This window comes from Vombatus ursinus, unplaced genomic scaffold (genome assembly GCF_900497805.2).
Source record: "Vombatus ursinus unplaced genomic scaffold, bare-nosed wombat genome assembly UNPS02014779.1, whole genome shotgun sequence".
NCBI lineage: Eukaryota > Metazoa > Chordata > Mammalia > Diprotodontia > Vombatidae > Vombatus > Vombatus ursinus.
In genome coordinates this window covers 10,156,836-10,228,924 of record NW_020954557.1, presented here as the reverse complement: position 1 = coordinate 10,228,924, position 72,089 = coordinate 10,156,836, and positions in this window count along the sequence as shown.

Here is a 72,089-nt window from a genome sequence, read left to right as displayed (position 1 = left end):
GATTTGAACTCAGGAAGATGAGCCTTCCTGACTCTAGGCTTGGTACTCTAACCATTTTACCACCTAGATGTCCATGTAGATAACTGCTTAATGAATAAATCTAGTTCTAGTTGCTCTTCTAAACTTTAATCCTTCATCACCAAACTGCCTGTTGGATTTTTCAAATGGGACATCCCAAATGCATCTCAAAATAATTATGTCCAAAATAGAACTCATTCTCTTTCTTACCAAACCCACACTTCTTCTAAACTATTTCTGACAAAAGTGCCACTATTCTTTCAGCCAACCAGATTTATAAGCTTTGATTCATTTTAAATTCTTCATTCTCTCATTCCTTTCATATTCAAATAACTTGTTAAGCTTTATTCATTCTACCTTCACAACGTTTTTCATATCCTTTTCATTACCTCCACTTACATAGTCGTTATCATCTTTCACTTGGACTAATACAAGAGCACCCTAATTGACCTCTCTGCTTCAAGTCTCTCTAGTCTGTCCTCCATACAGCTGCTAAAGTGATGGGTCTAACCAAAACACTTTCCTGCTTGAAAAAAATATTGTGCTCCTTATTGCCTTTAGATATAATATGAATAACCCTATTGGGCATTAAAAGTCCTTCTCGATCTTTATTCAGAGCCCATCAGTTCTTTATCTGGATGTGGAGAGCATTTTTCTTTGTGAGTCCTTTGTACTTGTCTTAGATCGTTCTGTTGCTGTGAAGAGCTGAGTCATTCATAGTAGATCATCACAAAATGTTGCTTATACTGTGTGCAGTGTTTTCCTGGTTCTGCTCATTTCTCTTTGAATCAGTTTCTACAAGTCTTTCCAAGTTTTTCTGAAATCTGACTGCTCATTTCTTATTGCACAGTAGTATTCCATAATATTCATATACCACAGCTTGTTAAGCCATTCCCCAATTGATGGGTATCCCCTCAATTTCCAATATTTTGCCATCATGAATAAGGCTTCTATAAATATTTTTGCACATGTAGGTTCTTTTCCCTTTTTTATTTTCTCTTTGGGATACAGACCTAGTAGTGGTATTGCTAGATCAAAGGGTATGCACAGTTTTATAGTCCTTTGGGCATAATTATTCTTTCTCATGTTTTTTTTTTCCCTTTTGATCTGTTTCTTCTTTCACAACTGTGACTAATACGGTAATATTTTTACATGATAACACATGTATAAATTATATCAAACTGCCTACCATTTTCAGAAGAGGAGAGGGGAAGGAGGGGGGGAGAAAAATGTAGAACTCAAAATCTTGTAAAAATGAATGCTAAAAATTTTCTCAGGGAAAAAATAAAATACTATTTTTTTTTTAGAAAAAGGTCCTTTAAAAATTTTGTTACGTAGTACTTCCCTTTATTTACTCTATGGTCCAGCTAAAATGACTTATTTTTTATTTGCAGTTCATGACATTCTATCTTGTGTGTCTCCATATGTCTATTCCTAGAATGTTTTCTTTCCTCCTCTCTGTTCTTTGAATACAAAGCTTCCTTCAAAGCTCATCCTAGTGGTACCTCCCATAGGAGACCTTTCCTGATGTTCCAGCTGCTAACCTACCTTCTGACCTCCCATATATTACACAGACACATATGTATGTATAAATGTATATATATATATAATATGTATGTATAGTGCAAGCAACTTGAGAGCAAGTATACTGTTTCAATTTTATCTTTTTATCTCCAATACCTATCATGGTCCTGGCACAGAGTAGGTGCTCAACAAATTTGTATTGATTGGTTGATTAATGAAGGAAATTCTGAAAGGTTATATATTTAATAAGTTTTGTAGCTGACACTCAAACCTAGGTTTTTTACTTCCAAGACCGGTGTTTCAAAATCAAGATTCAATACCCGGTGAACAGAATCATGAAGACTCAGACCACCTGATCCCCCGGCCACATGTTCTCGAGCCAAGTTGATCTCAGGAGTCAGAGCCATTGATTCTTTCCTAGATGGCAGAGTAGATAGAGTGTGGGCCTGGAATCAGGAAGACCTGAGTTCAAATCCAGACTCAGATACTTACCAGCTATATGACCCATGGCGAATCATTTAGCTGCTGTCTGTCTCAGTTTCCTCACCTACAAAAATGTAGATTATAATAGTACCTACCTCACAAGATTGTTGTGAATATCAAATGAGATAATATCTATAAAGTGCTCAGTACAATGCCTGACACATAGCAGGTGCTTAATACATGCTTCTCCTCCCTCCCCCCCCCCCCCCCCCCCCCCCCCCCCCCCCGCTTCTTCCGAATATATTTATTTGTGGAAGTCCAACTACAAAAAGCAGATCAAGGGTGAGAGTGATTTGGGCATGAGAACCCTTGGAAGATAAAGGAGGTAACTGACAGAAGTGAAAATAGGAAGTTCCAAAGCCCAGGGAATATGTGTGCATGTGATAAATACTTATTAAATCAAGTTGAGTTTAAATATGAAAGAATCTTGCTCATTTAAGAAGTCAGAAGGTAAGGATAGAACTTCTACAGTTCCATAATCAGCAAGTCAGAGGCTGATAGTACAGACTGCAACTTCTTAAAGACCTGAAGCCCAAGGGAAAGGTTCAGGAAGTAGTCAGCTTTGGGAGTTGGGACAAAAGAGGGAGTGTCTACCACTGAGAACTAACTTAAGGAATCAAGTCCCTAAAGGGCTAATGCTTTTAACTGCCTTGCTAAGCCAAATCAATTAACTATAGCTAATTGGGTAACCATAGAACAATCTAGTATCTGTAGGACCCTAGGTGGTCCCTGGAGAGAGTGTTCAGTCTGGAATCAGAAAGACCTGAGGTCAAATCCAGCCACAGACACTCACTAGCTATGTGATCCTGGGCAAGTCACTCAACTTGTTTGCCTTAATCCACTGGAGAAAGAAATGGCAAACCACTCCAGTATCTTTGCCAAGAAAACTTCTATGGTCCATGGGAGTCATGAAAAGTCAGACATGACTGAATGACTCCACAACAACGACAGTCTAGTATCCAGCCTGAAAAATACAGGGCTCTCAGGATCTCCTTTCTTGGCTTCAAAGATAAGATCTAGAGGAAGGATTTCACAGTTAGTGAGTATCTGAGGCAGAAACATCCACAGCAGAAGCATCAAACACATGGTCTGCCTGCCATGTGTGACCCATAAAAGTCCCGAATGCTGCCTCAACCAGATTAAAGTATAATTGGGAAAATATTTAGCAAAATAAATGCAAGTACAATGAAACATAGATAATATTACATTTTAAAATAAAGTAAATATGTTGTCTACAGGTACAGATTAGTGTCCCATTTCTATTTGGGTTCCATACCACTGATCCATATAAGACATGGTGGATAACTTGAGATAAGACTTGAGGTGGATAAGACTTGAGACAGAAAAAGCATGGGTTTGAATTCTTCCTCTGACACTTATCTTGTGACCTTTGGCAAGTTACTTAACCTCTCGGAGTTCCAGTTTCTTCATGTGTGAAATGAGGATAATAAAATACCTACCTCACAAGGTTGCTTTGAGTATTGAGTGCGTTTTGAACGTATAGAAAAGTACTTTGTTAACCTTTAAGCCCTATACAAGTGTAAGCCTCTTATATTCTTCTCCTGTAACCTTCCTTTTTGTTTATTTAAACATCTGCATATTTCTTTATGGTCCTTTAAAATCCTGAAAAAACTCATAAGAAGTGTGTGTGTGTGTGTGTGTGTGTGTGTGTGTGTGTGTTTCAGGGAGCAAATCAGGAGAAAAGAGGATAGTCTTCATGTCTCACAGATGGCATTTGGTTGTGGAAATCCAAACTGAGAACAGAGATGGTGACAGAGGAAAACCATTCTGGGGAAGCAGGAAGCCGAGCTCTTATGTTGGGAAAATAGTGGCGATGAGAGGTTACAGTAAACCCAGAACACCATACCTTATATCTCTAATTTGTGTTCATCCTAGAATGTATAGTGCATTGAAAATAACTGCATAATAAATGTTAAGTGAATGAATGAATGAAATCCTATGAAAACAGAAGATATCTTCTCTAGGATTTATTCTTCCATATAAACACCAAGTTTAGTTTCACAAACCCAGTGATGGTGATGGTGGTCATGCCAGTGAGAATAGAGATGATGCTATCAGATTGGAACTATTATGGTGGTGCTTCAGCTCAAGACGTTGAGGTTGGGAGGTGATGGGTGATGTGAGTCCTGTAGAGGAATTATAATGTTTCCTTCTCAACTTACCCCTAAAGAAACATTGCTCTCTGCTCCTTTCCTAGACAAAAATGGGGGTTAGAGCTTTAATGACACCCCTTATGATATCTTCAGGCCCCAACTTCCTACCAAAGACAAAGAACAGATTAAGAGGAGGGATATATTTTCATTTCTTTTAAGTCGGGGACCATGACTATAATTTCCTTTGGACCTTTCCAAAGAGCCAAGTAGAATGCTACTTGACAAACTTGCTTATTGACTGAAGAGATAGGAGGGCAGAGGAGGAATAAGAAATAAAGAAAAGCAGTGGGGAAGGTAGAGAAGGAACAGTAAGAGCCATGTAATAGAATAATATGGGAGTTAGAGGTGTGGGGATTTTTTATTTAAAGTTCTATTGGCAGTTATAAGCTTCTAATAATAATCATCAAAACTGCTAGTCCTATTGATGTGTACGCTTTCTGTATATATTTTCTGTTTAGAACAATACCCCTGCTATTGAACAGAAGGCAATGATTGATTAAGCAGACCAGTTTCCACCATATGTTTGGTGCCTATTATTAAGCCCAACCACTGAGTAGAGATATAATTAACCTTTTGGAAAGTATTTTAAGTCTGCATCAGTAAAAGGCCCAAAGTTGACTTATTTCCCAGAATCTATTTAGATTAGATGCCTTTTTAAATGCCATCAGGCTAAATGAATATGCTAGGTTTCAACTTTTGATGAAAGAGTTCTTTAGTTCTCAGAGCTGGCTAAAGAAGAGGACCTCCTGATCTCCTTTATGGAGTCCTGGGGTGCCTTTTAGAGACAAATTGAGCCCTAGTGAAAAGAGATTAACAACTAGAGCCCCAAACAAGAGACAAACACATATTGCAAATGTAATCAGCATGGGATGAGTGGAGCTTTGCTCCAGCATACAGATAACTGAGAATGAAAGGTGTTCCTCTTACATGATATAACTACTACCAGCCTCTACTCCCAATATTTTGCCCTGGGACTCTTGTCTCCCAGGGACCTCTTTCCCATCAAAACCCCAAAAGGCAAAGACCTGACTCTATGGGTTCTCCAACTTTCAACTCTATTGCATTGATGGTGGGGCCATCTTCTGTGATGCTGAGCCATTTCCCTTGTATACTTGCCCAATTGAATTTCCCTCAGATGTAGTTGAAGATTTGTTATGGCTCTGGATTGAGATATTTGAGTGGTCAAATGAACTCAATTTGGGGAATTAAACTTGGCCTTACTGCTATGAAGGGAGTTCAAAGAAGGTGCTCCTTGTAATAAAGGACTCTTTCACAGTCTCTGGCACATAGTAGGTGCTTAAATAATGTTTATTGATTGTATGAAATAGACTTAATTAGCAAAATTATTTCCCCTACTGTTTAAACTAGACTTCAATCCCTTCTTCCAAAGTAAGAAAATTAGTTGTCTCACTCTAAGTATATCTTACACTTTACTTTGTTTCAAGACACTTTATTGTTTTGCAAGGAAAGGAGCTGCATCTTCCCCAGGGGTCCTTGGAAGCATGCTGTGATTTCCATTCTTTGTCTCTACCTCAAATTGTTGTCTGGGTGTTTTGCTCATTTGTGTCATTGTATGTCTATGGTACATTTGGAAACATAATCCTGGGCTTGTCATGGGTCTGCACATATTTACATACTCCTAGGATGCCAAAATGATAAACACTGGGCAGATGTTCTACAGTGAAGTAACCAAGCGTGGCCTTGGCTGTTTCACACACTAACAACTAAATACAACAATTCTGCAAATGACTCAGAAACCCAAGCTCCCTGGCTTTTATTTGCAAGAAAAAGTAAGGTGACCCAATACTAGCTAAAAACAGGATCCTGTTACTTTTCAAGTTCACAAGAGAGTAACCAGTCAACCACGTCCCTTCGAAGTATGTTCGTGGCATGCTGTCTCAGGGAGGAAGTCCAAGTGAAATGAGGACCTAAAGGCCACCTCTATATAGGTGGAACAGAGTGGGACCCTCAAATTTTGTCAGCAATGGAATTCAGGAGCACTATCATTTTCATTATATTATATTGCTCACATGGTTTAAATTGGAAGGATGTAGACCAAGATAACAATTTGGAGTCATGGGCTGCTTCTCCTAAATGTTTGAATTGATACCATGATGGAAATTTCCTTTTACTAGGTCCTAATTAGTGTGAATAATGAACTTTGAGAAATGATTGCATTATTTGAATTTGTATAGAACATTTCCACTGGGCTAGACCAAAGGGCCATATTTTACATAATTATAACTTTGAATAGTGAAAATTTGAATGCATGTGACCACTTCAGGATAGTCATTATTTGCACTAATCAGGATCTAGCTGTCATTCCCATAACTCCTATAGTGAGAACAAACATGAACAAAAGTTCCAATTCAGCCCACAATGAAACCAGCTGTGTTTTATTGTTTTGTATAAAATCTTATTGTTCATTCATAGGATCACAGAATATTATGTTTGGTGGGGGTAATTATGATTGACATTTATATAGTGTTTTAAATTTTGAGATGTGCTTTACAATCATTTTCTCATATGAGTTTCACAACTCTTATGTGAGCTAGGCACTACAGATATCATTATACCACCTTATAGATGAGGAAACTGAAGCCCAGAGAAGCTAAGTAAACTACCCAAGGTCGCACAGGTATTGCCAGAAACAAAATTTGAGCCCATGTCTTCCTGATAGCAAGATCAATACTCTTATTTGTTATGCTACATTTCCTGCCAAAAGACCTTTCTAGTCCTACCCCCACATTTCACAGGTTAGGAAACTGAGGCTTAGAAAGGTGAAATCATTGAACCTAGTTGGCCCCAGCTAGCTAGTATTATTGACAGAAATAGATCCGTACTCTTCTGGCTCTTGTCCTGTGCTCTTTCATGATATCATACAGCAGGCATAGCTCATGGAAGGATGTGGCTGATACCATGATAGAGTTGTGCTAATGAATGTAATTTCAATAACTCCCACAGCAAAAACAAATGTGAAGCTGGCAGATGTATCATTTGAAGTATTTCCATTTGAAAATATCCTTAAAATGGTGAGAACATGATGAATTTGCCAGTTGCGCAATTGATGCAAAGTCTTCATCACAGACATTTTAAATATGGCATTTCCCCCTCCTCTTCCCTTCTCCAGCTGATTACTGTGCTTCTTCCTTTGGGTCTCTCAGGAAGGAAAAACCTGATATTTATCACTGATCCAAGTTAAGAGCAAGATTGAAACTAAATATGGGAAAACATCCAGAGTTTAGCATCAAAAAGGTCATGTGACTTTTACATTAACTGGCTGTGTGATCTTAAGTAAGTCAGTTTTCTGAATCTTAATTTTCTCAACTGTAAAATGAGGCATTCAGAGACAGAGACAAAAGTGCAGTATATACCAAAATTCTCATAGCTGCATCTTTTGAAGGTAGGAAATAATAAGAAACATAATGGGGAATGGATGAACAAATTGTAGTACAAACGTAATAGAATGTTGTTAGACAGTAAGAAAAAAGAAACATGAGTAATTTAGAAAAATGTGTGAATCTTTTTATGAACTGATGCAGAGCAAAATAAACAGAACCAAATAAACAATACCTAAGTTGACTATAGTGATATAAATCAAAAGTTCACTCAAAAGAAGTTAAGCTCTGAGTAACTGAAAAACTAGTAATAGTCCCAGAGAAGAGTTAATGAAACACACTTCCCTTTTCCTAGCAAAGAGATGGGTGACTACTAAAGCAGAGAGTTGTCAGATGTACTCACTGTATCAAGTGTTTTTGTTTAATTGTTTGTTGTTGTTGTTGGGAAAGAAGATTAAATTGAGAAGTCAAGGGCGCTATTTCCAGAATTGACTATGATGTAAAAACCGAAGCCATCAATAAAAATACTGAAAATAAACAAAACAAATACAAAAGAAGTGGGGGTTAACCTGAAAACTCTCCAAAGTCCCTTCAGACCCTGTCCTTCTATGGTTCTATGATTCTAGTGCTCAGAATTGAACTTCCTCTTTTTCTGAGTATCAGGATTGTTTAGAGAACAACTGGACACAGGCAGTTAAATAATCCAAATCAAAGGACCCCAGGATTCACTTCATTGTTTGTAAGGGCACTGAGCTTCCAGAATTGCCTTCCCCTGTCTAAGCATCAAGTTAAAAACCTGCTGAAAGCTAACCATTACAAATCAAAATGGCAGCTTTCTGACAACTTAGTTCTCTATCATCAAAATTCACACTGATGACAAAAGATACAGCTCCTAGCTCCCAGGAGCCCTTCTATTTCTAATATTATTTGGAAGCAACATATTCACCCTATACTTAAAGAAGAGGAGTAAGTTCCAGGGAGCTGAGCAAGAGCCAAGAAAGAAACATGTCAACCAATAATCACCAGGCTGTACCTTAGTTTGCTTGCTCCTGAATCTGAAAAATGGTTGGAGGTGGGATAGGAAGCCATACCATTCTTGGTCCACTGAACTTGACCCAAACTTACAAGTATAGTAGAATCATAGTTAGCATTTATGTAGTGTTTTAAGGTTTGCAAGGCACATAAGGAAGAAGTTTCTGGTCAACCACAAAATGGTAGTTTTGAGTTGTTTTGAATTAGCATTAATCACCAAAGGCTTTATTCTTAACATTAAAATGACATGCATAATATGCATGTCTACCTGTGTGACCTTGGAAATGTTGCTTAACCTCTCTCAGCTTCAGTTTCCTGTACAGTTCTATCCCTTATGCCCCTTGTTGCATGTTTTAGGTACACTATGAAAAGCAAGTCCAGCCCTCTCCCAATTCTCTTCATGTGGAACAATTCATTTTGTACCTTTTGGGTGGCAAAATCTTAAACCCAGATGGCTTTTCCATGCCCCTCGACATTCACTTGGTCAACCTCATTTCCACATCACTTATATATGTTCAGGAAATAGAAGCTAATTTGAATATTAGATTTAAAACAAACATAAATTAGGAAGATAAATCTGATGCCACAGCATAAAATGTATTTCATAGGCAAATGTAAATAATTACAATTTTTTTTTTGCTATTTTGTATTTTCTGTGACACCACTACCCTCTGTAGGCATGAATAATTGAGGATGGATTGTGTATGTTTTCTCAATTAGTAAAGGAGGCCTGAAGGAGAACTGACCAGAGACTAAGGAGGGGGTTTAATTTCATCGTGTCAGGCCCATTATTCAGGGCAACTACTTCCTGGTGCCTGGGAAAGCAGGCAGGGAGTTTAAAATCCATTTAATAAGTTTTGCCTCTCCTTCTAACAGTATTTTGTTATGTTTTCGTGGACATTTGTTCTGGTTGATGAGCTGAGATTAAAGAGAAAATGCAGGCTTTAGTTATCTAGAGTGACAGTCTATACTATAAACTAGCAGGACATACCAAATAATTGTTTAACTTTTAACCAGTGATGGTCCAGTAAGCCATTACTAGTTTTTAGCAATGACTACAATGACTTAGCAAGAGTCTATTTAGCTATAGACATCTACCCTTACTGAGAAAAGTAGAAGAAGGATTTGAGCATGGCATTGGTAAATGAAGGCAAAATATGGTGAGTTATATGTTACAATGGAAAGGATACTGGAATAATCATCAGAAGACATGGGTTCAAATCCTGGCTTTGCTATATGCTATCTATGTGACTTTGGATAAGTCACTCTACCCCTCAAGGCCTCAGTTTCTCTATGTGAAATTCAGGAGGTAAGACTAGATGACTTCAAAGGTCCCTTGGAGTTTTCTCCATTTACGGTCCTATGACCCTACTGTGATACCTTTACATAGATCTCTGGGTAAATGAGTAATTTTCTCTAAAAAGCATTCAATAATGCATTTTAGTATCCAGTTGGTCAAGATGAAAATAATAAGAGATTTATTTTATTTATATTATGCCATAAGAGGGATGAAGCACAAATATTATTATTACTTTACAGATAAGGAAACTGAGGATCAGAGGGGTTAAGTGATTTTGCCCATTAGCTTGTGTCAGAACCAGGATGGAATTCCCAGTCTATTGAATCAAAATCCAGCATTCTTTCCTACACCATTGTTTTGTTATTAAATTATTTGTTAAATGCATACTTGTTTATATGTATAATATATATAAATGTTACTTATACATAGTACTATAATAAATATTGCTAGCGCTTACATAACATTTAGAGATGTATTTTAATATTTTACATAAGAGAGGCAATATGGATAACGGATAGATAACAAGCTTTGGAGGCAGGAAGATCTGGGTTCGCGCATTGTCTCTGACACACACTGACTCTAGACAAGCCACTTTGTCTTCCAATACCTCCGTCAACAATCTCTGAGACCATAAATTTCAGAACAATTGCCAATCTATGTTGGTAGAGCAGAGTTTCATCCTTGGTAGTGATGAAATCATAGCTCTGGTCCAATATATCTCTCCCGTACCATACACTAAAATTACATCATAAAGCACCTCCTTATATCAATGGATTTATTAATACAAACCATGTTTTCTGTGAAAACAGTGATTTGATTCAATCGAACAAACATTTTAAAGTGCCTATTCTATGCCTCCATGTGCTGGGCATCGATACAAAGGAAAATTTGAAAATAGTCCTACCCTCATGGAGTTTGCATGATAGTAGGTCACCTCTTTAAAGATAACACAGAAAGGGGAAGGGAATAAGCATTTATATAGCACCTACTATATGCCAAGCAATGCTTGGTGCTTTATAAATATTATCTCATTTGATTATTTTGACAACCCTGCAAGGTAGGTGCTGTTATGATCCTCATGTTACAGTTGAGGAAACTGAGGCCGACAGAGGACAAGTGACTTTCCCAGGGACACATGATTATTAAGTATTTGAGGTCAGATTTGAAGTCAGGTGTCCCTGCCTCCAGGCCTGTCTCTCTATCCACCATACCTTCATAGAGTCAAACAGGAAGCCAAAAACACATTTTCCTTCACAAGGACGAAGAAGGGAGTTCAACTATACTTTTACATTTTTTATTTTCTCAATGTTATTTCACTGAATCAATTTAACAATAAACAAGTTCATTTAGGATAACCAGTTAATCATAGGCATAAAGGAAAATGCATCACTGCTATAAAGAAGGATCAGGCCCCAAACCTGTCGAAATCATCTGCAGTGAATCTGCCCTCTGAGTTCAGAGTAAATAAAAGGGAATAAATTCCTATGGGCTTCCCCCCTCACAAACCTTCCAGCAGACAGTCTGTTCTAAGTACTGAAGACTCATTTGACCTTATTACAAAAGTATTTTAAGAAATGCCTTATTAGCTCCATATTATCTTCCCAGATGGTAAAAGTGAGCCCAGAAATCAGTTCTGAGGCTTGTCATAGGAGCTGTGAACAACTGCTCCCTCAGACTTCTGAGGCCTCTGGTTTTCTCATTGCCTTCCACCTAAGCCATAACGCTAATGGAAGAATGATAGCTTCATTTAACATTAATTAGCTTGGGGGGTGAGTGTATGTCTCTGAAAGGCTGCCATCAATCAATCTAGGAAGGAATATTACTTATTTACACGTTTCACCCACTCCATATGTTTTTTTCCTCTGATCTCTGTGTCCTCCCCACATATGTGAGGAGGAAATACAATATTTTTCCTTCCATATAATTTTCTCCTGGCAGACTGTCATCTTCAACAGTAGCAGCTTTGAATTTCTGCAGGTATGATGAGGTTAATTGTGGCAATACCCATGTAGAATTCCTATTATTTCATATAACAAAGTATGGCTGTGTTTAACATTTGTATTATTGATATGGTTCTTTTGTATGTATGTGTCTGTGTATATGTATTCCTGATGTTGCGAGGTGGGAAAAGTTGAGTTTTGGTTGTGTCTTTGATTGCTGTGTTTTGGAATTGATGTGTTTTGGAAAAAAATTGACTTGGACAAATATATTTCTGCTGCTTTTCCTGTTGCAGTTTGAAAATGCAATGTTACATATACATTGGGAGTGGAGATTTACTTGTGACTGAGGCAATGAGAATCAGGAGGGGAGCTATTTGATATGTTATTGTTTTTGGCTTTGAAATTCTAGTACCTAGTCCAGTGCCTTTGGCATCTTTGGAGTACATCTAATGTGTTGTTGTTCACTTCATTTTTCAGTTATGTGCGACTCTTCATCACCCCATTTGGGGTTTTCTTGGCAAAGATACTGGAGTGGTTTCCCATTTCCTTCTCTAGCTTATTTTACAGATTAGGAAACTGAGGCAAATAAGGTTAAGTGACTTGCCCAAACTCACACGGCTAATAAGTGTCTCCCACCAGATTTGAACTCAGGAAGATGAGTCTTCCTGACTCGAGGCCCAGTACTCTATCCAATTCACCACCTAGCTGGCCTACATCTAATATAGTAGACAGTTAATAAGTGTTTGATGAATTAATTTCAATCACTACCACCTGGAATAAATTATTTCCCCCTTTTTCTGCAGAAATAGAAACAAAACCTTAAAATTCTAATAGTTTCTAATGCAAACAGAACCAGCTATTAGGGGGTTAAGCAGCCAGAACACATCATCCATAGCAGTTTCCAAAAAATCCTGCTACATTTTAATGAAGTTTTGATTAGCCAGGGGACTGCTGATATAGATAGCCATGCTCCTTTACTGACAAGAGGAAATCAAGTATGAGGCCACAGTGGTTGTCAGGATTCACTTGTTAAATCCTGATGCCTATTCTGATATTATCCCCTAGACACCTCCTCCCTTGGAAGAGGTCAGCCCATGGAGTTCAGATAGGCAGCTCTAGGTTAGAGCTAACCAGACCATCAGTGTTTACTCTTCCTATTCTAGAGCCTTCAGTATGTGGGCTATGTAGTGATAGGGGCAATGATCAAAGATCAGAGGAGACACGGGAAGTCTACCCCCATAGGATAAGGGAAGGGAACAACTATTCATTAAGCACCTACAACGTGCCAGACATTGGGCTAGGTGCTTTACAAATATTACCATATTTGATCCTCAAACAACCTCAGGAGGTAGTTAGGTCCTCCTATTATTATCCCCATTTTATAAGTGAGGAAACCGAGGCAAACAGCAATTAAATGACCTACCCAGGATTATATAACTAGTAAGTGTCTGAGGCTAGATTTGAACTTGGGTATTCCCGACTTCAGGCTCAGCAATATATCCATTGTACCACTCACCTGCCAATTTTTTTTTCAGTATTTTGCAATTTCTTTCTTCTCAGAGGTGGCTCCCTGTATCAGAAATCTGGATCAAAGTGGATCAGCCAGAATATCAGGTGTTACCAAATATGTCTTGAAAAAAAATCATACTTGTGATTTCAGACAGTATAGAGAGCTCCTGGAGAAGGGCTGTCCCTACTAAGGTAGATTAGCACCTTCTCTGCCTCTTACAGTCTTAGTGAGTTGCTTGGGATACTGAGTGGGAACATGACTTGTTCAGGATCACATGGCCAGTATGTGACCCTAGGCCTTCCTTGGCTCTGAGGCCAACTTTCTGCCCACTCTATCATCCTGCCTTTCCCACAAAAGTACTATTGTAGTAAAAGAAGGAGGCAAAACCAGATGATTTCCAACTCAATGATTCAGTAGCTTTACAAATCTAAGCAACAGAATCTCAAAGTTGGACCTTAGAAGCCAACTATTACAACCCACATCTGAACACAACACCCCTCAAAACATGCCTCATCAAATGTTCATATAGATTCCATTCTGAAGACCTCCAGTGTTGGGAAATTCATTGCATTACTCAGCAACTCATCCTATTTTTAAGAAGGTCTAATTGGGGGGAAGAAATTTTTATTATTTGACTAAAATCAGATTCTCTATAATTTTCTCTCATCTACCCATTGCTCCTAGTTCTTCCCTTTAGGAAAGCTAAAGAAAAATTGGTCTCATCCCTCTTCCACTTGACAGCTTTTCGAATACGGGAAGTTGCTAATCATATCCACTCCATCTAAATCTTCTCAATTTCATTCAACAAATAATTATTAAGTGCCTATTATATCCAAAACACTAGAGAAACAAAGGCAAAAAAATGAAATGGTCCATTTATCTTGTTTTATCTGCTTCTCAGACCTTCACAACTCACTCTTCCTCTTTGTCCTCCCTTCCTCTTTCTCTTTGTTTTTGCCCCAACTTTCTTCTTTGCTCTCCAGAAAAAGCCACATGCTGCTTAATTTGGGGGTTACCTAAACTACTGCCAAATCTCAACAGGCCTAAGACATTGCTATTGTCTTGGGGAAGTGTCTCATTTCTATTACCCTAACTCCTAGACCATCAACGTGTCTTCAGGGAATTAATGCAACCAGTACTTTCCTTTGCCTTATTTAGACCCTAGAAGATTTTTTTTTTGAGGCAATCAGGGTTAAGTGACTTGCCCAGGTTACACAGCTAGTGAGTATCATGCGTCTGAGGCCAGATTTGACACCAGGTCCTCCTGACTCCAGGGCTGGTGCTCTATCCATTGCACCACCTAGCTGCGCCAACCCTAGAAGATCTAAGGACCAATCTCATGGACATTACTTAGACGAAGTTTAGGAAAATAAAATACAGAATTTAACATTTAACATTACTGTACATAACTCACTTCATCCCAATCAATTTAATGCCACCACTAATGACCTCATGGCCTTTGAGGGTGATAACAGGGTCAAGTTGAAAGGAAGTTTGTGGGGAAATCAACAAAGGGAAATTCTATTCTGGATCCAATGCTCATTGTGAAGGAACTGGTTTCTAGGATAGGATGATGGGAAGCTTGGGAGAAAATGACCACTCCATTTTAGAATTTGTGGCAGAGAGGAAGAGGGAAGATGAAAATAGTCTGACAGGCACTGTAGACATAGGGAAGAGAGATTCTAAAGAGTTAGGAGTAAGGACAGGGAAGATCCTACAGACTAAAACTCAGCAGTGAAGTCATCATCCCAAGAGGAAAGAAAATCTATCAAGAATGAAATTTCAAAGGCCCCAAGAAGAACAGTTCCAAAAAGGATAAAAGAGTATCCATCTACTCTAAAGAAACCAATGTGGATGTGCAGTAAACTCACTAACCAATATAAATTTATTTTGAAGAGAAATGTACAAAAGATGTAGCAAGGGCAGGCAACAAGATATATCCAAAATATACTATAGTCCTACAAGGAACGTGTCAGGAGTATAAATTCTAAAATGTATTATTAACAGGGTACTTGGTAAAAGGAAGCAGTTCTCATAAAGAATCAGACTGACTTCATCAAGAATAGGTCCTGCCACATTGACCTTATTTCCTTTTTAGCAAGTTATTCACCTGATAGAGCTGGGCAATATTATAGGCAGTGTTTATCTAAATTTTATGAAAAAAAAAACCCACAAAAAATTGGCAACCCCCCTTCCCCCATTGTGGTTCTCATCACCATCATCCAGGGGAGCAACCCTTTCAGGTCTGTGAGCTGTCAATAGCCTTTGTGAGTGTTACAGCCCTTGCCCCAGCCATAGCTACTAGTGACTCAGAAAAGGAAGCTCTTGTCACTAAGGTCTTTAGCACTTTCAAATGGTTCATCATCAGAGCTTTATTAATGGAAATGACATTTAAGAAGGTGGTTTACCATCTGCTTTGCCACTGAACCCTAAGAACCATTGGACCTTTCCATCTGACTTGTAGTTGAATCCTCCTAAATGTGTTTTCTCCCCTCACCCATTAAAATTTGAGCTCCTTGAGAATAGGTGGACTACTTTGCCTTTCTATTTGTATCCTCAGAGCTTAGCACAGTCTTTTTCACACTTAATAAATGTTTTTTCATTAGTTCATTCGAAGTATTTGATAAAGTCTCTTATGCTATTCGTGTGGAAAAGGTTGAAGGGTCTAGACAGGTAAATTTGAAACTGATGGAATGTCAGACCTATTACGTCCAAAACTGAACTCATTATCTTTCTCCCTGAACAACCTCCACCCTCTAATTTCCCTATTACTGTACAGCACTTCTTAAACTGTGGGTCACAACTCCATGTGGGGTCACAAAAAATTTGGCAACAGTGGAAGGTTTCTGAAAGTGCAATGACCAAAAATTAATTAAAAATCAAACACAGTGAATCCGAGGTGTTTCTGGTGGCACTCGCTCATGTTGCATCGCATGACTTCACTGCAGCCTCACACATCATGCGCACTTTGCACTGCACATGCCTTCAGGCCACGCAATACCAACTAGAGCTACTGAAACATGAAAAGGGGTCTCAAGTGGAAAAAGTTCGAGAAGCCCTGCAGTGTAGAGAGCAGCACCATCCTCCTAGTTCCTCAGACTCAAAACCTAGGTATAATCCTTGATTTCTCACTATCTCTAACTCCCCATATCCAATCTATTGGCTAAGACCTGTTGATTTCACCTAGGCAACACCTCTCGAATATGTCCCCTTCTCTCCTTTGACACTGCCACCACTCTGACATAGGCCTTGATCTTCACAACTGGCCCACTGCAATAGGCTGCTGGTGGGTCTGCCTGCCTCAAGTCTCTCCTTACTCCAATTCATTATCCACTTAGCCACCAAAGTAATTTTCCCAAAGCACAGGCTCAACCACGTCACCACCACTCCCTCCTCAACAAGTTCCATTGGTTTCTTATCTCCTCCAGAATAAAATGCAAAATCCTCTGTTTTGTGATCAAAGCTTTTCATAACCTAGCCTCCTCCTACCTTCCTTTGATCCAGTGACACTGGCTCCTCGCTGTTCCATGAACAAGACACTCTATCTCTTGTTCTGGGCGTTTTCCCTGGCTGTTCTCCCATGTTTGGGATGCTCTACTTCCCCATGGTTTTCCTGGCTTCCTTTAAGTCCTAACTAAAATCCCACCTTCTACAGAAAGCCTTTCCCTACCCCTTTTACTTCTAGTGCCTTTCCTCTTTTAATTATTTCCTATTTGTCTTCTATATGGCTTGTTTGTACATTTCGGTTTGCTTGTTCTCTAATTAGATTATAAGCTCCTTAAGGGTAGGGACTGCCCTTTCCTTTTCCTTTTTGCATTCTCAATGCCTGGCACTTAGTAGGTGCTTAATAAATATTTATTGACTGATAGATGACCCAAAGAGGATTCGTTGATAGTTTGATGTCATCTTGAGCAGAAGAAGGAGGTTAAAGGATAGATCAAATGCCTGCTGACCAACTATTCTGTATTCCATAAGAGCTTGGTCCCTGAAGGTGAAGATGCTCCTTCTGAAAGGAAAAAAGATGAAAACAGTCAAGATTTTGGTCAATGATACCCTCTCTTAGAGAGAAAAGTCACTGAGGGTTTTTCTAGCCTGATTCTAAGTGGATGAAGTCTTGCTTTCCTGAAAACAAAGCAAAACAAAACAAAATACTGGAGCCATTGAATCTGAGCTAAAAGAGAGATTGTAGACCTCTTTCTTCTTATGGGCAATTCAAGTGTTGCCTTGGCCATGTGTGATCCCCATATGGATGTTCTCCCACATAGTAACCCTAGCCCCACATAATCCCCAAGTATGTCCAATTTTCCCACTCATACCAGTCTTTGGGAACTTATCTTGGGGAACTCATGTATGAGCTGGTACGTACCCAGACTCAATACTGTTAACATATTTTACATCACATGGTGTCTTTCCCCTGCTGACCTGATGTTATTAGGAAAGGCTTCCAGAAGATGGGAAAGAGAATAGGAACAACACAGCTGTCAGGTTATGACCTCAAAACCAGTTGGGAAGAAAGTGTGTGTGTGTGTGTGTGTGTGTGTGTGTGTGTGTGCTCCTGAAGGCATGTTCCAAAAAAACTAAGCTTCCTCTGAAGAGGAGAGAGGGTGGCAGAACTGTAGCAAAAAGGAGTTCCTAAGCGCCAAAACCAGACAGAGGAGCTCTGAGATCACTCCAATAGTTCAGAGTATAGCAGAAGAAAGGATCCCTTCTGCAAAATACTTGACAAATGCATCCAGGTTTTGCTTGAGGACCTCCCATGAGGAAGCACCTAAAACAATGCAGAGGCAGCCTATGCACTTTTGGACACTTGAATTGGTAGGAAGTTTTTTCTGACACCCAGCTTAAATCTGTCTCTTTGCAACTTTCACCCATTACCCTAACATGGGCTCTACTTTTTTTCTTCAAATAGTAAATACATTATTTATTCTTTGAGCAGCACAAACCAGGTGCTTGCAAGGGGCATTGAGTACATGCTAGATAGGAAGGTCCCATATTATCAAAGTCAGGATAGTGAACCAGAAAAGTGAAAAGCTCTTCTTCTCCCACAAAATAGAGCCATGTAATCCCATAAAGAGGGAACATCTGATACAAAAGTGTCAGATAAAATAAAGAGATTAGATTAGATGCTCTTGAGAGTTTTGTTCAACTCTAAAACTCTATGGTTTGTCCTCTAAAGACCCTGCTTAGAAACAGATTTCTAAATTGTTCTTTTTCCTCTCGTGCACCTTCTGAATTAAACAGAACTATTGAAATTCTAACAATTGTTAAATAGATTTCTGGAGTTCGGCTGAATAAAGTGGAATAGGTGGGGCTGGAAAGTCTGACTGGCTCATTGGAAAATATCCATATATGTTTAGAAAGTCTATTTAAAATTGTCCGCACCAGCTGTGTTCAGGGACTCCTTAGAGGAGCATGGCCTTGCGTGGGTGGGGTCTGTGTAAAAGCAGATGGCTTGGAGAGAAAGCGTGGGTGAACAAACAATCTTTTCGGCCTTTGCATGCTCTGCTGGACTCCTGGCCCATACTCATTGCTGATATTTCCCTCTCTTTGGGATCCTGGACTGGGCCGTCTGGCAGCTAACATGGTCTCCTCCCTCTCAGCACTTGCTGCAACTTTCTCTATCCCTCTCTCCCCTGCTTCCAACTAACGTCCCTGGCAAACACCCCAGGTTGGAGCCTGGCCTCTTCCTGGACCATGACAAAAATGGGCCTTTATGGATGAACAGTATGTATTAGATGTAGGAGTTGAAAAGTTATTTATATTTCTTTCACATTTTTTTGGCTACACCGTTGATATGTGATGTAACTTTACTAAATTGCCTTAAATTTTCCATGAAATTAAGGATAATAATGAGGATGGAAATGTTCACCCACCTCACACAGGTGTTGGGGGACATTCAGTCATAAAGCATTTCCAAATGGAACTATAATAACAGCCTAGATACACCATATGAGTTGACTACAGCACAAAATATAGTATCTGAGTACTGGCTGCCCACTTCCCCCACTGAGTTATTGTGAGGAAAGGACTTTGTAAACTGCTGAGGGCTGTAGAAATTGGAGTAATTCTTATTAGTAGCATTATTACCAAATAAGGCTTCCTTTGAGGCTTAGTTCAAATTCCCACCTTTGTACAGGTCTTTCCTTGCTAGCTTCTCTAAATACCTTCTCTCTTAGAGTTACCTTCTACATATATATAATATATATACACATGTATACATATAACATACACATATATACATATGTATATAAATGTATATAGAAAATATATATGTGATAACACATACCCCATTAGGCTGAGAGCTCCTTGAAAGCAGGGACTATTTTTTGCCTTTCATTGTAGTTAACACAGAGCCAGGCACATAGTAAGAGCTTAATAAATATGTATCGATAGACTGACAACTAATCCTTTTAGATAATTCATCCAGATAATTTGCCTGTGCTGTTGGATAATTCGGGGAAAAAAAATCATAGGAGTTACTGACACCTGGCCTACTCAAATGATTGCAGCTGCAGAGACTTGAAAAAATGGATGTCACTGAACAAATTTTATTTTTGAGATAACTATCAATAGATCTTACTTGTATATTTGTATTTTGATATGAAGAACAGTCAATATGGTGTAATAACATCTGATATTTATGAAGCAGATTAAGGTTTGTGAAGCATTTTACATACAATATCCTATTTGAACCTCATGACAATATAGTAATAAGGTATCTCATGCTAGTCTTGTGGGGAAAGATGTAAAAATGTGCTTAAGATGATCAAACAATTAGAAGGATTCATAACTGATTGAACGGATATACTCAAAATATAGTCAATAAACTGCTCAATATCAACCTGTCAAGAGGTCTCCAGTGGAATGCCCTAGTGATTTGTTCTTGACCCTATGCTTTTTTTTACATATTTATCAATGAGTTGGATAAAAGTATAGGTGGTATGCCCATCAAATTGAAAATTGACACTAAACTGGGAGAGATAGCTAACGTCCTGGGTAATAGTCAAAATCCAAATAGTTTTTGACATGCTAGAGCATTGGACTAAATCTAAGAAGATGGTATTAATATGATTGGGTTTAAAAAATAAATTTCACAAATAAAATATGGGGGAGACCTGGCTAAAAAGTGATTTGCCTAAAATAGAGCTAGAGATGTTAATGGATTCAATATGAGTCAGAAACATTTTATTAGCCAATAAAAGCTAATGTAATCTTGGGGTACATTAAGAGTCATCATGTGTATTGACTAAGGAGTTGATAATCCCACTGTATTCTGTCATTATTAGACCCCAACTAGAGTATTGTCTACTCTTTGGAGCACCATATTTTTAGAAGTACAAGGAAAAGGTGAACAGTCCAGAGAAGGGCACCAGGATGAAGGGCCATGAGTTCATGTGCTCTAAAGATCAGCTGAAGTGACTTGGGTCTGTTTAGCCTCAAGTAAAGAAGACTTGGGGATGCAGCACATGGTAGTTTTCTTTAAGTATTTCACACAACCACAGAATTTTGAAGTGAGAAGGTACATCAATGGTCATGTGCTTGTATAGAGACCCCAGCACACTGCTGACTCAAATTGAACTAGCAGTCTACTAAAAAGCCCTAGATCAATATTACCTGATCATGTTTTCCCATCTTATACCTCTTTCTGGGGGAGGGGGAGGTATATCACTTTCATGTGTTTGTTTTATAACTTTTAAGGCAAACCAAAGATATACTAATAGTCACACACAGACTAAACAGATTATGCTTTCATAAACATCAATCCTGTACAGGGCAGTGGGAGGAGGGGGTGGGGAAGGGAAAGGGAAAGAGAAGCAGTCTGGGGTGAGGTAAGGGGAGGTGAAGGGGAACAGAGAGAGACAGAGAGACACAGAGAGATAGAGAGAGAAAAACACACAGAGAGAGAAAGTAGAAGAAAAAGAGAGGAAGATAGAGAGACACACACACACATAGACACAGAGACAGAGAGGCAAACAGAGACAGAGACACAGAGAGACAGACAGACAGACAGATAATATCTTTGAAGGCCTGTCTTGTTGATTCATATGTTCATAAAGGTAGAGTTAGAAGGGACTTCAGAGCTCATTTAGTCTAACTCCCTCTTATACAGATGAGGAAACTGAGGCCCAGGGAGGTTAAGTTAGTTGCCAGGGTTACACAGGTTGGAAATGTCAGTGGCAGGATTTCTCCAGGGTCAGTGCTGTTGACTCAGAGAGGGACGAATTTGTTCTGTGTGATCCCAGACGGCAGAAGCAGAAACAATGAGTGGGGAGTTGACTAGAAGCGAATTTGAAGTGTCAGGAAGGCCTTTCTATCAACCAGAAATTTCTAAATAGGGAATGTGCAGCTCAGAAGTGGGTAGGCTCCCTCTCATTAGAAGTCATTAAGCAGAGGATGGATGTCTGCTTGTCAAGTACATTATACTGGGGCCACCTTTCAGGGAGGAGTCAGACGCTAGAGGTAGAATTTGAACCCAGGTCTTCCTGACTCCAAGTCCTACATGCTGCCCACCACATCATTCCCTGTCCTGCAAAATAAATGGAAGTTTTCAGAGATAAAGTAGTTGACAGGAAAAGAAAACCTAAAGAACTGTTTTTATAGGTATTTGTAAATAAGATATTAAAAAATGAAATTTGATTGGATAGCAGTAGGTATTGCCTCAGAATACCCTCTGAAGGTGGGCAGGCCTGTATTTTGTATCTGTCAGACATGCATGACAGAAGGGAATACTTTTTACATGATTTAGATAGCAAAACAGCCTAAATCCTGTTTGTAGCTTCCTTTCCTCATTATGCTTTTAGGCTATGGTAGCAGGTGGCATGTTTATATATCTAATTTCCTTTTGCTTTCTTGAATTAAAATTAGACTTGAAAACATTAATTTTCCTTGACTTTTCTAGGCGTAGTTTGCTAGAGTGTCAATATAAAAAAGTACTGAAGAATATATTTTAACATCTTCATTTGTGTTTATTTGGAATAAAGGAGAGAAGATTTCTCTTACTGTCACATTCAGTTTGTGTGTCCCTTTATCTTAGCTCCCTGCCTTATAGTATCCTAGGATTTAAAGATAGAAATAATATAACACAACCTTTCATTTTATAGATGAGGAAATTGGAAGTCAGCAAGGTAAAGGACTCAGCTAAGGTCACTTAGGCAGGAAGTATCCGAGGATTAATGACACAAAAACATTCCACACCTGCTAAAGGTCAGTGTTCTTTTATTTTTGGATCTTTGACAAGGGAATGTTTAGCAGGCTAAATCTCATTGAAAAAACACAACATTTTGCTTAGAGAAACAAAGACATTTAATGGAGATTATCAAAGAGATTTCTATTTTAATAATGACCACACAAACCTATCAAAAATGTCTTCTATAAAGTGATGATATGATCCTGAAATGACCCCAAAGATACGGGACACACAAGTATTCCTGAGAAAAAAAAAAGATGGAAATGGATTTCCAATTCTGTCCTAAGTATTAGTACAGCCACCAGCAAATGGCTAAGGACTCCTTCTTTGCCTACCAGGAAGGACAGGAGGACAACACAGTCCAGACTTCAAGTGGGCGGTTAGTCCGCTAAATACCCTAGTTCTCTTGGAGTCAGGTCACATGCTCCAGGTCATTGAGTCACATACAGAACTGCAAGGACCCCTAGAGGTCATGGGTCTAATCTGTTCCTTCCACAGATAAGGAAATTAAAATCCCGAGAGGCTGAATGTCCTGGCCAAGCTCCTGCTGCTGGTTGAGCCAAAGTCAGGACTGGAGCCCAGGTCCGGTTACTCCACAGCCAGCGCTCAGTACACTCTACCCACTACTTCTTGTTAGGTCTTCTTGGCTCAGCTGAGGGTTTCTAGCATTGTTGTAGTTTCTGCATTCTAAGCTCTATAACATAGTGAAAGATCAGTGCCCCACTTTTTCCAGAGCGTATATCAGTTTAGAATCAAGGAGATTCTGTCCTATTAACAACAGAATGCTGCCTCTTCAGTCCAGTTAACTTGATTTGTAAGGCCTCCCCTACAGTTCTAATTAGATCTAATTGGGGGAGGGGCAAGTTAGTGAACTCCTACAAGGTGAGTGATATCTGCTGTTAAGTATGATATTTCTAAGAGTAGTTGGCTTCTAACAAGTCTTGATTCAAACTCAAAAACACAACATAAATATGTATATGTGTGTATATACTTGCATACACATATTACAGATCACAGCATATATATGCATGTGTGCCCATGTATACATGGATACTCTGACCTGTGATATATGTATGTGTATACACAAATATGTGTTCTGTTATTTGTATATATGTTTGGTTTATGGCTCTTATATATACATATTTTGTTGTTGTTTTTCAGTCATTTAATCCTGTGCAAATCTTCATGACCCTATAGACCATAACACACCAATCATAGAGTCTTCTTGGCAAGGTCACTGGGGTGGTTTGCCATTTCCTTCTCTAGTGGATTAAGGCAAGTAGTGGTTAAGTGAATTGCCCAGGGTCACACAACTAGTAAATGTCTGAGGCCAGAATTGAACTCGTCTTCCTGACTCCAGGCCCAGTGCTCTACCCACTGAGCCACCTAGCTGCCTCCATATACATATATGTATGTTTATATGTGTGTGTGTATAGGTATACATATCCTGATCTATGTTATGTATGTATACATACACATTTTTCATAAATATATATCTCTGTCTATATTTATATGGTAAGGTATACTTAGAAGGTATATATCTATGCATATATATGTACACACACATATATTTATGGAAAGAGAGAGAAATTGAGAGAGAGAGAGCAGGCTTATCTGTGTACATTTTTTTCTCCCCAAAAGAACATAAGCCCCAGGTTAGAAATGGTTTTGTGTTTGTATCCTCAACGTTTAGCGCAGTTCCTGGCACAAAAGTAGGTGTTTGATAAATGCTTACTGGATTGGATTGAACTACCTTTTTAGGAAAGTAGTACAAGTATTATCCCCATTTTAAAGATAATGAAACTGAGGCTCAGTTACTTGCCCAAGGTAGTGAGTGGTAGAGTTGGGACTCAAAATCAGGTTTTCTCCTTTAAAGTTAGTCATATTCTTGGCTTGAAACTCAAAGTGGACATGGAATGATGGAAGACAAAGAAGAGTTAAGACTCTTTGCATTCATGGAGTATTTGAAGGCATAAGCCATTGAGTATACACTATACAGGAAGCCCATGTGCCAAGTAGAGGAAGTATTATTATCTCTATTTTACATATAATTAGGGCAAAATGATGTGCCCAAAGTTACCCTGCTAGTCCATGGCAGAAGTGAGACTTGAACCCAGCTCTTTGGAGACTCCCAGCTTGGTTAAGACTTTCTCCAGTGCCCTATGCTGCTCCAGAGCTCTTTGCATTTCATTCTTTGCTGTTCCTGCTCTTTGTCAGAGCTACACCAGATTCAATGGGGGTATTTTGAAAAACTTGCTAAATAACTTTTTGCTCAGAATTTAGTAGGTTGTTTAATGTGGGACATCAATCATATAATAAAAGTTGCTTGAAATGCTTTTATTATTTCGGGCAAATTGAATTCAATCAAAATATAATAAAACCTTTAGTTCTTTTTGTTTTTGCCTAAACCTGTTGGTTTAGTGATGTCTTGGTGAACTGTGAGTGAACTACGTTGATTTTTCTAATAATCTTAAGAAAACTTCATACAGAATGAGGGTTGTTAGCATTTTGAAAAAGATTAGTAGTAGTATACATGTTCTCTTTTTGTTTTTGAAACATGTTCATAAACATAAGTGTGCCCTTTTATTAATTTTTTTAAAGAATTCAATAGGTGCTTGTAGCTTCTTTCTTGGCCAGTGGATTCTCTGTTGTGGCGTTATTGCCTGCCCTGGAGAATCCAAATGGGCCGGATAGAGACTGCTGCCATCATTTGAGTGTGGCAGGGAACACTGGAATCAGTTTCCAAACCCAGAGGGAGAATCTAGGTATGTGGCGTATGGTGAAAAGTTCACTGCAAACAGGAATCAGGAGACTTGGCCTCTAGCCCAGACTCTGCTATGAACTAACTAGTTAGCCTTGGGCATCATTTCCTCATTCTAGGCCTCAGTTTCCTTATTCATAAAATGAGAGATTTGGACTAAGTAACATCAAAGGTCACTTGGAACTGTAAAACAAAATCTATACTGCTCTTCAATAAGTGCTGTAGTAATTGGTGGCACACAGGCAGAGTGATGAGATGGGTAGTCATTTTTCTTCAGAGGCAGAACAAAGGGCACCCACCTTGACAGGAAGAGTGAAGAATCTTTTTTTTTTTCTTATGAAGGCTTTCTGACCTACCACATAAACTAATCAAGGACTACCAAAGGGTAGATGCAACTTAATCTGCTTTTGTTTCGTGTTAGGATAATAAAAATGTTTCACTCACCTGCTTTCTAAATTAAGATCAGGTACATTAGACTATTTAATACATACAAATAATGGCTTTAATAAATAGGTACTTTAGTTTCATTACATGCTTGAGTTTCCTCTCTGTGCCTCAGTTTTCCCATTTGGGAAATGACAGGGTTGGATTTAATCTCTAATGTCCCTCCCAGTTCTAACATTCACAGGGCTTCTTCTTTCCTGAAATTACTTCAGATTCTTTCTTTGTATATAATTTTGTATTTATTTATCTCTTACTTGTGGCAACCTTCCAGCAGAATGTAAAGTCCATGAGAGCAGTGACTGTTTTCATTTTTGTCTTTGTAACCCCACTTGCCAGCACAGTGCCTTGCACAGATTAAGCATGTAATAAAATTAGTCCTTTGGTAGGACAGACTTAGTTTCACAAAAACTATGTTTTACAAGAAAACTGTGTTATTATGCATTGGTCTAAATGGAAGATATTTCTGGGGGATTGAGTTATGTGGAAGGTAATAGGTTCTGATTGATCCAGGAAATCTTTTTATTTGTTTATTCATTCATTTACTTACTCATTTACTTTACCAGTTTATTTATTTATCTATTCATTCATTCCCCTATTTGTTCATTCACTCATCTATCTCTTCATTAATTTTTTATTTATATAATCATTCATTTCTTCATTCACTCATTTATGAACTAATTCATTCAACTTATTTATTTACCTACTTATTTATTTATTTATTCATTCACTCACCCATTCATTCATCCACCTATTTTTTTGTTCGTTTATCCACCCATTTATTTACTTATTCATTCATTTATTTGTTTATTTATTTAGAGGTTGGGTCTCCTTATCTCATTCAGGCTTGAAGTGAAGAGACTTCTCCTGGGTCCTCTGATGCTCCTACTGATTGACACAGAAGCTTTGACCTGCTTCATTCAGGACCTTCACTGGTTTGTCTCCCTTTAGGCTCCTTGGTGCCTCCTTGCTTGTAGGGGCTTAATAATGGTGCAAGACTTAGTGCAGACACCCTATTGACTTCAGCCCATCTTGTGAACCACCAGCCTTAAACTCTCCAGTAGCAGAGATTACAAAGATATGCTACTATGCCCAGTGATATTTTTCACAGCTGCCTTCTTCATTATATTCACACAGTCTCTATCCTATGACCTGGACTGTTGCAATGACCTCCTAATTGGTATCTTCCTAGGCATTTTCCCTTTAATTCATCCTCTATGTAGCTGCCAAAATGATATTCCTAAAATACAGATCTTACCATGGCACTCCCCTACTCAAAAATCTTAAAAATTTTCAATGCCACAAAGATAATCTGGCTGCCAACTGCTTTTCTTGGTTTATTTCTTATTATTCCCCTGTGGGCACTATCTGCTCTATTTAAACTGGCCTTCTAGCTGTACCCTGGGTACCACATTCCATGTCCCACCTCTGAGGCTTAGCATAAGCCATGTCTGGAATGCACTCCCTCCTTACTGTCCCCTCAAAGCACCCCTAGCTTCCTTCAAAGCATAGTTCAGGTGGGAACCTGCTATAGGAAGCATTTCCTGATTGCCTCCAGTCCTTAAAACACTTTCTTGAAACTGTCGTTCAGTTGTTTTCAGTCGTGTCTGACTCTTTGTGACCTCATTTTGGGATTTTCTTAGTAAAGATACCAGAGTGGTTTGCACCATTTCATTCTCTAGTTTATTTTACAGATGAGGAAACTGAGGCAAACAAGGTTAAGTGACTTGCTCAGGATCACACAGCTAGTGTTTGAGGCTAGATTTGAATTCAGGAAAATGAATCTTTCTGACTGCAGGCCCAGCACTGTATCCACTTTTTGCCTTCCTGTGTTCCCCTACCCCGCCCCCCCAAATTATTTTGTATTTCTTTGTACATAGTTTTAATTAATTGACTTATAGACATGTATCTCCCCAGTAGAAAATTAGCTTCTCCAGCACAGAGACTGCTTTGTTTTTGTCTCCGTAAATGCTTATTGAATTGAATTGAATAAATATATTATTTTATTGATTGAATTGAATCTAAGAAGTAACCCAGAAACATGGGAGGGAAGGAGGGAGAGACATACTTTCTTGCATAAAAAAGACAAAGAAAAAGAAATGGAAAACTATCTGGTGAGAGTTGAACAGACTAGAGATAAACTGTTCTTTTCATAGGCTGTTACTCATTTAGGCTATGGTCAGTCATTCAAAAGGCATTTATTAAGTGCTTACTTAATAAGTACACAGTATAGCAGGCAGCATACTAAATATTGGGGGTACAAAGAAAGGCAAAACAACAAAAAAACCCTAACAAATAGGCCCTGTTCTCAAGAAGCATTTTAATTAGAAAGATGATACATAAATAAATATATTCATACAATGTATACATTCAATATGTGAAATTAATCTGAAAGGGTGGGAACCACAGTAGGTTCTTATTTATAAACACAATTTCTTTGGAATATTTCTTATTTCTCCAAATTTTAAGAAAATATTAAATGTTTAAGGGATGATAGGAATGAATAATAATAGATCACATTTATGTAATGCTTTAAGGGATTGCAATGCTTTGCATACATCTTCTCAACTGATCTCCCTAACACCCCTGTGAGGTAGGCAATGTTGTTGTTGTTATTATTATTATTATTATGATTATTCTCATTTTGCAATTGAGAAACCTGAGGCTCAGAGAGATTAAGGGATTTGCTCAGGGGCACACAACTAGTCATGACCAAGGTGACACTCAACCCAGGTCTTCTTGATGGTAAATCCAATGTTCTATCCACTATATAGGTGGATGGAAGGGAAGGAGGGAGAGACATACTCCCTCAAATGAACTTAGATATTTCTGTTTTCCAACATTAGTGTTTACTTTTTAACCTAACTTATTTCCTCCTGAATTCTGTGGGTTTATTTTCTTTGTTTAGATGCCACATGTTAGGAAGAATATTAAAATAAATGAGAGCACACGTAGAGGTAAGTAGCCATAATTGTGAGACGCTGGAGACTATTCTAAATGAGGAGGATCTGTAGAAAGAAGCAGGTTTGGTGAGGAGAGAGGGAGGAGGAGGAGAGAGAGGATTTAAGGAGAGAAACATGATTGCAGTCTCCAAGTACTGAAAGGGTTATCAGGATAAGACTCATTCTACTTGACCCCAGAAAGAAGAATGAGAAGCAGTAAGCAGAAGATTATGAGAGATAGAGTCCAGCTTGATTTGAAGGAAAAAATTTTTTTTTCTAATAATTAAAACCACCCAAAAGTGAAATAGGTTGTCTCAGTTGCTGGAGCTGGTATGTGATGTGGTGGAGGGGGTAGGGGTTGGGGGGAGGGGAGGAGGAACTAGTCACTGAGGGTCCTGTTTGGGGATTACACACAAGCGACTCTGCCTGCCATTAACCCATGTGAAGGGTTTAGTGAGCCTCATCCTAGAAGGGTATGATAGATGACACGGAACGAGAGAGGCCTGCTCTGATGTTGATGCTGAGCATTCAGAGATATTCAGTAACTGTTTCCTGTCTGCTTACAGCATAGCAAAGAAAAGTTTTTTAATTGACTGCTGAACCAAAACTGAGGTTGCGCATGAAAGAAGCCAACAGAGAAATGAGGGAAAGAAAGAAGCATTTATTTATTAAATATCTACTGTGTGCCAAGCACTGTGCTAAATACTTTAGAAATACTATTTTATATGATCCTCAAAATAACTCTGGGAGGTAGATGCTATCATTACTCACATTTTAGTGTTGGAAACTAAGGCAGACAGTGATTAAGTGACTTGCCCAAGGTCAGAAGCAAGTAAGTGTCTGAGGCTGGATTTGAACTCAGGTCTTCCTAACTCCAGGACCAGCACCCTACCCCACTATGCCACCTAGCTGCCACTAAGCAATCTAATCTTTCCTGGTAGCAATTGAAGGAAGAAATGCTGTAAATGTCTGAGTAGGGAGAGAGGCGTCAAGGCTTTGTAACCTGAACCACCACAGAGCCAGTGAACACATGGCACCTTTATTCTTTGTCTCCTCATATTTGTTCTTAGGTGAATGAGTACAGGAAACAGAATGGACTATGAAGAGCCACTACAGGTCCAGGAAATGTTCTCCATATTAGAATTTGCTGATAGCTGAGCTCAATGAGCCAGTGTAGTGCTGAGGAGAGACATGAATGATCAAGCCTGACAGTACACCACAGCACTGGACTTAGAGCCAGGAAAAATTAAGTTTGAGTCTCACCTCAGTCACTTACTGGCTGTGTGACCACGTATTGATTAATTCTAGGGGAGAACACACCAGAATGGGTGTTTGAGTAAGTATCATTTTAAAAGAACCCCACAACTCTTCAGGTAGGTACCCCTAAAACTCCGAGGGGAGATAGAACAATACTCCGGGAGATTCAACCTGTCAGTGGAGCTGGGATTGGAAGGCAGATCCGGAGTACCATTCCATGCTGGAAAGGGATAGTCGTTGGTCCTTCCTTCAATGAGCAGCTGGGGAGAGGGATGTGGGAAGGAGTAGTAATCTGTGGTGGGTTATTTCGCCAAGCTGGATGCAGTCCATTTTATGTACCTATAGTGCCATCAGTGTCTCTGTCTTCATCATTTCTTGTAGGCCCTCTGAATGCAGATAGTAAAGAGGATAAAAGTATCTTTGCATGTTACTCTTCCTCAAGATGAGGAAAGAGCCTGTATCTCTCAATTTGTGTCTCCCTGTCTCTGTCTGTCTCTCTTCTTTCCAGAATTCACCACATACCAGTCTTAGCCATATACCACATACAAGGCCTCTAGCATTTTCCCAAATATCCATTACTGAGCATTCTGGCATTTCGTGCTTTAAAAAGTAAGTTACAGATGGATTACCTGTTACTGAACATCTTCAAGCAGAAGCTGGCCAACCACTTTTGAGGGATGTGATAAGAGAAAATTTTTATTTAGATGAGTTGGATTTTAGATTGTGCACCTCAGTTGTTTTGTGGATGATTTCAGTTTTAGAGCTGACCTTTGGGATTTTAGAAGGCCCTATTAATTGGCAAGGAATGCCTAAAATCCTTCTGACATCGGAAACGTATCAGAATGCCTTCTTTTCATCTTTTTTTTTTTTGGCATTTGGGGTTAAGTGACTTGCCCAGGGTCACACAGCTAGTAAGTTTCAAGTGTTTGGCTGGAGGCCAGATTTGAATTCAGGTCCTCCTGAGTTCAGGGCCGGTGCTCTATCCACTGGGCCACCTAGCTGCCCCCTTTTCATCTTTTTGATGTGAGAACCGCCTCATTTGTCCACAGGGGACAGATAGAAGAGAGGGAAGAGGCAAAAAATATTTACTCTCGAATCTACAGGGCTATGGCCAGTGCCACATTCTTTATAGGATACTTGCTGTGAGCCAGACAAAGTTATACTGAGAGTCGGGTTAGAATTCAGGTCAGAGGTGCCTTATTTCTGTTCTAAGATAATTTTCAGAAAGCGGACTCTCTGGTCATTTTCAAACTGTTATCCTCCTAGCCCCAGGCAGGAGGAGGCACCCCAGATGATAACGGCCACTGCCGCTTTGCTTAAAGCAAACCACAGATGTTCTATCTCCCCGACAGTCCGAGTGAACCAGAAAGATTTGGGAAGCCTAAAACATCACAGGAGACCTGCAGGAGAGATCCAGGCACACCGCAGAGTTTTGGAGATAGAAGCACATAATGTGAGTTAGTCTCTGAGGGAAACAGAAGAGTTTAGTAAACTCGGATGGTAACAGATGGGATATTTATTTATTGAAAATGGTGGAGGGCTTTTTATTTGTTGGGAGAGCTGCATGAGATGTGTATCTTATTCCCAGGAGCATCTCAAGGGAAACAGCTGTCACACAGTCCCATTCAGAACACTTTAGCACAGGACAAACAATCTAATGGAAGGCAGACAGTTTAAACAGCAGACAATAACATGAAGCAGTCCCCATTTCAGTTCATTTTATATTGTCACCATTTTTAACATAAGGTGAAATGTTACTTCCAGTGGAATAGTGCCGTGACCTTTGGGGATTAAATAAAGTTTCATGCTTTGGGATTATGACAAAACATAGTCTCATCATATCATTTTCCTTGGGGAAAATGGAACAAATATCTTTCTAGAGAAATGGCTAAGTCTTTGAAAGCCCAATTATGAGCCTCTGCTGAGATGCTGTAAAATTTAGTATGTGTTAACCTGTCTGGGTGTCCAAAAAGTTAAAATAAATAGATGGCATTTACCTATTTGATATGATTTCAGTCTTTTTATCCAGTCTCTAACCTAGAGTATTATATACTCTTTAAAGTGTCTCAAGAGCGTTCTCCTTTGATGAATGCAGGGACCTATGACACAAATCTTTGACCTCTCAGACTCCCCATGAGCATAGTCAAACTTCTTAGTCTCACCTCACTGAAGATAACACTCATTAAGAGTTCTGTCTAGTTATCTGTTTAACCACAATCCCAAACCCATTTTCTTCCATAAGTTTTTTTTTTTAGAGATTTAAAAGGAATAGAATGTTGATTTTGAATCATGCGATCATTATATTTTGATCTTACCAACCGAAGTAATATCATTCCTGGATTTAAGCCATGCTACAGAAATGTAAATCTCATTCAGTGGTGATGGTGGAGGGATTAGGCTTCCAAAGGAAGAGAATGTAGTATCTTAGGGAGGTTAGTAGAATGGTTGGGGCAGAGAAGAAAATAGTGATCATTATAACTGATTTCCATATGGTCAAATTGATTCACGGAAATTAAATGATTGATTCAAACACACTAGCAAAATGTAAGACTATGGATTGTCATGGAAACATGAATTGTAAAGGACAAGATATAAAGGCAACCATTCTTCCTTTTTTGTCACTTCTCTTTTGTTCTTCCTTGCAGGAATTTTCTAAAAGGGGACCCCATTTCATGATGGATGGAACATTGGAATTGGAGTCAAGAAAATGTGTTGAATCTCACACAGATGCTTACCAGATTTGTGAGCCTGAGGAAGGGACATAACTTGTCATTACCTCAGTTTCCTAATCTGTAAAATGGGAATAATAATACCTACCTCACAGAATTATTGAAAGCATCAAATGAGATAGCATATATAAAGTATTTTACAAACCTTAAAGTGCTATATAAATACTAGCTACTATAATTAAAGACTTAATCAGAAGAATAAAAAAATCTTTAAGTGAAAAGAACATTAAAACAAAAAAAATTAAAATGGAAGTAAACAACAAACATGGGGGTGGGGAAATTTAAAAAAAGGAAAGTGGGGAAGAAATGACTTTTCTTTCTCATAAGGAAAATCTAGTCTCAAATTAACTCCTGAGCATATAGCTTTCTCCCAGCAGGAATTGGAGACAAGGGGTTGACTGGAAGTCCCCCTTCATAACCCCCAGGAGAGATACCAAGCTGTGCTGGATGAAAATTCCTCTGTGGGTTCCTCCTCCATTTGAGGCAATGTATTTCCGTATATTTCTCCAATGAATTTCCTGCCAGTGCATGGGGAGGTCCAGAATGAAACCTGGACAAAATCTTTCTAGAGGTGTCTGCAACATATACAGCATCCCTTTTTTCTCCACTGGATCCCTACAAAATCCGAATTCATCTAACACTAGGATAACAGACTAAGCCCCAAAATAAAGCAAACTCAGATCAACAGTAAACCTGAATAAGGATCCATCAAAGAGGGATTAAATATTCAGACTTGATTAGAATCAGCCCCTAAAATCTCAAAGTCCCTAAGTGTAACAAAGCAACAGGCCCAGGTGGGGCTAGGGTATCCTTTCCAACAATTATACTTGCATCAAGTCTAAATTTGCCTATTGGCCCTTCTGCCCATTGGTCCTGGTTCTTCAAGCAGAAGCCAGGATTAACTGTATATCCTCTTCAATGAAAGTTGTAGTCATAGTTAAATTAAATCTTCTCTTCCTCAGTTCCTTCATGATCCTCATATGGTTTGGACTCAAGGCCCTTTATCATTCTAGTCATCTTCCTTTGGATACTCTCCATTTTGTCAACATCCTTCCTAAAATGTGGCACCTGAAACAGAGCACAATATATTCAAAGATAAAATCTGACCAAACCAGAATATTGTGGAACTCTCAGCTTCCTACTTGACACTGTTATTTTTAAAAACTTTATTTTTATTTTTAGTTCCAAATTCTCTCCCTCCCTCCAGCCTTTCCACCATTCATAGAGAAGGCAAGAAATCCAATATGCATTATACATATGAAGTTATGCAAAACATATTCCTGTATTAGTCATGTTCCACCCCATTCCCACCCTTCCCCAAAAGCAAGAGAAATAAAATAAAGAAAGGAAAAAAATCTTCAGTCTGCACTCTGAGTCCAACAGTTCTCTATCTGGAGGTGGATAACATTTATATCATGAGTTCTTTAGAATTTTCATGGATCATTGTATTGGTCAGCAGTGCTAAGTCTTTCACAGTTGATTATAATATTGCTTTTACTGTGTAGATTATGCTCCTGTTTCTGCTCACTTTACTTTGTATCAGGTCATATAAGTCATCTCAGGTTTTTCTGAAACCGCCCCTTTCTTCATTTCTTATAGCACAATACTTTTCCATTACATTGTTCAGCCACTCCCCACTTTATGGGCATTTGTGCACTTTCCAATTCTTTGCCACCACAAAAAGAGCTGCTATAAATATTTTTGTACATATGAGTTCTTCTTTTTCTTTGATTTTCTTGGTGTATAGATCTAATAGTGGTATTGCGAGGTCAAAGGGTATACACAGTTTTATGGCCCTTTGGGCATAGTTCCAAATTATTCTCCAGAATGGTTGGACTGGTTCACAGTTTCACCAACAGTGCATTTTCCTACTTTCCCATATCCCCTCTAGTATTTGCTATTTTGCTTTTCTGCCATGTTAGCCCATTTGATAGGTATGAGAAGGTACCTCAGAGTTGTTCTAATTTTCATTTTTGAAATGACTGTTGATAACTTTGATTTCTTCCTCTAAAAATTGCCTATTGAAATTTTTGACCATTTTTATGTCATCTTGATGTAACCTAGGATTCCATTAGCATTTCTAGCTTCCATATCACACTATTGGCTCAAATAGAGCTTGTTGTTTACTAAAATCCCCGGATCTTTTTCAAATAGATCATTGTGGCACAATGCCTCCCCCATTTCTGCTTGTGAAGTTGATTTTTGAATCCAAGTATAAAATTTAGAATTTGTCCTTGTTGAATTTTATCTTATTAGATTTAGTATAACATTATATCCTGTCAATATCTTTTTTAGATATGGTCCCTATCATTCAGTTTGTTAGCTGACCCTCCCAGCTTTTTGTCATCTGTAAATCTGATATGTCATCAGACATTGAAGGAGATGTTCCACAACAGAAGGTCAAGAACAGATCCCTGGGGCACTATATTAGATCCCTCTGGCAACATTCCATATTAACACAGAACCAGTAGACTATTCTTTGTGCCTGTCCATTCAATCAGTTCTGAACCTAACTGTATGTTACATGCAACTAATATATTAGGCAATTATCTAGCCCACACCACTCCATCTTTTCCCTAAGAATAGCATGATAGACTTTTTCAAATCTTTCATTACAATATAAATAAATTAAGGTTCTAGCATTATCCTGATTTGCTAGTCGATTCAACATATCAAAATAATAAAAATGATTAGGCTGATATGATTCCTTCTTAATGAAGCCATGCTGGATCTTTGTGATTCTCACTTCCTTTTTCCAGATGATCATGAACCATACTTTAATAACACCTTCTAGTATTTTGTCAGGAATTGAAGTAAACATTCAACATCTCTAGTTTTTAGGCTCTCATTTTTTTTTTTTTTGGTGAGGCAATTGGGGTTAAGTGACTTGCCCAAGGTCACACAGCTAGTACGTGTCAAGTGTTTGGTCTGAGGCCAGATTTGAACTGAGGTCCTCCTGACTTCAGGGCTGGTGCTCTATCCACTGCACCACCTAGCTGCCCCTCATTTTTTTTTTTAAAACACTGGCACTTTTGCCCTTCTCTAACTTTTCTTGTTCTCTGTGATCTTTCAGAAATCAGTGTTGTTGACTCAGCAATCAAATTTGCCAGTTTTTTTCAGAACCCTGAGAGATAGTTTATTTGTGCCTTGGTGACTTAAACTCATGAAGTGCAGCTCGCTGTAAAATGGCCTAACTATTCTGGAAAACAATTTGGAATTACGCAAGAAAAATTAACTAAACTTCATTTCCTTTGATCCAATGATCCCACTACTGGGCATATGTTGTTATTTAGTCATTCATTTGTGTCAGACTTTTTGGGACCCCATGGACTATAGCACATCAATACTGTCTTTGGGGCTTTCTTGGCAAAGATACTGGAGTGGTTTGCCATTTCCTTCTCCTGTGGATTAAGGTAAACAAAGATTAAGTGATTTGCCCAGGGTCACACAACTATTAAGTGTCTGAGGACAGATTTGAACTCAGTTCTTCCTAACTCCAGGCCCAGATAACTATCCACCTAACTGTCTAGTGTCTATATACTGGGCATATAGATACCCCCAAAGAAGTTGAAACTAGAAAAAATGCCTCATGTATCCACAAATATCCATAGAAGTACTTACAGTAGCAAAGTACTTATAGAATAGCAAGTACTTACTGAGACAAAGGGGGTACCCATCTATTAGCAGAATGATTGAATAAATTTTGTGTTAATGTGGGATATTATTGTCTTTTTTTCTTTTTTTTTTTTTTTGGCGAGGCGATTGGGGTTAAGTGACTTGCCCAGGGTCACACAGATAGTAGGTGTTAAGTGTCTGAGGTAGGATTTGAACTCAGGTCCTCCCGATTCCAAGACTGGGCCTTTATCCATTGCACCACCTAACTGCCCCCGATATTATTGTCTTTTAAGGAATGAGGGATCCAGAGAAGCATGAGAAGACCTGTATGAGTTGATGTAAGTGAAGGAAACACAGTCAGGTATAAATAATAAACTATATTATTATGAATTTGTGTGTTGGGAGTCTCTGTCACCACAACAGCTTTTAATGGTGAGATATTTTTCTTGTTTGGTCATTCTTCCAGCCTCCTTCCTGACTTCAGACTTTATGGTAGGGCCAGGCTCTGAGCACTTCTAGAAGGAGTGGCTGGGTTGATTCTGCAGCTATGTTTTAGGGGTATTGAGTGCTGTGTTATTCCAGGATCTCAGGGAGAGATCAGGCTGGGAATCCCGCAAGATTTCAGCACAACCAAAGTGGTCTGGTCCAGGGCAAAGTCTGACTTCTGCACTCTTAGCCTGAGCTCTGCAAGCTCCTGACCTGGACCGGGGAATGTGCAACACTCCTATAGGCCTCCTCTATTCCAATAGACTGATGTCAGATTCAGCTCACTAACAAATGGCTGGAAAGCTCTGCTAGTTCAGAGCGACAAGATTGCAGACCATTCGTGTCCCGATTATCCTGCTGCAGGCTTCGTGCAGCACTAGAAACTGGAACTGAAATTCCACTCTGCTCCCAGGGTCTGAGCCACGCAGCTGCTTGTAGCCTTCTGAACTTTCTTCTTGCTTGCCACACAGCTCACCCTGAGTGCCACCTGTACTGCGTATCTCCTCCTCAGGCCACGCTGGATCTGTGACCTGGAACTGGCCACTGAGCAAGACAGCTGCCATTTGCGCCTTGTCCTCCAGACAGGTTTAGGCCTCCTACGCTGCATCAAGGACCTCTTCTTGCCCTGGTTCACAGCCTCTTCCAATGATAGAATGCTCTGTGCCGCCTTTCATGGCTAATCTTTGCTGCCAGTGTCTGTAGCCATCTCTGTTTGTTTCCCTATGCTAACCAAATGACTCACCGTGATTTTTTTCCTTTGATATCCCAATCAGGATTCAGTCTGGGATGCTTTCTAGTTCTGTTTGGAATCATTGTGGGAGGCACTCCATGTACATCCTGCTATACTCCATTATCTTCAGTAAGTTATATTATTATCCCCATTTTACAGATGAGAAAACTGAGGCAGACAATAGAAACATGACTTACTCATGGTCATACAGCCAGTCTGGGCCTGGATTTGAACTCATATCTCCCTGACTCAAGGTCCAGTGCTCTGCTCTTCAGTCATTTCAGTTGTGTCCAACTCTTCATGACTCACTTCAGGGCTGCTGTTTTGTGTGTGTGTGTGTGTGTATGTGTGTGTGTGTGTGTGTGTGTGTGTGTGTGTGTGTGTGTGTGTTTTGACAAAGATACTGGAGTGGTTTGCCATCTCCTTTTCCAGTTCATTTTACAGATTCAACTGAGGCAAACAGGGTTAAGTGACTTGTTCAGGGTCACACAGCTAGTAAGTGTCTAACATTGGATTTGAACTCAAGTCTTTCTGCCTCCAGGCCCAGTACTCTATTCACTGAGCCATCTAACTGTTTGTACAACCCTACTATGCTCTACCCACTATTCTAATCTTCTAATTGTGTAGCATTGGATATTAGTACTTTATCCTTGGACTTCCCACTGGGAGGCTGAGAGATGTCTTCCTGTCCTATTCTTCCATGACAGCAGTAGTAATCGCAAGAATATGGCAGTGGTCATACATGCTGGCCTGGATGAGCCTAAAACTGAAACTCAAGTCTGAAAACTCTAGTCTCTGGCTGTCCCTTCTGCTTTGTTTGTTTGTTTGTTTGTTTTTTTAAATTTCTCTGAGCTCAGGTGATTGAACAATGATCTCAGCAGATGGACTCTTCAGGTCTTCTGGCTATCTTGGGAACTCAGGAATTCTAGGCTTCCTCAGCTGGAGCTGGCTGCCTTGTGGAAGCTGTTCCCTGAAGCTGCTATAGCACTTCTCAGAGGGGGTGATCACTGATGGGAGAATGAGCTATATATGCCAGGAGTCAAAAGATATGGACCTTGAGCGAGGTTTCTCAGGGAAGAGACCTGAGGTGAAAGTGAAATTCTATCTACATTCTGCCATGTTTTAAATATTTGCCAACACACATTGAAGAGTCTTGTTTTAAGCATGTCTCTTGCAGTGCAGGAAAAAAAAATATTTGCTCTATACCCAATCTACTTTGTATGCTGAGTACCTTTGTAGAAGGAAGTGCACTAATCCTTTTTTGGAGAGGCCCTAGTTATGAGCCAAACCTAAGCTTTGTTAAAGAGATTGTCCCCTTAGGTCCACTCTGGCATGAGTGCGTAATAGGCCAATGAGAAAAAGCCTGACTACTCTGTGTAGGGACCAGGCTCACCTAGGACTGAAGATCAGGGCACATGGACCCAGAGGCAAGGTCCCTTACTGGGAGAAGGTGTCCTGGCTCCTTGGGCCTATAGCTTAATACATAAAGAAGAACAAAACAGGACCAAAAACTCTATCCATTAGAGCTCTCCAAAAGCAAGATAGGTTTCCACAAAAGGTAGTGTATTTCTCCTCACTGAAGGTAGTCAAGCAAAGACCATATGACCTCTTTTTCATGTTAAGGCTAGACTTCATGGTGGGGTCTCTTTAAATTTAGTTTCTATAATTCTGGGAGCCTACTTCTAAAATAGGTTTTGCATTCATTTCCTTCTCTTCAATTGAAGGCCACCATCCTAGGTCAGGCCCAAATCAACTTTCCCCTAGACGACTGTAAAATCCTCCTCAGTCATTTTGCTGCCTTTAGCCTCTCCTCTTCTTAATCCACTAACAGTTCAGCAGCCTAAGTTACAGACCTAATCATCTCACTCACTTTCTTAAAAACTAATTTACTATTGCCTCTAGGTTAAATTAGACTTTTCTTACTCTGGAATATAATACCATCTATAGTCTGGCTCCAACCTATCATTTTTACCTTATTTTATACTCTTCTCCATACACTCTACATTCCGTTCAAACTGGACGACTATCTGTGGCCAAACTCAATATTCAGTCCTCTGATTTTACACCAAGTTCTGCTTCAGTCTTGGAATGCACACTCTCCTCATCTCCACTTCTCAGAACCCTTGATTTCCTTCAAGGCTCAGCCAAAGGGCACTTCCTCCATTAATCCTGACTAGTGGTATTATTTTACTCCTCTTACTCCCCTTGTACACAGTTATTACTTATGTAATGACCTCTATATAAACTTATTTTTATGTAATGTGAATTTCCCCATGGACATGGGAAAGGAGGGAGAGATGGAGACAGGAAAGGCCCTGCCCCTGGAATGGGAATAGGTGGGCAGCACGTAGGGGCCAGGAACAGAGAAGTGAGAACAGGAGGTGAAACATGTGGGAGTGGGGCAAAGGTCTCCTCTCTTGGAGCCTGAGGTTTCAAGGCAAGTCCTCCTTCCCTTTATCCCAAAGAAGTGTGGTGGTGGTGTCTCATCATGCCTCCATTCTTCTGCTTTCACTTGGAGGGGTTTTTTAGGGATTTTTAAAAAGTTTTTTTTTGGGGGGAGTGAAAGGCTGCAGAGCACCTAATGGAGGGCAGAAATGTACAGTAAAGTTAACATAGGTGATTTTTTTGGAATTCAAATTTCTTTCAGAATTCTTTACTTAAAGTTGAATTTGTGTAATGTAAATTTACTTAAAGCAAGCACTGACAATATTTCATATGATCTTTGCCAGCAGGGTGTGGTTCTTTTTTTTTCTCCATGCAAAACGTATTTCCATATTAACCATGTTGCAAAGTGAAAAAAAAAAGCAAAAAAAAAAACCATAAAGTTCAAAATAATATGCTTCAATCTGTTCTCAAAGTTCATCAGTTGTCTCTTGAAGGTAGAAAGCATTTTTTCATTATAAGTCCTTTGGAATTATCTTGGATTATTGTATTGATCAGAGAAGCTAAGACTTTCACAGCTGATCATTATTACACTATTACTGTTACTATGTACAATGTTCTAGCTCTGCTCACTTCATTTTGCATCAGTTCATATAAGTCTTCCCAGGTTTTTCTGAAATCATTTCTCTTGTTATTTTTATAGCACAATAGTATTCCATCACAACCATATAGCACAACTTGTTTAGCCATTCCTCAATTAATGGGCATTAATTGGATTTCCAATTTTTGGCCCCATTAAAAGAACAGCTATAAATGTATTTAATGGGGATATAGACCTAGTCATGGTATCATTGAGTCAAAAGGTGTGCACAGTTTGATAGCCCTTTAGGCATACTTCCAAATTATTTTCTAGGATGGTTGGATCAATTCACAACTCCCTCGATAGTATACTAGTGCACCTATATTTTCACATTCCCTCCAACATTTGTCATTTTCATTTTTTGTCATGTTAGTCAATCTGATAGGAATGAAGTGGTACCTCAGAGTTGTTTTCATTTGCATTTCTCGAATTATTAGTCTTTTAGAGCACTTTAATATATGACTGTTGATATTTTTCATTTTTCCTTCTGAAAATAATCTAATATCCTTTGACCATATAACAATTGGAGAATGGATCTTATTTTCATAAATTTGGCTCAGTTTTGTATATATTTGAGAATTGAAGCCTTTATCAGAATAAAAAACTCACTGCAATTCCCCCCTCCCCAATTTTCTGCTTTCCTTCTTATTTTAGCTTCATTGGTTTTGTTTGTGCAAAGTCTTTTTAATTTCATGTAATCAAAATTATCTATTTTACCTCCCATGATCCTCTCTATTTCTTGCTTAGTCATAAATACTTCCCTTATGCCTATATCTGACAGGTAAAATTTCCCATGTTCCTCTATTTTGCTTATGATATCACCCTTTATGTCTAACCCATATGCCTGTTCTGACCTTATTTTGGTGTATGATGTGAGATGTTGGTCTAATTCTAGTTTCTGCCAGACTGTTCTCCAGTTTTGCCAGTAGCTTTTGTCAAATATAGGCAATGAGGAAACAAAACTATCATTCTTTGCAGATGTTATGGTGGTTTGCTTACAGAACCTTAGATGATCAACTTAAAAACTATTTGAAACAATTAAGAACTTTAGAAAAGTTGTAGAACATAAAAGAAATCACATAAAGTATTAGTATTTCAGGAAGAGATAGAAAAAGAAGTTCCATTTAAAATAACTAAAGATAGTATAAAATACTGGGGAGTTCACCTCCCAAAGCACGTTCAGGAACTTTATGAACACAATTACAAAACACTTCATAGAAATAAAGTCAGATCTAAATAATTGGAGAAATATTAATTTTTCATGGGTAGGTTTCCAATATAATAAAAATAACATTTCTACCTAAATTAATTTACTTATTCAGTACCATACCAAACTACAAAGAATTATTTTAGAGAAGTAGAAAAAAATCCTAACAAAATTTGTCAGGAAGAACAAGAGTTCAAGAGTATCAAGGAAATCAATGAAAAAAAAATGTGAAGGAAGGTGGCTTAGTAGTACCAGATTTCAACTATATTACAAACTGGTAATTATCTAACTTTTATAAAATTCTGTTCATCACCTTAATTTCTCTCTTATTTATTTTGTGGTTAGATTTATGTGGCTCAGAGAGGAGTAAATTGAGGTCCCCCACTAGTATAGTTTTATTTTTAATCTTCTCCTGTAACTCAATTAACTTTTCCTTAAAGAATTTGGAATCTATACCATTTGGTGCACATATATTGAGTACAGATATTACTTCATTATTTGTACCTTTTAGCAAAATGTATTTTTCTGATTATTTCTTATTTAGATCTATTTTTACTTCTGCTTTGTCTGATATCATGATTGCTACCCTTGCCTTTTTTTACTTCAGCTGAAGCATAATAGATTCTGCTTCAGTCTTTTTTTTTTTTTAACTTTATGTTTCTGTTTAAAATGTGTTTCTTATAAACATATTGTTGGATTCTGGTTTCTAATCTATTCTACTATTCTGTTCCATTTTATGGGTGAATTCATTTTGTCATACAGTTATGATTATTGTATATTTCTCTCCATCCTATTTTCTTTTATTTGTCTTTTTCTCTTTCTTTCTTTTTTACCCTGTCCTTCCTCAAAAGTCTGTTTTGCTTCTGACCACTGCATCCCTTAATTGACCCTCCCTTTTATAACCTCCCCATTAACCCCTTCCCCTCCTATTTCCCTGTTGGGAAAAATAAATTTCTATAACCAACTGAGTGTGTTTATATATACTTATTTCTTTGAACCAGTTTAGAATAGAGTGAGGTTCAAGCATAGCCTGCCCCATATTTCCCCTTTTACTGTAAAAGCTCTTTCTTTTTTATGTGAGATAATTTCCCCCATTTTTCTTCCCCCTTCACCCTTCTCCCAGTGCATTTCTCTTTCTTATCCCTCCATTTGTTACTTGAAATCATTACAACATAATTGATTCAAACTTTTGCCCTCTGTCTATGTAGACTCCTGATTGCCCTGATAAAGTTCTTCAGAGTTACATGTATTATCTTCCCATATAGGAATATTAACAATTTAATCTTATTAAGTCCCTTATGATTCATCTTTCATGTTTACCTTTTTGTACTTCTCTTGAGTCATATCTGAATTTCAAATTTTATATTCAGCTCTTATCTTTTCACCAGGAGTGGTTAAAAGTTCTCTATTCTTCCTCCCGCCCCCAGGATTATACTCAGTTTTGCTGGGTAGGTTACTGCTGATTCTAACACTAGATCCTTTGCCTCTTGGAATATCATATTCCAAACCCTCCACTTTAATGTGGTAGGTGCTAAATTTTGTGTGATCCTGACTTTGGCTCCATGGTATTTGAGTGGTTTCTTTCTGATTGCTTTCAATATTCTTTCCTTGACCTGAGAGCTCTGGAATTTGGTGGTAATATTCCTGGGAGTTTTTATTTTGAAATCTATTTCAGGAAATGATCAGTGGGTTTTTTCAATTTCTATTTTACCCTGTGGTTCTATGATATGGGGGCAGTTTTCCATTATAATTTTCTTAAATATGGTGTCTAGGCTCTTACTTTTGATCATGGTTTTCAGGAAGTCCAATAATTTTTAATTTTCTTTTCTGGATCTATTTTCCAGGTAAATTGTTTTTCTGATGAGATATTTCATCTTTTTTCTATTTTTTCAGTCTTTTGACTTTATTTTATTGGGTTTTTTTGATGATTCATGTAGTCATTAACTTCCACTTGCATAGTTCTAATTTTTAAAGAATTGTCTTCTTCAGTGAGGTTTTGTACGTCTTCTACCTCTTGACTAATTCTGTTTTTATGGTGTTATTTTCTTCAGTATTTTTGTGCCTCTTTTGACAAGGTATTAATTATCTTTTCCTTATTTACTTGCATTTCTCTAATTTTGTTTCCCATTTTTCCTTTGCCACTCCTATTTGATTTTTTTTAAAAAATCCTCTTTTTTATCTCTCTCTTTAGTTCTTCATTTCTTTGACCTTTCTTATTGAGGGGTATATGTCTAATCTGCATTTTCTTTGAGGCTTTGCCTATAGATGTTTTCACATCATTGTCTTTTTCTCGGTTTGTGTCTTGAGCTTCTCTCTCACCATGGTTGATTTTTATGGTCAGGTTCTTCTTCTTTTTTTGTTCTTGTTTTATTGTTTTGTTGTTTGCATATTTTTTAAGCCTATTTCTTGACTTTGAATTTTATGTTAGAGTTGGGCTCTGCTCACCTTGGTGGGTTGTCCCTCAGGAAGCTTGTCCCAAGCTTCAGGCTTTTTTGCCCTGCTGTCTTCATAACTTGTTCTGGGGGTCTACAAGTTTTTGGTGCTTCCAAAGTTGTGTTATCTGAGGAGAGATGTGGCCACTGCTCTCCAAGTCTGCACTCTGGTCCTTACCTAGGTAGGGCTCTGATCCTTGCAATTTCAAGTGTTAGTATTCCTCCCTGCTTTGGAACTGGGACTTGGGACTGGGGCCCCTGCTCCATCTTTACCCTGGAACTGCAACCAGGGTCACTTTTCTCTTGCAATTGCAAGCTCTCCTCTCTACTCTAGAACCGCACCTAGAAACTGGGTCTGGGCAATGGAGTTGCCAAACTGTGTCCTGTCTTGTCTACACAGGGATCCTTGGTAGTCTCTTTTGTGCCAGTTGTCCAGTTTCTTTATTGTTTCTGGGTAGGGAGAGCTCCTGGAACTGTGGCTCCTATTGCAATTGTCACTGCCACAGCTTCCAAGGCTCACATCTGGTGTTGCTCTGCTTTCTGGACACCCCCCCCCCCCCCCCCCAATGTCACAGACCTGTCCTTCTGACCTTCCAAATTGCCTTGATCTGGAAAAATATCTCATCCTGACATTTTGTTGGCTATACTACTCCAGAATTCCACTTGATGCATTATTTTAAAGTTGTTGAGAAGGGGATGTTGTGTGAGTTCATCTGGAATGCTCCTTTTACTCTGCCATTTTGGCTCTGCCTCCCTTCCTTTCAGAGTATAAGTTTTTGTTTTGTTTTGTTTTGTTTTTTTGTAGGCAAAGACCATTCATTTTGTCTTAAATATTCTTATCTGGCTGAGTTGCTGAGTTTCTTAGATATAGTAGTTCTTAATAAATTGTTTGCTGATGACTTGATTTTTGTAAATCATTCTCTGCCTTTCAGTGGTTGACCTTCTAATTTATGGATTAAGCAGTCTCCACCTTCCCTTCCTTCTCTCAGGAATCCCCAAAACAACACTTGCATAACTTTTTAAAAATTTTGAATTTCATCACAAAGGATAAACTATATTTGTTTAAATTTAGGTCTTACTTTCCCCCTAAATTTAACATGTATTTGGAAAATATAACCCCTTTCAGATGTGGACATTGTATTTACTGAGAAGGCCAGGTTTCCGAAAGTGTATTCATGTAAGAAAATCTTCAAAGATAGGTCTGAGGACTTGAGAGAAAAGTGTTGCTTACATGAGGTACCAAGAAAACAGAATGTTGTGGTAATGGCTATAAAACTTGCTCCATCAGTTCATTTACATATGACTCTTCAGGATTTTAAAGGATATACCTAAGAAACTATAAATCACAGAACTGTTTTCGGATTATAGGAGGAATATATAAGGATTGTTGAAAAGCATAATACCTAAGTTTTTTTCCTCCCATTTTTGAGTTTTTCATTACAAGAAGTCAGTAGTAGCTGAGGACAGAAAGGAACAGAAGAAGCCAGTTACAGAAGAAGCAGCTTCAAGTTGAGGTAGTTGACTGGATCCAGACAAACAGGCTTTGTAGCTGCTATTTTCGTCGAAAGGTGAGAAGAGGAAATCAGAATCCTCCTGTGTTAAGAACTGGCTGGGCATGTTGCTCATTTGTGCCATTTACAGGCTGAGAGAGGGCTTTCCTATGTTCCTTCTCTTATTCCCTGTTGTTGTTTGTTCTTCATTCTCAAAGAGAACCACAACATCAGGAAGGTGATGCCATGACTTGCAAGTGAATTGGATTTAAGTGAGAAAGGGCTGTGTAAAGTCACCAGCCTCCCTTTCTCCTCCAGAGCCGTCTGGGTCCAGTGGCAAGGTATAGATCAGGGTGACTGGAAATGAACTTGGATACAGTCCTTTTTAAGCTAATGTCTTTAACAGGTCTCAGTTTGACGGAGACCCAATCAGTGATTAAGGCTAGGTAAGAAATGAGGCAGAGAATGGCCTCTTTACCTGGTCAAAAAAAATCAACTTGGAAGGGGAAGACTCTGAGAATTTCTGGCCAAAGCAGAAGCAATTGCTATTTACATTCACTTGGAGCCAATCGGGACCTAAACAATGACCAAGAGGGGCTTGGCCTGGGACCTACTGTTGGCCAATCAAGGACAGCCAGAGTGATTTGGGTTTAAAGCGTGGTCCTTAAGAAAAAAGGTTTCAGAGATGAAAATTTATATTCCTTTGGGCAGAACATCTGCAGGTGAGGGTTTATCTGACATAAAAGAGGCCTGAAAAAGATTTTAGAGTGGAGGGGAAGATGCAGGTGTTGGGGGATGTGAGTGTGAGCCTTACTCTCATCAGAATTGGTTCAAAGAGGGAATTACATGTGAAGGGAATTATGATTTTCATATTAGTAAATATATATGCATAATCAATATACTAATAATTTGGATTTCTCAGAGCTGCCTCTTCTGGCTTGGGTGTAAGAAACTCACAATGAAGCTTGAAATGATCAATCCATTCTTGACAACACTCTCACAATCACTATACGCCTGCATACCTTAAGTGAAGCAGACCAAATATTGTAGAACCTGTTCCCATCACAGAACTCTGGTCCTGTGCCCCATGAAGTAATCATGACCTGTAAGACTGGAAACAATCAGCCTGAGAACTATTCCCATAGGACTCCAGAACATCTGTATTGTCTTGCACTCACAGACTCGTCCTGGGAAACCACTCAGGCCCTGGAAAAATTGTTCTGCAATCTACCTCCCCACCCCACCCTTTCCCATTTGTAATCTATGTATAGAAACTGTGCCTTTACTTCAGCATAGAACATGTTCCTCACTTGGAAAGCAATTGATTAAACTGTTACTTGGTTCCTGGCACTCCTGTCTCTGGCCTGCTTTGTGCAGCTCTAGGTATTCACAGGTTAGAGACTGGTCCTGTCCAGACTCCATTTAAAATTCTGTTAACACATACATACTCAGTAGAAATCTATCTTACCTTACAGGAAAGTAGAAAGGAAAGGGGATAAGAGAAGGGGGGAGCTGATATAAGGGAGAACAGATTAAGGGGGGTAAAAGTCAGAAACTAAACACTCCTGAGAATGGCAGAGTGAAAGGAGAGAGAGACTAAGATAAACAGGGGGAAAATGGGATGGAAGGAAATACATAGTAATCATTAACTGTGGAAAAAAATCTATAGCAAGTTTCTCTGATAAAGATCTCATTTCTCAAATACAGAGAAAACTGAGTCAAATTTATAGAAATAAGAACCATTCCTTAATTGATAAATGGCCAAAGGATATAAACAGGCAGTTTTCAGACAAAGTAATCAAAGTTATCTACAGTAATACGAAAAAAATTCTCTAAATCACTATTGATTAGAGAAATGCAAATTAAAACAACTGCGAATCACCACCACACACCTATCAGATTGACTAATATGACAGAAAAGGAAAATGACAAATGTTGGAAGGGATGTGGGAAAATGAAAATACTAATGCACTTTTGGTGAAGTTGTATCCTGATTTAACCATTTTGTAAAGCAATTTGGAACTATGCCCAAAGGGTTATAAAACCATACCTATCCCTTGTCCAAGCAATACCACCACTGGGTTTATATTCCAAAGAGATAAAAACAAAAAAGAAAAGGACCTGTATGTCCTATAAATAAAAATATTTATAGAAGTTGTTTTAGTGGTGGCAAAGAATTGGAAATTGAGGGGATACCCATCAATTGGGGAATGGCTGAATAAGTTGTCACATATGATTGTGATGGAATACTACTGTGCTATAAGAAATGACAAGCAAGATGCTCTCAGAAAACCTAGAAAGACTTGTATGAACTGATGCAAAATGAAATGAGCAGAACCAGGAGAACAGTGTATACAGTAACAGCAATATTATATGATGAACTACTGTGAATAACTTAGCTATTCTCAGCAATGCAATGATGCAAGACAATTCTGAAGGATTTATGATGAAAGGTGCTGTCCATCTCCAGAGAAATAACTGGTGGACACTGAATACCAGTTGAGATACTTTTTCTTTACTTTTTTTATTTTTCTTGTTTTTGTTTTTTTGTCTATGTTTTCTTTCACAGCATGACTTACTTGGAAATGTGTTTTACATGACTACACCTGTATAACCTATGTCAAATTGTTTGCCTTCTCAATGGGAGAAGAGGGGAGTAAGGAAGGAGAGAATTTAGAACTCAGAATTTGAAAAAAAAAGAATGTAAAGTTGCTTTTAAATGTAATTGGGGGAAAGTAAAATAATTTTTTAAAAAAGAAAATTGAATAGCATCCTTCATGTTAGAAATGTCTCCATCTCTACAATCTTCTCCTCTGGGTAAGTTTATCCCCAAACCTCCATTTAAAAAAGTATTCAAATCATACAACCTACATCAAACCTCATGATTCCCTGGATTCCTTCAGAACTTTGTCCTTCCTTCACCCCAACAGCTTTTCAGCTCCCTTTTGTTTATTTTTGCCACAAGAATGCAAGCTCCTTCAGGGCAGAAATTGTCTTACTTTTTGCTTCTATTTGTATTCCCAGAGCTTAGTACAGTGCCTAGCACATAGCAAGCTAAGCACTTAATGAATATTTCATTGATCTATGATTGTGACTGCTTTGTGTAAATGCAAAGTATACTTGTTTTGGTGAAGGATCTATAGTTGATGAGTAGTATGAGTGTAAACAGGGCTATTCCTAGGATCCTAAGGAGTTGTAAACATGTGACTGCCCCTCACAGAGCACTATCCTGACCTGTCAGCATGGAAATATATTAGAATTGAGTGAGCCAATCCCAGTTCAGGAAGAGAGCAAGCTCTGAAAGAGTTGGGGGTCAGTTTTACGTACTTTCTATGCAGAGGCTACATGTGGAATTTGAGGGCAGCCTTATAATAAATGTTATTTTCCAATGTGTATCTTTTCCCTGCTTTCAAAGTTATAACTCATCCTAAGAATACAGTTTACATTTGGAGGTACCCTATATTAGGATATAATATTCCACCAGAAATGTCCTTATCACGGAAGTTAACAAGTAAAGGCATCTTTTCTACAGCATTTGTCAAGTAACAGATTGTGTTATTATTGCCACAATAATAGAGAGGAAAACTAACATTGATAGACATAGGAAATCTGGTCAATGTAATGCCCAATTTTTGGCTTCAGGGGGCTAAAAGTAGGTAAGAGGATGACTCTCTCCTCTTCAGAAACCTAGTGGAATGTGTCATTTAATGTCAGATATCTTCAACGGGTTGCTTTATTTTGCTTAATTAGACTTTGTTACAAGGGTGCTTTGGGGAGGGCAAAGACAGATTATTGAAAATTGATCAATCAACCAATCAAATGACAAGCATTTAGTAAGGGCCTACTATGTACCAGATACTACTTATACTCTATCAGGTGAGACAACATGTACATGTATATTATATGCAAAATATAAACAAAATGAGTGCGAGCTAATAACAGAGGAAAGGCATGAGCAGCTGTAGGAATCAGGAAAGATTTCATATAGAAAGTGGTGTTTGAACTGACTTCTGAAGGACACTAGAGATCCTAAGAAGGAAGTGACATCTATGTAAAAAAAATGAGTAACAATATCAATTGTGTCATAGACAGAACAAGAAAATACTATTGCTAAGGGCCATCTCATGGGATGTTTAGCCTAGAGAAGAGAAGAATAAGTGGTATTTTAAGTTGTGTCTTCAAGTATATGAAGACTTTGAAAGAAGATGTATGAAAATTATTTCTCATGTCTGACTGGAGCAGTGTGTATGCCCTTCTGCATATGAAAAACTAAACAAAAATGAACTAAAAATTTTAAAAGACATTTTTGTTGAATATAAGAATAATTTCTTGACTGTCATGATGACGAAACTTGGAAAAGGACTGTGAAAAGAGATTATAGGATCCCTAGCCTAATAGTCTTCAAGAAAATCCAACCATTTGTGCTGAATAGTTTAGAGTCTTTTCATCATCCTGAGGAACTAGATAAGATGATATTTCAAGGTCATGCTAACTCAATAATCCTAGGAACAAACATGGAGAAATTTGACCCTAGGTGAGATTGTTACTGCTGTTCAATCATTTCAATGGTCTCCATCTCTTCAAGACCCACCCCATTTGGGGTTTTATTGGAAAGATACTGGAGTGGTTTGCCATTTTCTTCCCCAGCTCATTTTACAGATGAGGAAACTGAAGTAAACAGGGTTGAATGACTTGTCCCAAGTCATACAGCTAGTAAGTCTTTGAGGCCAGATCTTTTGAACTCAGGAAGATGAGTCTTCTTGACTCCAGGATGACGCTCTATCCACTGCACCACCTAGCTTTCCATCTAGGTGAGATGTGATCACACAAAGACTTGTTGTTTTGGAAACTATGTGATTTAATATTTCTATGGATCTATGATTTCATTAATGTAGTAACCCTCTCCAGTTTTGTAGACAGGAACCCACTCACATTCTCAACCTGTTTGATTCTTACCAATATATTTCCATAAATCTTACAAAGGGGAACAACAAATGGGCTAGGGACCTTCCCATAGGTCTCTTAACATTATATGGCTATGACAAGGAGGTTTTCCCTTTGATATTGCTCACTTCTGCTATGTAAACAACTCACCTCCTTTTCTGATATACATTTCTTTACTGATGTTTTTTTAATTCTGCTTTTTAAATACAATTCATCATTGGTAAGATGCCACAGCCTATTTACTCCTACCATGTAGGGCAACCTACAATTGTAACTCTTTAGAACAGGGGTTATTTCATACAGAAATAAATATACATGTGACACCAGCAATCAATTATCAAACATATTAAGTCCCCAACTCCTCTTATTTTTTGTGCCTTCTCTTTGTCAATCATTATTTATCCTGAATATAGCTTGCTTTGTATATATTAGTTTGCATGTTGTCTTGCCCGTTAGATTTTAAATTCTTTGAGGGCAGGAATTGTCTTTTGCTTCTTTCTGTATCCCCAGTGCTTAGCACAGTACCTGGAACATAGGAGGTGCTTAATAAATCTTTATTTATTGATTGCTATATGTTAGTTGATGAGGATACTAATACAAAAAAGTAACAGTCTTTACTCTCAAGGTGCTTACACTCCAGTGGAAGAACACTGATGCTAAAAGAGAGGTCCTATGATTCAAAGAGAAGTGTAGGATCTTTAAGAGCATCACATTCTTTCTCAGATGCAAACCAGCCCCATTCAATTATGAGCCCAGTTTAGTGTCCATTTTCACTGTCTGTCCAAGATAGTTGTAATGATGGATCAGTGCTCTGGGCTATTCATTTAGTAGTATCTCAGAGTCAATGCAATAGGCATTCCATTACCAATTGAAATTATTTAAATTAGCTATGATTTAAGAAGGAAGAGGGTATGACATTTTGACAGAAGAGAAAATTAATTACTATTATAAAACAGTGATCTGTGGTGTTGATTGTAATTTAAAGCACTGAGAGAAAGGTCAACTCTTCTTCCGGATTTTATTTGGCTTTACTATAATTATGTTTAGGTAAAAAGAAATGAAACTCTTAATTGCAAGATAATGTCAGTACTTCAGAGAGCATCTCCCATCTAGGATAAAATATCACAATTACTATTTCATTAGCTTCAAATTTTTATTGAATATAAATTATCTGAAAAGAAAAATTATATACTAATATTTGAAGATGTTTAAAATTGTCCAAATAATTAAAAGTAGGTGCTTTTTTAAAAAAGGGAAAAAATGGTGCCAATCCTCTCTAGTCAGTTTTAAACTCTAATCCTAGTATGCTCAGATAAACACATCACATGAATATATACATACATATATATACATACATACATATATACACTCAACTTTTTTTTTTGGGTTAGGCAATAGGATTAAGTGACTTGCCCAGGGTCACACAGCTAGTAAGTGTTATGTGTCTGAGGCTGGTTTTGAACTCAGGTCCTCCTGAATTCAGGGCTGATGATCTATCCACTGTGCCACCTAGCTGCCCTTATATACTCAACTTTAAGGGAGGAAAGATTACTTCTTTATTTTTTATTTCTCCAAGAGTCAATTAAAACCAATTCCATTTGGCCCCAACACAGAGAAATTAAAATTGGAGAAGTGGAAAGTATACATTATGTGTCTCCTTTTAACTATTGAACTATTGCGTATCTTACAGTAATTGTCAGGACTTTCCCTCTTTGGTGCCATGCCTACCATGTCACCCCAGTTATGAGGAGAGTAATGATTAGTCTCATTCTATTTACATTGATTAATCTAATTCCAGAAGCATGCACCTTTTCTTGACTAGCAACTATCACTAGATCCGTAAAAAAAAAAACTACAAAATTTAGATATTGAAAATTGTAAAAAAAAAAAAAAAAAAAAGATTCACTGAAAGAACTTTACTTTATTTTCACTATACTTCTTCAATCTTTATGTATCATTTAATCAACCAATAGATAGTTGTGTCCCCATGATAAGAGATACTAAGAAATAAAAGATAGAGTTCTTGCTCTCAAGGAGTTTACATCTGTTTAGGAAATGGGCCATTCTTCTTATTTTTTTTTTGCAAGGCAATTGGTGTTAAGTGACTTGCCCAGGGTCACACAGCTAGTATCAAGTGTCTGAAGCCAGACTTGAACTCAGGTCCTCTGCACCACCTGGCTTCCCCCAAATGGGCCATTCTTTAAATACTAGTAGCTCTTTGTCCAGACTAGCTCTGGACCTTCATGGCCTTGAATTCAAATCTTGTGGGATTTTCAGCAATATTTTCTCTCTCTGATTTCCTCTCACTCAGTTCAGAATACCGGGAATTCCTTAATTCAACTTAAAGATATTTATTTAGCTGCTCACTATATTATAAATGGACTCAAGCAAGTAGTAGCATTGAACGATAAGACATTTGACTGGGTCAGAAGTGAATTAGTCTTAAAATATTAGCATATATTTACTCAAATAGGATGGTCTCATCCCCTTCTATTTTCCCTTCCTCTCCCCCCTCCCAAATGCTGTAGAGGGGATTCTTATTCAGTTATGCATAGGCCTAGGTGGCTTTTGATATCCTTTCCAAGTCTGAGATTCTGTGATTTTGTGCTTCTGGGTAGTTTGAAAAATGAGCTCCTCACAATTTACAATTCTATTAGGAAAGACATGGGCAAAGTCTTTCTGTACAAGAGATGGAGATGAAGGAGTTGACTATATAGTGTTGTTATATCTGCTTAAAACTGTTGCTACTGGTGGTTCACCCAGTCACTACCATGTGCATAGTTTATCAGATAGTCTTTCCATATAGTCACAAACCCAATTGACTTCTACAACTTTTCTGTATTCCCTAGAGACTCCTCACTGATTTTCTATGCCATGAATACATACGATCATGAGAAATGGAGCTTTTCTTTTTTCTCTTCCAATGAGTATTCATGCTCTAAGCTTAGACATGCTGGGAATGTAGTTCTTTCTCACCTTATCTGGTCCTGTTACACTTAAAAAAGTAATGAACAATACAAAGTAGTAATTCATAAGTACCAAATGCTTAATATAGTCATTACATCCTATCTGAGTTACTAGAAAAAGCAAACATTTCTTCTAGGGGTGTTTAGGGAAGATTTTACAGGAAAGGTAGTAATTGATCTGCCTAAAGCATTTATTTTTAAGTGTCTGCTATGTGGTGGAAGCCTGAACATGGTGACTTGTTAAAAATCATAACTTAGATACTGAATATACTGAGTCATAACTTAAGATACTATGACCTATGAAAGCCATAACAAAAATATCATGACCACTACATGATCAATACACAAACTTATGTTTGGGCATAACATTGGCTTAAGGCCCAAGCTCATCACCAAGCAGAAAACCAAAAATATCCACCAATCTGTAGTGATGCATTCTCTAGCTCCTCCTCCCTTTGTCTGTTTTCTGTAATTACCACGTGGATTTTTGGGGTTCTTTGCAGGGATCCACTGAATTGTCTGGCTGCCACCTCAGACCAAAGATTGCCCCTGTTTTGTAAATATTCATAATGATTGATTAAATTACTATCTATAATCAATCTGGAGATACTTGACCTCTTTTTTTGGTAACAAAAGAATGCCTGATGGTTATGGGAGAAGTACAGGATTCCTCAGCCAGGGGAACTCCAGACCTTACACACGTATATAAATTCTGCTTTTGGGTAGCAGTCACACCATATCTCAAGTTCTATTTTTATATAATTCTCTGTGCAGACCATGGGAAGTGTTATTTCTTAGGTACTTCTACTCTACTTCCCACCCAATTTCCAAATGTTTCCACAAATAAAACACTCAAGACACTTCTAGGAAATACGAATTTGAACTCTTGTTAATTTAATCCAGGAGTTCTTAATCTTTTTTTGTATCATAGTCTTCTTTTACAATCTAGTGAAACCTACAAACCCCTTCTCAGAACAATGTTCTTAAATAAATAAGTTAATAAGCAGTTGTTAAATGCCAACTATGTACAACATATTGTGCTAAGTGCTAGATAAAATAAAAAAATGTAGCATTACAAAGGAAATCAATCATATTGAAATACAGTTATCAATCTATTTTAATAAAACAAGTTCATATATCCCAGGTTAAAAACGCCTAATTTAGTCTGAATAACAACAATAAATTTAGCTCGTTTTTATTTAACAGTTTACATTTTTATAAAGCATTTTCCTCACAACAATTCATGGGTTGTAGATGACAGCTATTTCTACTGACTTGACAACGTTGCTACCATTATCAATCAGTATTTAGGAGAGGCAGATAGGACTATGGGGCAAGCACTAGATTTATAGTCAGAAAACCTCTGTGTTCCAACCCTGCCACACACAAGTTATGTGACCATTGGTGAGTCTCTCTGTGCTTCCTTTTACGAATTTTAAAAATGGGTATAATACAACTTGCACTATCTACTCTGCAGGTTTGTTGTGATGAAAGGGCACCAGAAATCTTAAAGTGCTATATATAGGCTAGCTATTATCATTTTTCCCTATGCAGACTCAATTCACCTGATAATTAAAATTTCTACCTTGCAAATTATCCTGAATGTTTTCTTGGTAGTAAAAACAAACAAACAAACAAACACAATGAAACACTTGGGACCTGGGCTAAGAGTAAAGAAGTAATCAGATCCTAGGAGATTCCAAAAGGATCACAGGCCTTAGAGATGGAAAGGACCTTAGAAATAACCTGGTCCAACCTCCTCATTTTATACAAGAGAAAATAAGCTATGAGAGCTGAAGTGACTTACTCATAAGGTTGTCACACAAACGATAAATGGCAGAGTTGGCATTACAACCCATATAGGTCCTTGTATTCCAAATACAGTACTTTTTCCTATACTATACTGTGCCTGGCACATAGTAGGTGCTTAATGAATACTTGTTGACTAACTAATGGACGTTCTCCTAAGAGGAGGGATGGTGAGCTTATTGCCTAGAAAACAATTTCCCCTCATTTTCCTTTGAAGTATAGTATGTGCTACCCACCACTCTCTCTTAAAATAGTCCCCAGGCCCATCAGCTGACATTTGAAATGGAACCTTAGATAAGTTGCCTAAACAGCCCATTTTCATCTCTTATGGTAGGTTTTCTAGCTTAGTTCTGAGATCACAGATTAATAACAATATATGTCTTAGGGAACAAAAAACATGAGAAATCATTTCTTAAAGGTTCCTACACTAGGCAAGTTAGTGCTTAACTCCCTACCTGTACCCAGCTTCTTTCCAACAGCATCCAAGTAGAGTCTGTGTTCTTGCCCCACAAATCACTTGATTCATAAGAAAATGTTGGAGGAATTTAATTAGCCAAGAAATGTGCAAAGCTTCGACGATTCAGATTTCATCAACTGTCAGAGGTTGAGGTGGCGTGCAAGAGAAAAAAAAATCCTAACAGATGTTTGATTCAGATTTGTTCAGTGGAAATAGATCATTGCACACACATCAATTTTTTATTTGGGTAGCTCTTGGGTAAATCTCATTAAATATATTTCATTTTTAAAGAAGCCCACTTTACCAAGGATATAGTTTAAAGAGTCACTTGCAAATGAATACATAAATTCTGCCTCAATAACAACAAAAACAAAAAGGTGGCTGTAGTGTTTGTTTTGGGGTAGAGAATCAGATGTTCTCAGTGTTATTTTTCTCACTTTTATATATGTTTAAAGATTTTTGAGAGATTTTCAAAATTTGAGCTTTCTTTTAATTTATAAAAGGTTAGAGTTGTGATCTGTGTATTAATAAAACTCTTCTGGATCACTTGAATTTTCTTATAAATACAAAACATTTTCTTATGAAAAGTTGGGAAGCAACTTGGCATAGTGCTAAAAGGGATGGTTTTGGAGTCAGAAAGACTTAGGTTGAAGTCTTGCTTCTTAATGGGCAAGTCACTAAGGCAACTCTCTTAAGATTTGAAGCTACAGAGGAGATGAAGATTTTTTTGGTTGAAGGAGTTTTCACACCAGGAGTTTGGAGGTGTATGGAGAGGAAATAAGCATTTATAGAGTACTTACTATGTGCCAGGCACTGTGCTAAGCACTTTACAAATATTATCTCATTTCATCCTAACAACAACTCTGCAAGGTAGGTGCGATTATTATCACCATTTTACAGTAGAGGAAACTGAGACAGAGATTAAATGTCTTTTTCAGGGTCATACAGCTGTTAAGTGTCCGAGGCCGGATCTGACCTCAGGTCTTCCTGACTCCAGGCCCAGCTCTCTGTCTACTGTCCCACCTAGCTGCTTCAGGGTGCTTCCTTATATCAATAGAATCATATGCATGGTTTTGTGTGACTCCACACGAGCATTGCTTTGAATTGCTACTGGTTTCAGATGATAGGCATCATTGCTATGGGCTTGCATCCATGAGTTTCAATCTCTGCTCTGATATGTGTATAGCAATGGTCATAAGACTGGACATTCCAGTGTGTTAAAATAAACATCAGTTTGCTCTGTAGCAATGATGCACCTTTTCCCCCAAGCCCATTAAAAGAACAAGGACAAAAAACCAAACATGGACAGTTGTAGCTTGCACAAGCTGATGGTCAGAACGACAGAATAGAAAGAAGAAATGCATAATCTTTGGGTCTTCTAATTTACCCTTCTGCCAGTCAATCGTTTCTTGCTTATGGAAGATTTTTAAGTGCTTCTTCCAGACCTTTTTTAGAACCAATACCTCATGCTACTCAATTTTGAATGATAGAATCTGAAAGCAAGGGAAAGATGCATGCCAATCTGTTGCATTGTAGAATCTGAGTGCATAGTCCAGTCTCACTTTGAATAATTCCAAGGATATAGCACTCGGAATTTTTTCCTGGAAGGTTGTCAGTCTAATGGGACTCTGCTACTGATCTCTGCCAAGCCTGCATTGAACAATACTACAAAGAGAAATACTAACTATTTATTAAATGGGAAGAGAATCTGTAGAATCTGTAATCTCTTCTTCTCCCTGATTTCTGAACAAGTACAAACCAGTCCTTTGGAGGTTCGGCATTTACATTATTAGCCTCATTTGCATGACCTGGTTTTTTTATTTCAACAATCAAAGTATTAAACATATAACAACTACCTTCCCCATTTGAAGAAGTGTAAGTTCTAGAGAGCTTTGAAATTTTGTGGAATGTTCTTCAGTGTTTATTCCCAACACAAATGTTCTGTACGGCTGCCCAGATTTCTCTCCAAAGCTCTTCCTTTTTTCAGTGTTCTTTCATTTCTTCTGATTACATGAGGGAGAAAAGCTCAATTAGATACTAATCAAAACAGCTCTTTAGCTTTTTTTTTCTTTAAGTCCCAGGAATCTTTATCTTAAGGAATTTAGTGACCCTTGTTCAGGGCCATCTACACATTGAACTGGAGCTCTATTTCCAAGATGCTAGGAAACCAGGGAGTATTTATAGAAGAGTTTCTTAACTTGGGATGCATGGACTAGATTTTAAGAAGTTCATGAATTTGTTTGTTTGTTTTGTTTTTTGTTTTTGCTTTTTGGTGAGGCAATCAGGGTTTAAGTGGTCCAGGGTCACACAGCTAGTAAATGTCAAGGGTCTGAAGCCAGATTTGAACTCAGGTCCTACTAACTCTAAGGCTGGAACTCTATCCACTGCACCACCTAGCAGCCCTGAAGTACATGAATTTGAATGGGAAAAATTATATCTTTATTTCAACATAATTTGTTTCCTTTGTAATCCTAATTTTATACATTTAAAAACATTTTCCTGAAGAGGGATAGACTTCACTGAACTGCCAAAGGGATCCATGGCACTAAAGAATTTGGAACTCTTGGTCTACACACAGAGGTCACAAGTATGCCCTGAATCAGATTACCATATAATTGGGAACATATTTGACAAAATAAATAAAAATACAATAGAACATAGATAATGTTTACATGTGGTTTTCTAAGTCAATATGTGGCAACTGGAATCCTTATATATGGTTTAGGCCTCCTCACTTCTATTTGAATTTGACACCACTAGTCTAGAGAATAGGTGGGATGCCAGGGATCCATCCTCTAGGTGATCACGGGAGGGGTAACAGGGTCGGGGATGGGAGAGACAAAGACGTTTTCTGAAGGGGTCAGAAAGGTTGACCCAGGGGTGGGGACCGGTATGTTTTTATTAAAGCTTTAAGCAGTGCATATGCTTCTGTGAGGAAGTCTAACATTTGTTAGCAACATCAAGCACTCAGAGACAAAGTCTAACAGTTAACAAAAGGAAATGATGTACTTAAATCTTAATTGGATTTGCCCTCATCTTCTATATCTGTCAACCCAGCTGCTCCAGTCAGAAAGCACAATATCTACTTGGAAAGATAACAGATTTCAGACTCTGTTTCCTATTTTTATGATACCTTACTTTTATAATACTTTTTTTTTCAGATCATGCTCATATTAATTTCATTCCTTAACCTTCTCAACAACTCTGTGAGATGTGTAGGGCAGGGTTTTATAGTTCCCAATTTATAGATGAGGAAATTGAGGCTCAGAGAGCTTAAGAGACTAGCCCAAGGTCACAAGTAGAGGAGGCAAGACTAAAATCAAGGTTTCTTGATTCTGAATTCAGGGCTCTTCCCTCTTATGAAGACAGCTAGGTGACATGATGGATACAGTACAGGACTTGAGTCAGGAAGACTTTCATTCAAATCCTTCCTCAGACACCAACTAGCTGTGTCACCTGGGAAAGTTGCTTAACTGCTGCCTGCCTCAGTTTCGTCATCTGTAACGATTAGGATAATAATAGCACCTACTGTCCAGGGCTGCTGGGAGAATAAAAGGAGATGCTATATAAATGCTACCTATCATCATCAATCATCATCATCATCATCATCATCATCATCATCGCACACTACCTCTTGATTATAGACACCATAATTTCTGTGGCTCCATTTTGATAGACTTGGAGAAAAAGAACCCCCTCAGGTTAAAAACAAAACAAAACAAAACAAAAACAAGCTACTGGGTATGATTAGGAACTGTGGAGGTAAAACCATCTGTATTTTGTTTTCTGCTTCCTATCTCACTTCCCCAAGGGGTCTAAATCAGGGAGTGTCTTTTCAGTTTATCTGAGGTAAGAGATTTTGGATACATTAAAAGCCTGTGAGAATACTTGGGGGGGAAGCAAGAAAGGGATAGAAAATAAACATTCTAAGTAAGGTCCTGGCATTCAGAACCTAAGAAAGAGAATCCAGACTATATGATTTAAGTGCTTTACATTCATTATTGTATTTGAGTCCTACAATAACCCTGTGATGTAGATGTTTCTTATAATCTCTAATTTACAGATGAGGAAACTGAAATTTAGAGAGCTTAAGGGATTTGCTGATGGCTATATAACTAGTGTCAGAGTCAACATTTGAACCCATTTTCTTCCTGACTCCAAGTTTATTGCTCTTTCCCACACCGTGCCTCCTGGTGACATTAAGACACTTACTTGCTTGCTCATTGTAGTCTGGTCCTGTGATTTCGTATGAGGAACTGCTAATGTGGAATCTCCCTCTACTAATGTGGATCATCAACATGGCAATAGCTGAAGGCATTAGAGAATTACCTTGGTTTATTACCTTGCAGCCTGAGAGGTTCGCAGCCAGTATGAGTCAAAGGCAGAACTTGGACCCAGGTCTTCTTGTCTGTAAGTCTGGCCCTCTACCCCACTATCACATGCTGTTTCTCATACTGTTAAAGAACTACAAACAAATTTGTTCCATTTCTTAACGTTGTCATCCTGCTTGTCTAATTTACGTGGCTCATTTGGGAGTCATGCCAAGCTTCTTTTCACTTTCATTATTTTTCAGTTTTAGGAGACAACACTGCTTGCAACCTTCCACTATCCTCCTCCATAATGTTTTCACAAATGAGTTCCTTTTATAAAAAGCTGTAACCCTTGGCTGTCATGTCTGCTTGACAAGGACAGCAAGTGTTTGCTGGTTGACAGGGTTTCTAGGTTCTTTTTGCTTTCTCATTGTTGCATCATGTTAGTGAAACTTCTGCAGGAAATGGAGATAATCAAGGCTATTATCTTTGCTTATTTAAATAGGTCAGATCACAAAGCTATTATAATTGCCCAGTGTCCTCTCTCACCTTTATTCTTCTGGTTTGATGTTGATTTTGAGCTTTATTCTAACTAATCAATGGTCTGATTGCACATAGAAGTCAGATTCTGATGTGACTCTCACATCAGTAATTAGTTATTTACCTCCTGTTAAAATGTAGAGGATTTCATATTATGGGAAGATGTTCTTTTGAAAAATAATTCAGGAGTAAGAAATGAAAGAGACTAAAGAACCATAGCCTACATGGAAGTCTCATGCCTGTGTATCATTAATATCTTCTTCAGGGAAATAATTGGAAGGCATTGAACATAATGAGCAAATATGGAGTCATTCCTCATTCAGCACTCAGATGACTGACTTGTTAGAACAAAGACAAAAATTAATATATAGATAGGAAAAAAAGAATAAAAATGAGGAAATGCTAGAACATGCAATTAAAATAACTCCAACCTGATTTATTTATATGTTACTGACACCAAAATTTAGCAAATGGATAGCAGAAATGACATTAACACCAACTATAAAAATTTTATATCAAAGTTTAATCAGTAAAAATCATTTGCCAGAATGAGATCAAAAGAGCCTTTAAAAAGTGCATTAGCCAGATAACCCAGGAAAATCCTGGTTTAGAATATAAACTTGCTCATAAAAATTTCACGTGAAAAGATTGTTGAAGACCATGAGCATTATTGCCTCATAGCTCAGTGACACATAATAGAGGGGGGAAATAGTTTTAGGAAAGTTTGGTGAGGGGACCAACTAAGAAAATTCATCTTGAGAGCACTTAAGAATGAAACTGGGAAAATACTTGGGAGTCTACTTGCCAAGACAAACCCATGGACTATATGAACACAACTACAAAACACTTTCCACTCAAATAAAGTCAGATCTAAATAATTGGAAAAATAATCAGTTGCTCATAGGTAGGTCAAGCTAATATAATAAAAATGACAATTTTACCTAAATTAATTTACTTATTTATTGCAATACCAATCAAATTACCAAAAATATTTTATAGAGCTAGAAAAAAATAATAAAAAAATTCATATGGAAGAACAAATGATCCAGAATATTAAGAGAAATAATGAAAAGAAATACAAGGGAAGGTGGCCTAGCCACACCAGATCTAAAACTGTATTATAAAGTAGCAATCATCAAAACTACTTGGTACTGGCTAAGAAAAAGAGTCATGAATCAGTAGAATAGGTTAGATACACAAGACACAGTAGTGAATGACTGTTGTAATCTACTATTTGATAAACCCAAAGAATCCAGCTTCTAGGATTAAAACAAACAAACAAACAAACTTCATTATTTAACAAAAAACTGTTGGGAAAACTGGAAAATAGTATGGCAGAAACTAGGCAAAGACCAACAGCTTACACCACAAACCAAGATAAGGTCAAAGTGGGTACATGATTTAGATGTAAAGGGTGAGACTATAAGCAAATTAGGAGAGCAAGGAATAGTTTACCTGTCAGATTTATGGAGAACGGAAGAATTTACGACCAAAGGAGTGATAGTGAACATTATGAAATGCAAAATGGATAATTTTGATTATATTAAATTAAAAAGATTTTGCACAAACAAAGCCAATGCAACCAAGATTAGAAGGAAAGCAGAAAGCTGGGAAACAATATTTACAGGCAGTGTCTCTGATAAAGGCTTCATTTCTCAAATATATAGAGAACTGAGTCAAATTTATAAGAACACAAGTCATTCCCCAATTGATAAATGCTCAAAGCATATGAACAGGCAGTTTTTGGATGAAGAAATTAAAGCTATCTATATTCATGTGAAAAAATACTCTAAATCACTATTGATTAGAGAAATACAAATCAGAACAACTCTGAGGTACCAAACACACCTATCAGATTGGCTAATGTGACAAAACAGGAAAATGATAAATATTGGAGAAGATGTGGGAAAATTGGAACACTAATGCATTGTTGGTGGAGTTGTGAACTGATCCAACCTTTCTGGAGAACAGTTTGGAACTATGCCCAAAGTGCTATAAAACCGTGCATACCCTTTCACCCAGCAATACCACTTCCAGGTCTGTGTCCCAAAGAGATCATAAAAATAGGAAAAGGACCCATATGTACAAAAATATTTATAGCAGTTCTTTTTGTGGTGGCCAAGAATTGGAAGTTGAAGGATTGCCCATCAACTGGGGAATGGCTGAACAAGTTGTGGCATATGAATGTAATGGAATACTATTGTTCCATAAGAAACGATGAGCAGATGGACTTCAGAAAAACCTGGAAAGACTAACATGATGCTGAGTGAAGTGAATAAGCCTGAGTGAAGAATAAACCTGTGTAGGTCCTAAGAAATTGGAACGGCTATACGTACAGGTTAGGTATTAGATGGTACATCTGTCATTAGAGCCTAGTTAAGCTCAGAGAGCCTCATTATCAAGTTGACTACTAGGTGATGTATTTTGGAGGGGAGGGATTGAGAAAATATTGTGACCACAGATATCTCCACCTCTCTTACACTCATTGGGGCTGCCTCAGTTATTATCTATTGTTTGCTATCACCTTTACTATATAGATAATAAAAGCCAACTATTTGCTATTTGCTATCACCCTTACTTTGAGTTTCATGGACTTTTAAATCCAAAAATACGATGTGGTTTCTAAAACCAAACCAGGCCTGCCAACATGGCTTGGCTTTGCTACATGCCTGCCAGGCTTGCACTTAGCCCTGTTCCTCTGAGCAGGCCAAATGAATAGGATAGATTTACTTTGAAAGCAAGAATTGCAATCTTGCCCATTGCTGCTGTGTTTGGGTCTCTGGAATTCTCTCCAATTGCTTTGTCACTCACCTAATTATCTCTCCTGCTCCTCTTCTGAGGAGACAATGGAAGCAGAGAGGAGGTCAAGTGTCATGATGGGGAGAGAGGATGTAGAAGAACAATAAAGACAAATCTGAGCTGCTTCACCAATTTTGTTTTGAACAAGTATGACCAAGTATAATAGTTAAAGAGAATTAGAAGAGAAAGAATGTGAGTAGGGGTGAGGAGATGAAGAGAGGAGTATCAGAGATGCCTTTACTCTGCTCTGTTGCAATAGCCAGAGGGAGGTAGAATAATAACAGCAAAACAGAACTGGCTACCTTTCCCTTTGAACCCTCCCCTCTTCCCAACTTTTCTATTACTCTTGTGGACACCATTATCCTCAGAGTCTTCTTGGTTCAAAACCTTAGCATTCTCAGACTCCTAAACTCATTCACCTCACATATTCAATCAGTTGCCAAATCTTATTATTTCTACCTCCAAAACATCTTTAATATGTACTTACTTCTCTCCATTAGTATAGTAGTCACCGTAGTTCATGTCCTTATTACCTCTTTTTTTAAATATTTTTTTAATTAAGAAAAACCCACCTTCTCTTCCTCCAACCCCTTCACTCCATTGGAAAAGGAAGTACAAGAACCTTGAGATAAATTTGTGTAGTCAAGCAAAACAAAATCCCGCATGTACAAAAATATACATCTTACTCTACACCCAAGGTCCACTACCTCTGTCAGGAGATACGTAGCATTTTTCCATCACTAGTCCTCTGGAATCAAGACTGGTCAGTGTATCAAGCTGATTAGAGTTCTTGTCTTTCAAATTTGTTTGTCTTTACTATATTGTTGTTACTGTATGGAGCCCATGAAAGCTATTGCGCTGTCTGGTGGTTATCAAGCCCATAAATAGCCCTGCATGTTTAGTCTGGGTGGGATGGGGAGTCGTGGTCTTAAAATAAATTGCTCTCCTGGTTCTGCTCACTTTGAATCACTTCATCACCTCTTGGCTATTATAATAGCCTTTTAAAATTTTTCTGTGCCTTTTTCTAAGAAGGATTATTGACTTTGTTCTCTTCATTAGTATTTTTTCCTTTCCATCTATTCTTAACTTTTATTCTTTGACTCATGGTCTATACACCTATTTATTTCTTCTTTAATCTCTTTGACTTCCCCATGGAATGAAAACTTCTGAAGTATCGAATTTGAGCTCCCCTTTCTAACTAATTTCTCTTATTGCTTGTGTAGATCTTGCTTCATTGTTCCTATTTTCTATTATGTCTTATTCTTAGAAGCATCAAATTACTAAGGAAGAATGAGGATAGAAACATTGCCTCAAGAGAGAATTACCCTATGTCCCAAATTATGCAGTCTACTGAGTCAATAGACATTTATTAAGCACCTCCTATGTGCCAGGCACTGTGTCCGGCCCTGAGGGTACAAAAAGAGGCAAATGATAGTCCTTGTTCTCAAGAAACTTATTGGCTAATGGGGGAGACAACATGCATGCAAATATATACAAAATACCTATATAAAGGATAATTAGGATATAGTTAACAGAGGGAAAGCACTAGAATTAAGAGGGATTGAAGAAGACTTTCTGTAGGAAGTGGAATTTTAGTTGGGACTTAAAGGAAGCTAGGTGATGCAGCGGATAGAGTGCTGGCCCTGAAGTCAGGAAGACTCACTTTCCTGAGTTCAAGTCTGACCTCAGACATTCACTAACTGTGTGATCCTGGGCAAGTCACTTAACCCTGTTTGCTTCAGTTTCCTCATCTGTAAAATGAGCTGGAGAAGGAAGTGGCAAACCACTCCAGCATCTTTGCCAAGAATATCCCAAACAAGGTCACAAAGAGTTGGACACAATTGAACAACAACAACTAAAGGAAGCCAAGGAGTTTGGTAGTTGGAGTGAAGGAGGAAGAATGTTCCAGGCATGGGGGACAACCAGAGACAATGCCCAGAGCCCAGGGATGGACTGTCCTGTTTATCTAATCTCCTCCACTTTTTTGTTTTTTGGTAGGAATAATGTTTTTTTTTGTAGGAAGGCATTAAATGCCTCTTTTTTGAAATGTCCACTTTTTTTTCACTGATGATTAGGTTTAGGTGTAATCGCTTTCTAATTGGCTTCCTTACTTAGGTCTCTCCTTACTCCATTATCTCTTCCACAAAGCTTCCAAAATGATTTCCTTAAAGTGCAAGCTGATCATTTCACCGTCCCCTCCTCCCACCTTGATAAATTCCAGTGGCTCCCTTGGACCTCCAGGATCAAATGTAAAGTCTTCTGTTTGGCATTGAGAGAAACGATTATTTTCTCTTATATTAATACTTATTGAATTACATGGAACTGAAGGACATTGTTGATAGATGAGATTGCCCAAATCTTCAGGGTACATGTCTTTTGATCCTGGATAGGAGAGCCTCCCCAACTAGAGAACCTTACAAAGAATTTAATCTAAGGTGAATTCTAGTCCACTCAGCCAGGTCTGAGCACAGATGGACCCCCTTTTGTCTAGATTTCCTTTGGCGGAGTAGCCTGGATAAGAGATAAATCTCTTTGTCCAAGACCTAGTGATCAGAGTCATGTCCCCCAGCCCCTCATTAGAATAAGCCCACCTCTCATTATAATATTCATTCTTCTCATTACTTGTTAACCAATCAGAGTTGATTGCCACCCTCAGGAACATCCATTCTTCCAAGGGTATGTAAGTGTTGAGTGGGTTCCATGAGGGGTCTTTGGCATTTGAGGGTGCCACTGACCCCTTTTATGAATTATTTGGTAGCATTAATAAAATGATTAATTACCTAGAAAGTATGTTTCTTAGACTTTTTATATATCACAGAATTTAAGGGTCTTCACCACCCAGTCCCTCATTACCTTTGCAATCTTCTTGCAGTTTACTCCTTTCTATACACTCTACCTTCTTTCAGAGCTGGCCTCCTTACTCATTCCTTGCACATGACATTCTATCTTTTAGTACTAGCTGCCCTCCCTTCATGGAAAGTCCATCCTCTTCTCTTCCACCTCCTGACATCCTTGACTTCTTTCAGAATTCAAATGCCATTGTCCTTATGAGGTCTGCCCACAGTCCTACGACCATTTGAGCCTTCCCTTCTACAATTGTGGTTCCTTCTACTCTCTATTCATCTTGAATATACCTATTTACATGTTGTCTTCCCTATTAGTATGAAAGCTACACAAAGTCAGAGACTGAGATTGCCCAACGTCAGTGGTTGTGGACCTGGCCTCGCCCTCCCTCCAGCTATTATGCTAGCAGTGACTAAATGGCCTTTCTTTCTGTCTGCAAAGATTAGCCAGACCTTAAATCGTATTTATCCATGCCACCCACCAGCTACATTTATATATTTAGACAACTCTCACATAACTCTCGTATTTATATTGAGTAAAATGGTTTTATTGTTATTATCATTTGCCTCATTGATTCAGTCTCTCTAGATTCAGAAAATGCATTTGGGGCTAGCATGTACCTAACACATAACACATTTTCTAGGAATGGATGATCCAAGTCAGAAAGATCAGGAATAGAATTCTATTCTAGGACAAAACCCTTCCTGGTAAGCATATCTTCTTTTACCTGCATTATATAAACAATTGTCCAAGCTTATGCTTAATTTTAATTGTGCAGGATTGATCATCTAAAATTATGAGAAGGGACATTGCAGCTCATTTCACAATGTAAGGGTATAATATTTGTAAAGCATGTTGGAAACCTTAAAGAACTGTATAAATTCTAAATATCATTATCATTAGATTAATTTATTTGGAACATGAAGAATTTATAGTGGTTAAAGAAACCCAACACCACTATTAAGATGCATATGTTTGACTGAATGGTAATATCTTCATCAACTAATTCTTTGTTGGGGGTGGGGAGAGGTAGGATTAGTTGATTAGATCAGATTTGGCTGAGGTACTTGGGTTGGGAAGGAGACTAATGGGGAGAAAGGTAGCAGACAGGTAAGGGGAAGGAAGAGAGGTCCAAAATGCCCCTAAAACAAATTTGGGCCCCTTTGCAAATCATGTTGTATCAAGTTTTAAGGTTTGCAAAGCACTTTACTTCCAACGATTCTGTGAAACAGCTATATCAAGCATTATTATGCCCATTTTAGAAATGAGGCACACAGCTAACAAGTCGCGTTAGCTGAGATGTGAACACATGTGCCACAACTTCCAGTCTAGCCCAACTAGAGCCATAAGACCCATTTCAATAAGGAAACATTAACTGCAGTTTCACTAATTCAATTCAATCCAATGAGCACTTATTAAATGCCTAAAACAGGAGTTGGGGAGTGGAGATCAGGAAAGACATCTGAAATGAGCCTTGGTGGATCTAGGAATATTGAGGGGGTGGAGCTGAGAAGGGAGAACAGCTCAAGCATGACCACGTGAGAATAACAAGTTATGTATGGGGTCCTGTCTTCACATTGTGAGTGGACACATGCAACATTCTAATGCATGGACTCAATCCCAGCATTCTTTAGATGTGACTTTCATTTTTCCTTCAAGTCCTATACAGTGGATGGAATAAGATTTCGATTGTGGTTGGAATGATGGAGGAGGTATCACATAGCATACTTGCAAATAATTGATCAGCTTCCCGCAATGTGTGCCCTTACTACAGAGCAGGGATGGAAACTGAGATCATCAATTGGATGGATTATTAGCATCCAGTAGACAAAAAGTGCCCTGCATTTCAGGAATGACAAGTAAGTCTGATCAAGGAAGAAGCTCAAGGGAGGTGTTTCTGGTGCCCAGACTGCACTGATGGGGAAAAAAAAAACACACATCGAGTGAAAAGGGATCCTGAAAGGATGGCAATAAGACTAAGCACCATTCTCTTCCTATCATTAGGATTAGCAATATGACTGGGATTTCATTCAATTCTAATCAGCTCTAAAAAAAAATGTAGCTTTCATTGTTCTTTTTTCTTCCAAAATTACAATTCAATATTTCACTCAAATAACTCAATACAACTGAATCAGCAATTGGCTACTTCTAGTGGCTTCCCAAAAGCCATGGAAAGCACGTCAGTCCAGGGCCATTTACAATTTAACCCATTCTACAGCCTGCCTATGAAAATAAGCAATTTACTGTATCTGGCATCCAAGGGGAAGCAACATTCATTGAACTGAAGGAGGGAGGAAAAGAAGAAGAGTACTCAGGAGAGCTGGTATTGAAGTGAAAGGAAATAGAAAGTTGAGACTACTGACCAAGGAGTCTGACTTGTGACTTCCATGCTATATAAAGCAGACCAGTTACCACTTCTTCTGACTACCCTGTCCGAAACACTCCTCCCTTATCACCACTCCGCTATATAGAATGTTCTAGAAGTCTTAGTGCAGTTTTAAGTAACTGAAGATTAAACTTAACTGCACTAAGACTTTTGGCACACCTTATATAGATTACATACTTGTATAGATTAGGATATAAGCTCCTTGAGGACAGGAGCTGTTTTACTTGCCTATATTTATATCCCAAGCAGATAGTAAAAACATAATGAACACTTTTTAAATCTATTCATCATTCATTTATTCACTCATTCATTTATAGGTCACAGGGCATTTTGGTCTGATAGCCCTCTAGCCGCTTTGGCAGGGGTCTTGATCATCCCATCTCAGTCACACCATTAGATAACTGTGATTAACTGAAGCATTGCTATGGAATGAGGTTAATCTCTAAAGAAAAGGGAGATTTCCTGGTGTTGGTTGATTTAATTGAGCTGTACTTGTTCTGCAACTTGTCTGATCATGTATCACTCATCCTAACTTTCCTGTTGTTGAAGCTAAAGACCAGGAAGTTATCTGGGTCTGGGGAAAGAGCATCCCCCTTGGCGATCTTGCTGCTTGATAATGAAGTAGATAAAGGAGTGAGTATGAAAACCATAGCAGTTATCTAAGAGATTTGCCATGATTTAGTGAATAGGATATTGGATTTGGAATCAGGAAACAATTCCCCAAAATTCATACAAAGCAGAGTCAGGATTTTAATCTAGAATTTCTGAGCCCAAATCCAGCTCCTTTTCTATTGGATGTTTATGTTTATCCACACATGGCAAATTCTGACTTCCTGTTTTGATGGAAACATCTTTCTCAAAGCTTTATTAAAATGTTCAAATGTTCTCAGCGTTTCAGTGTTTTAAATGAATCGGCAGCATGTTTTCTCCTAAAGGAGACTGCAGGTTTCAAGATTAAGGGCAACAGAGCTTGCAAAATAATCACGGAGCCTTTCGGAACCGATAATGTTCAGACTGTGGTTCAAGAACAGTCAGTGAACCAAAGACATATCTAGGTTCCCCCATCCCCACTGTAAGTAACCTTCATAAGAATCCAGCAAATAAATGCATGGGAGAGGGGGGATGGAGTGGAGAGCGTGCAGCTGGAGGAGGGCAAAATTTCTAACCAAATGTTTTCACCTTTTTTCAGAACAAGTAAAAATACTTTTGAGCAGAGGGTTTCAATTCATATGCTGAGCCAAGGACCTTTTCGTATTTTTCAAATAGCTAAGGACATAAACACACACACACACACACACACACACACTCACACACACACATCTCCCATTGGCATATGAAAGGGTAAACAGTTTATTTTAGTTTGGTTTGGTTTAATTAATGGTAGTCTTAGAGTCTGAAAGGAAGCACAGCAGGGAGGAAAACTCTATGTGGATTCCCAGGGATGCCATAGTCTACATCCTGGCCACTAATGACATCATTGTTTCTTGTTCTTTGGTGGAAAACTGTGGCCCAATGACAACTGAAGTGGCAATAAGAAGATGCCTGTTTATGGGGTCCTCCCACTCAAAGGGACAAGATTCCTCTCTGCCTGAGAAGTGCATTATTCTGGTGAAGAGTATCTTGAAAGCAAAGTACCTATGTTTATACAAAAATTCTGAAAATCTCAAGGGATTTTTTTCTTCTCCATTTCAGCTTATGTTTAGAAACTGTGACTGTCATTAAGAAGAGGCTATCTTCAAGCAGAAATCATGTTTTATTTTGTTTTCCCTACTACATTCAAATCAAGGAAACCTTGAGGGGGGTGGGGGTGCTGTGTAGAGAACCCAACTCTAATCCCCTTCCCTGGGAACCTCTCATGAGAATGAGATTGTTGCAACTTGCATACAGCATGCCCATTTTAAATTTAGAAAATTTAAAGTAAGTTTACAGGTCAGAATTAGTGGATAAGAATTCTGGATTTGGAGTCAGCAAGACCCAAGTTCAAATCCTACCTTAGATACCTAGTAGCTATTTGACCTTGGGCAAGTCATTTAATTAAAATTCAATTTCTTTATCTATAAAATAGGATGATGATGATGATGATGATGATATCACCTACTTCACAGAGTTGTTGTGAAGACTAAATGAAACAATGTAAGTAAAATATTTTGCAAACCTTAGAGTGAGCTGTTTTATTAATACATCAATATGTTTTAGAATAGGCAGCCAGATGGCTTAGTGGATAGAATGCTAGGCCTGGAGATAGGAAGACCTGAGTTCAGATCTAGCCTCTGACACTCACTAGCCATCTGTCCCTGGGCAAATCATTCAACCTCTGTTAGCCTTAACCCACTGGAGAAGGAAATGGCAAACCACTCCAGTATTTTTGACAAGAAAAACCAATGCAGGGTCACAAAGAGTCAGATATAAATAAACAACAAATACTTCAGAAAGATTTTAAACAATAAAATGAAAGCTTTTTCTGCATGATCCCTTAGTTAATCAGAAATGAATGACTACACATCTCATAGCCCCTTCAAAGACTCAGGTCTTTGTATTTATATACTTTTTGTAAAGAGTATAAATTTAAATGCATTATGAAGTATTTATATACTTTGTGTCCTACATCCAAAGTTTTTCAAAGATAGAGATTGTGTTATATAAAAACAAAAACAAAGGACTGAAAGTACAGAGACCTGGATTCTAGCCCTAGTTCTGGTATTAACTGGGGTGACCTTTGGAGAGCCATTAACCTCTCTCTAGGCCTCAATTGCCTCAACTTAGAAATGAAAAGGTTGGATCAGTTCATCTTTAAGGCTTCTTCAAGCTCTGGAGCTATGATTTGGTGCTCTCTAAAGGTTCCTTTCAGCTCTATAATGACTCTACTTAAAAATATTGAGTGGTCTCCCATTGCCTGCAGCAGGGCCCTGCAAACCTGCTGTGACTAGGGGATATCTTTTGTAAAGTGTGAATGTCTGTGAGTGAGTGGGACATAGAAATAGGTGAACAAAGGATGCCACTTCATCCTTGATCATATTAGTTTTCACAATCAATTAGCTGGGCAGCCCTGACCTATGAGAGAATGTTCAAACTAGTATTCAAAGCCAGCAGCCTTCTGGCCCCAACCTATGTGCCCAGCCTTATCTCTTGTTACAGACATAATTTATCTCATGTTATTAACTGGATTTGGGAAAATCTGTGAATCAAGTCAATTGGCACACATGATCCCTGAAAGTTAATCTGTAAGACGGGTGTACTGGAGTCCCTGAGAAGAGAACCCATTGCTAAATTTTCAGCATGAGCATTTGCACTTCAGAAATCAGCAAAGATTACATTGGATTGATTCATTATTTTGTTGGTTGTCTAGACTTAAGAAAGTGATAAAGAAAATGTTAATAATGTAGATTAAACTTAAAAGTGTGTCATGAATATTTGTC